This window comes from Cnephaeus nilssonii (genome assembly GCF_951640355.1).
Source record: "Cnephaeus nilssonii genome assembly, chromosome: 10".
Lineage (NCBI taxonomy): Eukaryota > Metazoa > Chordata > Mammalia > Chiroptera > Vespertilionidae > Cnephaeus > Cnephaeus nilssonii.
This window is the reverse complement of record NC_137081.1, coordinates 63,370,393-63,442,481: the sequence shown is the minus strand read 5'-3', so window position 1 is coordinate 63,442,481 and position 72,089 is coordinate 63,370,393. Positions and strand designations below refer to the sequence as shown.

General features: G+C 39.1%; 1 protein-coding gene across 1 annotated transcript; it reads right to left on the bottom strand.

Moving 5' to 3' along the window:
• Positions 1-26,255: 26,255 nt before the first annotated feature.
• MMADHC (metabolism of cobalamin associated D) lies at positions 26,256-47,701 on the bottom strand. The gene is made up of 8 exons (XM_079783059.1): positions 47,614-47,701; positions 47,062-47,121; positions 42,986-43,130; positions 39,885-40,102; positions 35,316-35,421; positions 33,467-33,597; positions 28,447-28,533; positions 26,256-27,279 (listed from the first exon to the last, which is right to left on the bottom strand). Exons 2-8 carry the CDS (start codon positions 47,068-47,070, stop codon positions 27,085-27,087), a joined length of 891 nt encoding a protein of 296 aa, XP_079639185.1. The 5' UTR covers positions 47,071-47,121; positions 47,614-47,701; the 3' UTR covers positions 26,256-27,084.
• Between the last annotated feature and the right edge of the window lie 24,388 nt (positions 47,702-72,089).

The window sequence follows — 72,089 nt, the reverse complement described above, 5'->3', positions numbered from 1 at the left end:
AATTAATATTCAGGAAGATAGAGAGTAAGCACACTAGTTATTTTTTTGTTGCTGTGTCTCTGGAATAAAGGGCTGAGTAAGGAAGGAAGCCGGAGGTGGAGAGAAAAGGGGAGCCAAAGGCACCAGGGTGCCCCCCACCCTCCACTCCAGTACACCAAGCTTTTGTGCTGGAGAGCTAGCCCCTTGGGACCAAGGTTGGCCATTTCCTACAGAAAAATGTACACGGTCCCCTCCCTGCCACACACACCAGTGCTGGAGGACCACCGCCGGGAAGGTCTGTGTGACATCCTGGGAGAATGAACTGGGAGAATATGGGAATCAGCCCAGTTTATCTGCACAGCCCTGGGGACATCCTTTGAAATCTGGTTTCCGTTCTGAGATTTCCTCTTTGATCTCTCAGTGAAAAGTCTGGTCCCCACAATACACACCTTCCCTGTGCTGGGCTATTGTGCCATCTGTGCAGTTCCTCTTCTAGGCACCTTATCTCAGGACAAAGGTGTTGGCAGTGATAATCCGCAGGTTGAACCCTGAGCCTTCCTGGCACCAGTGATGCGGTATCACTTGGGCATAAGCATCACTTGGATGCTGTACCCTATGGACAAAAGTGTTTTTCCTTTCCCTGCTCTGAGGCTTATTTCTGCATGTTCTCTGCTTTTCTGTCTGCACCTGTGCCACCTCCCCCCATATCCCCCTTGTGCCTGCCCTCTCTCTATTGCTCACTCATGCAGGACATTTTTCAGTCTACAAAATGTAGCAACACATTTATTACCCCTGGGTAACTCCACAGACAATCAAGAAAATGCATTTCAGCATGATGAAGTGTCATAAACAATGAATTGCTCTATAAATGAAGAAAAACATTTCACTAATGCGAAGTCCAGGACTATCTGAAGGTAACAATTTACTTCAATTAACAATTTGAAAAAAAAGCTAAGAGGTTTTTTCCCCCTGGTATTTATAAAGGGTTTCAGCCGTATAGAAGGCAATTATTCAGTCAGTGGGTTTGTTAGAAAGGAGGGCTGCCGTCACTGAAGGTTTGCTCACTCTTTATGTCAGGTAACCTTCCACAGAATGAAAGCCCCTACTATGTGCCTGGTACCTAGTAGGCACTCAAAAAATGTGTGCTGAATAAGGAATCCTACCTTGTGACACTGGCCAGGAGATAGACACTGCAGCTTCAGCCAATGTTTTCTTTGTCTGTGTCCTTTGGAAACGAGAGTTCCACTGAGATATGGGGATCCTCCAGACAATCACTTTTCTCCTGTTTCATATATTGGAGTTGTATGACATATTTCTTTTGAGAAAGGAGTCCTGCTGCTTTTAAGAAAATATGTTTGACTCAACTCCTTCCCTCCCCAGGAGGAAGTTAAGAGCTGCTTTGTGTGTGTGTGTGTGTGTGTGTGTGTGTGTGTGTGTGTGTGTGTGATTGCTTTGTGCTGAGCAGGATGAAGATCTACCGAGTCAACAAGCCCCAGGTGCTCTCTCCATTTCCCTCCAATGGATTAGACTAGGTTGGACCCATCGGAGCTCCAATACTGTCAAGACAGAAGCCATTCCTCTGGGGAGCCCCCTCAGAAAAGTTAGGGTGCTGGATGCAGGAACCAACACCTTCTTTCCCCTATGTAAAGCCAGGAGTAATATCTACATACAATGGAACACTATTCAGCCTTAAAAACGAAGGGAACTCTGCAATATGTTCCTTGAGGACATTATGCTCTGTGCAATAAGCCAGTCACAGGAAGACAAACACCGCAGGGTACCACCTACAGGAGGGATCTGAAAGAGTCACATTCATAGAATCAGAGTGGAAAGGTGATTGCCGGGGCTGGGATAATGGGGAAAGGATAGTGTTGCTTAATGGGCATAGAGTTTCAGACTTGGAAGATGAAAATTTTCTAGAAATTAATTGTGCAACTTGTAGCTGAGGCAACCATAATGTATTGTACACGTAAACATTTCTTAAGGAGATAGATCTCGTTACTGTCCCCATCACAGTAAAATAAAATAAAAATCGTAAACAGTGTTTTCAGTTGATCTGAGAGAGAGAAACGTTGATTTGTTGTTTCACTTATTTATGCATTCATTGCTTAATTCTTGTATGTGCCCTGACCAGGGATCAAACCCCCCAGTCTTGGTATATCAGGATGATGCTTTAACCAACTGAGCTACCTGGCCAGAGCTAAAATAAAAGAAACTTTTAAAACACAAAAACATGTTTGTAACCCATGGATTTATAGCAAAATATATTCTGTAACCAAATATAAATACACAGGTGGAGGATCTTTATCACCTATATCCTGAACCGTATGTAAAAGTAGAATAAGTTCTTATTTATTGCTAATCAGGGTCTACTACAGTTTTTTTTACTCAAAAGTTGTGGGTACATAAACCAGCAATAGCAGATTTCATGGGAGTGAACCCAAACCAGACCTCGTGAGTCAAAATCTGCATTTCAGTAAGATCACTAGGTGATTGTAAGCCACCGCAAAGGACTGTGTCTTTGACACTGTGATTTCCTATTCTTCTTAGAGTACTGGGAACCCAGTGGGCAGCTAGACTTCTCTTTCTTCAAGTAGAGTTAGTAATGCATAGGCCTAATGACAAAGTTGGGTAGACACAGCAGGGAAAGAAGGGAGAAGCAGAGCGTGAGATAATTAGATTTGAACAGCTAACTGCATACCCAGGCTGAATATTTGGCTAAAGAACAGAGTCAGAACACAAGTAATTGAAATATACTATATTTCCTGAACTTCATTTCAGCCATTACTCATTTCAACCTCTTCTTGTAATAAATCTTCTACCATTGCTACTAGCAAGAGGTAAAGTGAATGGAATTTAAGTTTCGGCTCCTTTCTCCACTCTTTTGCCAAATGAAATTACTAACAAGGGATGACAGATCTAGAGAATAGGTAACAGAAAAAAAGAAGAGAAAAATGGAAAGAGAAGCTAAGGTACTAACCAAAAACATGATAACCAAGCTATGGCCTCTGAGAAAAGAAGGGCTGATGACACATTAATTTGAGCACCCCCCCCCCCTTATAATCAAACTTTGTTAATTACACTTGGAGTAACGCAGGCTAATTTTTACCCACAGTATACTTTTAAATTGCATGCACTCAAACAGAAAGAGACTTTAATATTTTTTGAGCAATTGCAAGAGAGCCTATAAATATCTTTCAGCTCCATTTTATCTTCCCTGTAACTTAGGGTTGTGGTTCTTGATGAATGATTTGTCATCTTCCTATATGATTTTGATCATATCATTTAGCAGCACTGTAGGAGGGCACTTATGTGGTTTAGCTGTGAAACTACCCATTAAGTGATGAATAAAAAGTCAACAACATTATCCACATCATTAGCTTATGCAATAAAAAGTGATTAAATACAGCTAGCTTTCAAATGCATTTAAAAAGTATCCAGCTAAAAGTATAAACTTGTATAGTGTTTACATTCTGTTTGAAATGAATTGCCTTACATAACAGAAAATCGCCATCCCACCTCACTGATTACCATCAACACTTCAGTCATCATTAGATTATGAAAACTGAAAAGAAAAAAAAAAGTTGGACGAAGCTGTGATTATATTGCCAGTATTGTTGCCCCTCTCATTGGATAAACCCTTCAAAACTGACCATTCTATCTTCAGTGAAAAAAAGGATTAGAACATGAGCTTTGGGTTTGCTGGGGGCAGGAGTGGGGTGTATGAAAGAGGGAAAGATAGATATATTATTTAAGAAATACATATTTCTTTTGTTACCAAAAGATTTGGTGAGTTAGATGTGGTTATTTTGCCTCTCTGATTTTAGGGACTCCCGGAAATCCTGGGGAATCCCCAACCTGTTTTCACAAACCTGGACTTCTTTGGGTGGAGGTGGTGGAGAGGGCGCACCCAGGGACCAGGGGTTTGGAGACTACAGCTCTGGAACACCCTTCAGGCGGCTGAGTCATGCCTTATTACTGAAGCTACTTGGAAGGCCACCAAGTCTCAGTTCCCTACTTATCATCAGGGACTTCTTTTAACATTCACAAACCATGTACAATAACAATCAATATTGGTCACACCTCCTCATTCAAAGGTTGTATCCGGTTATGGGCGTTGAAGTTTCATCTGTTTTCTCCATGGAATTATATCATATTTTCACAACAAACATTTTTGACCTCTCAGCAACATCCCTGCCAATCACTATTTTCTCTTTGAAACACTCTCTTTCCTTAGTTCCCATGACACGGGATTATCCCGGTGCGCCTTCTGTTTCTCTGACCAATCCTTCTCTCTTTCTTGCTCTTGTAGTGGCTCTTGCTCCTCAATCTGAATTTTAGACATTGGTATTCTACATGTTCACTGTGGTCATCAGTCTCAGAGTCTTAGACTGCTTCTAGTGGCTTCTTACTCTATTCTCTCACCCTAATCAATCTCATTCATTCCATGACTTCCATGATTATTATGTAACTAGTAGCCCTGCGCACGAATCCATGCGCCAGTAGTTCTCTGCAGGGCCTGGCCGCTCCGTGCCCGCTGCACAGAGGTTCTCCGCGGCCCAGAGGCCCATCCGCGCTGGGCGTGGAACACTTGCCTTGTTGCTGGGGCGACGAAGCAAGCATTCCGCCAGGCTGCTCACGCTGCCCGCTCTCAGTGGCTGCCCCCTGGGACTGGGGGACTCCAGAGGGGCTGAGATGACTGGGCGCTGCCATCTTGTGGCTGTGGGCACCACCATCTTTGTGATGGAGTGACTGTTAATTTGCATATTACCCTTTTATTAGATAGAATAATGACTCCTAAGTTATTATCTTCAGCTCAGAGCTATTTTACCAGATAGCAGTCTTATATAACAGCTTTCTTCTCGATAGCTCTGCTTGGATTTTGACAAAAATCATTTACCCCCTCACAATGGATTCCTCTTATTTCCCATTCAAAGACACCACAGTTCAATGAACGTAAGCTATAAAATAAGTCATATATATCCCTTGACACCTGTCTCTCCCTCACCATCTATATTCAATCATCACCAAGTCATCATTTTAACTTTGAAATCTCTCTCAAATCTCTCCAACTACCCTCCTAGTACAAGTTTTATGTTCCACCAGGATTATTTTGATTGGACCTCCTCCAAATCATTTTCTATACTATAGCTAGTGATGTTTTAAAAATGCAAATCTAATCATGACTCTCCAAGTTTAATAGCTTCATATTGTTCTTAGGCTAAGGACCAAGCATCCTTAACTGCGCCTGCAAGGTTTATACAAACATACCTCTGATGACTCAGCCAGTCTCATCTTTTTCCCTGGTTTACCTCTGGGCTCTGCCACACTGGCCTTGTATTTCAGTTCCTCACATGTCCCAGGCTCCTTCTTCCACACAGTTTTTCAGGTCTTTTTCCAAATAGTTTTTATTTCTGGAATTCTGTTCTCTCCTTTGCCTCTTTCCTATATCACTTCTCAAGATTTTATCTCAGACTTCATTTCTCTTTTCACTTTCTCACTCAGAGTATCTATCCAGGAGTCATTTCTGTGCAGACAGTATCCAAATATGCCCTTTTAAAACCTGCAAATGAACATTTACAATAATATTAAACCTAAAAGTTTTATAAATGTCTTAACTTCAATATGTCCTAAATTGAACTTCCCTCACGGCTCCTTCTCATATCTTTATTTCCTGGTAATGGTACCACCAGTCTTAAAGCCACTGACTTTCATCTCCCCCCACCCAAAAAAAAAAAAAATCCCAAAGCCATTAGTAGTCACCCCCATCCCTCCTCCTAGCCCCTGCAAATAATTCATGTACTTTTTGTCTTTATGCATTTGCTTATTCTAGACACTTCAAATAAATAGAATCATGCACAGCTTTTTGTGTCTGGCTTATTTCACTTAGCATGTTTTCAAGGTTCATCTATGTTGTAGCATGAATTAGTACTTAATTTCTTTTTATAGCTGATTAAAATTCCATTATTGATATACCACATTTATTTATCCATTCATTAGTTTATGCATATTTAAGTTGTTTACACTTTGGGGCTATTTTAAATGATGCTGCTATAAACATTCTTGTTCATATTTTTGTGCAAATATATTCTATTCCGTTCTTTTGAGTATATTCCTAAAAGTGAAATTGCTGGGGCTTTAAAATAAATTCTCTTCCTTTCCATGTTTGTCTTTTAGCTCTACCTGTCTCAAATTAAAGCTCTAATTCTGTCACTCAAGTGGTCAACAATCCCTCAATGACTTCCCAATGCCAATTGAAGAAGCCACATCCTTACATGGACATTAGGAACCTTCCATAATATGAGCCTTGCCTAATATTTTGGTCTAAACTTCTGTAGTTGAAAAGTTGACTTATTTGTAAAGTTTTTCCTGACCAACCCCAACCATAGCTCAGGTGGACTTGACTAATCCTTTCCTGGTACTTCCATAAGCGTATCCACTTAGAGTCAGGTACAAGGTCTAGAACAATGGGCAAGTTCTAGAACAATGCACACAGTAGGTATTCAAATATGTATTGAATGAATGAAAAATTTGAGTAAAAAAATATTTGTTTTCATATCTCTTTACCGTGTGTTTATTGAATTCCTTTATCACCACTTCTCAGGCAATAAATCACCTGCGGGAAAGGGCTGTATCTCGGACATCTTTCAGGTCTCAGCTGGTAACAATATTTGGCATATACTAAGTTTTCAATAAATACTTGTTGAATGACTGCATCAATCAATCAATCAAAACTAAACTGTACTATTCCCTAGTCTTAAGGCATGCTTTGAACCTCCCCTCTGCATTGACTTAGAGAACACAGTTCTTTCAGGCTGGAATGCCATCCATCTCTCCTAAATGACCCCTGTCAAATAACATGTTCCCTCTTACTCCTTTTTTCTCCCTTAGTTCTTTAAGAAATAGTCTCACGTACACTCTTGAAGCACTTTATTAGTAACTCTCTCATAGACTGTCCTATTCTGCATTCCCTTATAGACATGTTTTAACTCATCTAACACCATCCCTCTCTACCCATCCCTCAATTATAAGCTACATAAGAGGAGGAAATATGTATAATTACTAGCTAAATGCTTTACATATAAGTAGATATTTAAGGACTGAATCAGAAAACAATTTACTTGAGTTTTAGTTGATTGGTTGAACTTAAGAGAATACAGTAGAACTCGTACTTTTCTTCACCTTGCATTTTCCAATTTCACCATATACCATTAAACCCAACTCAGAAATAACCTTTGGTTCCTCTCCTTTCACTATGCACATATCCAATCTATCAGCAAGTTGTATTGATTTTAACTTCAAAGTAGATTGTGAGTTGTTCCACAACTATTGCAACACCCTTGCAACTGGTCTCGTTACTTTCACTCTTGTATTTCTGAGGCTAAATTTGCATATTCTTATTATTAAATTTATGTTAAATGTATACATTAAAAAAACATACACCAGCTTTATGGCTTTTTGATGCACTTTGGTTAAATCCAAAGTTCTACATATGACTGGAACCCATCCTCTTGAAGGTTGTCTTCGCCTCCCATTCTTGATGTTCCCATCTCCTCCCATTCTCCCCCCTGCTCACTGTCTGACAGTGACACTGGCCTGAAGAAGGGTGGAAGTTGGATTTTACTTCCCATTCTGCTAAAAACTGTTTAACTTTGGAGTTTATTTAGCTCTGAGACTCAATCACTTAACTTTAAAATGAAGGGAATAGACTAAATGGTTGTAAATGGTCTCTTTAATTATCTTCAAAGTTCCTAAGTCACTTGTCTTTACAGCTAGGATGGGTTATTAGTAGGAATCATTTTAAAAACTGCTAGACAATAACAAAATACATGTTGGCAATCCTATCTGTAACAATTTATTTTGTTCAAGCAAATACATCTTCTGAGACCAGTGCTTCATAAAGTATACATGTGGCTGAATTATTCTGCTCTCTTTTTAATAAATGAGGATTTCAGCTAGTCCCTAAAGTGACTGCTGCTAGTTCAGACATGTCATGTTGATTTATATTGTTGACATATTACTTTATCAGAAAATGTTTATAGGCTTTTTTCTTTTAGTAAATATCTTTTTTGGTTGGGAAAAAGGTTTATTATTGCTGCTGTAACAAATGACCACAAACCTGGTGGCTTAAGACAACATGTTTATTATCTTACTAGAAGCCTGACGCACAAAATTCGTGCAAGGGGCTCGGTCCTTGCGGCCCCGGCTTTGTCTGAAAGAGCGTTCGGCTGTTCTGTCTAATTAGCATATTAGCTCTTTATTATATAGGATAGTTCTGGAGGTCAGAAGTCCAAAATGGATTTTACTGGACTAAAATCAAGGTGTTGGCAGGGCTGGTTCCTTCTGGAGGCTATGGGAGACAATGTTTCCTTGCCTTTTCCAGTTCCCAGAGGCTGGCTGTATTCGTTGGCTTGTGGTCCCCTTTCATGCTAAAAGCTAGCAATGGGAGGCTAAGTCTGACCCTGTGTCATCCACTTCCTTCTTCCACATTGAGGTCCCTTATAGTTACTTTGGCCCACCTGAATAAACATAAAATAAGGAGTTTTAGTAATCTTAATTCCATCTACAACCATAATTCCCCCTTGCCATGTAACACATTTCACAGATTCTGGGGATTAGGAAGGCAACCATTATTCTACCTACTGTGGGGCAGGGAAACGATTTCCATCAGTGCCTCTGGTAGTTCTTGTGAGGTTTTTTTATTTGTCTTGTTTTTATTGCCATCGCCTCCAAAGACAAATGGCATGATTTTCTTTTTGCTGGAATGGTAAAAAATGATTAAGTTCAACACTCTTCTTTCAGAAATGTGTAAAATAAAGCCCAGAGAGGTTACACTATTTTGCCAAAGACACCTGTGAGGTATCCAGAACTGAAATCTATGTTTTCTTTTAACTCAGTGTTTTTGCCAAGACAGTGGCCATGATGGCAGCTGCTATTCTGTTTGGTATTACTGCAATTCTATTATGTTTGACACACAAATCTTGGTTCTGTGTGTGCTATAGCCCATTATTTACAGTAATATTTACTTCTTCATGGAAATAGATTTAAAACTTTGTTGTTGTTGAATAAATGACTGAATCAACCAATGAACACAAAATTGCTTTATTCCCTGGTTCTTGGACATGCTCTGGAATCTAGCATCTTTCAATTAAATATTTGTAGAGCAACTGTTATGTATAAAACAAGGAGTTAGTTAAGGAAGAGGATGTGAATAAATATAAAATTCAACATCTGTGATAGTTCAGGACTCGTGATTTTTTGTTGGGGAGATAAGACAATAATACTTTAAAAAGTTAGATCACGATGCAAAGTAATGTGGGATTAGTTGTTAAATGAAAGGATTCGGTCAAATGTTGTTACTGAAGTTCAGCAGAAGAGAACAGTATGGATGATTTAGAGGAGATGGTTTATGAGCTGGATTTGTCTTATTAGAAAGAATGCAGATAGGAAATGGGCAAGTGGAGAACAGGATGCTGTAAGAGAGGAAACAGTATGAGCAAAGGCTTGGAAGTTAAAGCTAATATGTTTGGGGATACAGTCAGAAGACTGCCCAGCCTGGAGTTAAAGTTTAATATAGGAAATGGTGGATGACAAAGTTGGATAGAGAGCATTGGACAGTTAGTGAACTCTGAGGGCTGTAGTTTGAAAATATGAATACTGTAGTCAAGGAATGCTTGATTTTTATAATGACTTGCATTTTTTTTTCTCCAGCAATAGCAAAATATCTTACTTTCAGGGATTTCAAAAAGTTTTGACAAACTATCACACACAGACACACAACTACACTATTAAAAGAACACCAAAAATAAAATTGGATACTATATATTTTTAAGTGCCTACAGAACTGAGAAATGAGAAGTGGGAAAAGTGACTATTACATATTTTAGGAAATCTATTTTGAAATAGCTCAATCCATGTCTCCTCAATTCATGGAATCAACAACTCTGGAGCCCTCCTTTGCATTGAGTGTTGTTTCATAGAAAGGAGATTTTTTTTAGTCAGGAAAAATTCCCTGGAGGTAGTAATGATTTGTGAATACAAACATGCCTGATGAGCAAGGTAGAAGAAGCACTTCAAGTAAATGGGAGCAAATATGCCAAAGAAAAGCTTTGAGATATGAATAATTAAATTGGGAATGCTAGTATGCAATGGGCAGGGGTATGTGTATGGGGGGGGGGGCAAGGGCTGAAGAATATTAGAAGATTTAATTGAAAAGGTACAGAGGAGGCAGATGATGAAAGACCTTATACACTATGTTGATTACTTGGAATGTCGCCATTTACGGCAGTTGTTTCTAAACAGATTATATGGAGCTCCAAAGTTCCCCTACTAAGGGGGCACTGTGCAGGGTTCTGAGGGAATAAAGGAGGCTCTAACACTCTTCCATTGTCCACTAAGGCTTAATATACTAATTATATTGTATTTGTTTATGTCCTACTTAAGTATTCAAACAAATGTTTGCAAGGCTAAAATGATTCTGAAGTACTTCAGGCAAAGACAACTACAGTCTAGACCAGTGGTCGGCAAACTCATTAGTCAACAGAGCCAAATATTAACAGTACAATGATTGAAATTTCTTTTGAGAGCCACATTTTTTAAACTTAAACTTCTTCTAACACCACTTCTTCAAAATAGACTCACCCAGGTCGTGGTATTTTGTGGAAGAGCCACACTCAAGGAGCCAAAGAGCCACATGTGGCTTGCGAGCCGCAGTTTGCTGACCACGGGTCTAGACCATACCATCCTGAATGCTCTCACTCTTGTCTGATCTCAAGAGGAAGCTACAGAAGAATTTTGAGTAACACAAAATCAGGTACATTTTAGAAAAATCACTCTGAATCCAGAATAGAGTATTAATCTCCAATCAAAGTGGCTGTGTTCCAAGTCTGCTGTGTTAAATTCGTTGTTGTCAACTGGCATGAGCATATCTAGTCTTTTTTAAGGCTCACTAATAGATTTTTTGTCTTCCCAATGCGTTAGTTTTCTGATGAGAAAACTCATGGAGGTCTAGCAGGCTGAGGTGAAGGAAAACCTATTATATTCAGAAGGCTGTGGGGGGTTACAGGGGTTACAGCAGTTTCCTGAGATCTCTGCAGGTACTCCCATTTCACAGTCCTCTTTTGTGGTCAGACCTGTTGCTTCTAAGACTTCTTCACATTCCAGTTTTTTCAACTTCAAATAGAAACAGTGACTACTTCTCAAATCCTTTGACTACCCCTTTGCAGACAGACTTTCACTTCCTAGCTCCCCCCTTATTCAGATAAGCCATAAATCTTATTAAACCCCTTAGTCCTGTGATACTTGTGATGTCCCTTGTGCTGACAGAACTCACACTGAATCATGTGTGTTTCAAATAATCCACTGGGTGGGGAAGATCATTTAGAACTCCTATTTATATTTGTTTTAATCTCTCTGTATCATTTTATGATATACAAAATGGTGAAAGAGGAAGTATACATAACATAAATAAATCAGTGTGCATGCATTGAGGAGTGTGCTCTATTTTTCACTCATGGGGATGTGAAGTTTTAAAAGTTTGGGAAGACTGGCTTTGGGAGAGGGACAAAACTGAAGGCTGAAGGCTCAATCAGGAGCGATTATAGAAGCAGTCTAGGAGAGAATTTAATAGTATCCAGTGGGAGGCAATGGCAGGAGCAGGCCTGATTTAAGTGATATTTAGGATGTAAAATGGTAGATGGATCACTTTGAGAAGGAAAGAAGACACTTCAATGATGATGCCTAGGTTTGTAGCTTAGGAGTCTCCACTCAGGGAGCAAGAACTGCTGATTTGTTGGATTGCTTGTTTGTTCATTTTTTCCTCTCACCTGGTTAACGATTTAGAAAAACAACTATACACCAAAGCCAAGTAGGATTGGTGTCAGGAATGTGAAAGGTGATACAGTATTAGGAAAATTGTCCTCCAAATCTGTTGTATAAAAGTTCTAAGAGAAAACATGATTGTGGTAGATACAGCTAACTGCCCATTCAAACCTTGTGTTTCCCATGCCACTGTGTAGCGTCGTTACTAGGACGTGGTGCTCAGGTGGGTCCAAGTGACTAGTTCTTGCCAAAGGAATGTGGGTGGTGGTGACGTGTGTCACCTCTGGCCCCACACTTTTAAAGAAACTGCGGTGCTCCTCTCAACTCTCTTCCCCTTCCATCAGAGGAATTTAGACAACAGCTGGGACCTAGATTCTCATGCTGCTGCAAGATGGAACGAATCCAAGTCCCTGAATTACCTTATGAAGGAGAGCCATCTGCCTTAGTGTTAGTGACTGAGAAAGAGGACTTCCACTGTGTTAGACACCAACGCCAACATGTATACCATCTCAATTTGTTACAGCAGTTTAGTCTAGTTTAAATATTACAAGGATTATTACAGCAGAAGTCCCAAAAATAACCAAACAGTAAATAATAATTGCTGATACAAAATTTCAGAAAACAGATTAGTTACAGGTTGGGTTTTTTTTTTTTTTAGTTGATTTTTTATTTTATTTATTTATTTATTTATTTATTTATTTATTTACATACTTACTTACTTATTTTAATAAATCGCTGTTGTTCAGATTATTACAATTGTTCCTCTTTCCCCCCCCCCCATAGCTCCCCTCCACCTGGTTCCCACCCCACCCTCTGCCCTTACCCACCCCCCCCCACTGTCCTCATCCATAGGTGTACGATTTTTGTCCAATCTCTTCCTGCACCCCCCACTCCCCTATCCCCCCGAGAATTGTCAGTCCAATCCCTTTCTATGCCCCTGATTCTATTATATTCGACAGTTTATTCGGTTCATCAGATTTTTTATTCACTTGATTTTTAGATTCACTTGTTGATAGATATGTATTTGTTGTTCCTAATTTTTCTCTTCACCTTTTCTTCTTCTTCCTCTTCTTAAAGAATACCTTTCAGCATTTCATATAATACTGGTTTGGCGGTGATGAACTCCTTTAGCTTTTTCTTATCTGTGAAGCTCTTTATCTGACCTTCAAATCTGAATGATAGCTGTGCTGGGTAGAGTAATCTTGGTTGTAGGTTCTTGCTATTCATCACTTTGAATATTTCTTGCCACTCCCGTCTGGCCTGCATAGTTTCTGTTGAGAAATCAGCTGACAGTCATATGGGTGCTCCCTTGTAGGTAACTAACTGTTTTTCTCTTGCTGCTTTTAATATTCTCTCTTTGTCTTTTGCTCTTGGCATTTTAATTATGATGTGTCTTGGTGTAGTCCTCTTTGGATTCCTTTTGTTTGGGTTTCTCTGCACTTCCTGGACTTGTAAGTCTATTTCTTTCACCACGTGGGGGAAATTTTCTGTCTTTATTTCTTCAAATAGGTTTTTAGTATCTTGCTCTCTCTCTCTTCTTCTGGCACCCCCATAATTCGGATGTTGGTACACTTGAAGTTGTCCCAGAGGCTCCTTACACTATCTTCATATTTTTGGATTCTTTTTTTCTTTTTGCTTTTCCGGTTGGGTGTTTTTTGCTTCTTCGTATGTCAAATCTTTGACTAGATTCTTGCGATCCTCTAGTCTGCTGTTGGACCTCTGTATATTATTCTTTATTTCAGTCAGTGTATGCTTAATTTCTAGTTGGTCTTTTTTCATGTCCTCGAGGGTCTCACTAAATTTATCAGTGGTTTCTAGAAAATTCTTGAAAAACCTTATAACCGTGGTTTTCAACTCTATATCCAGTCATTTGCTTTCCTCCATTTCTTTCATTTGTGACCTGTTTCTTTGTCTCCACATTTTGGCAGCTTCCCTGAGTTGATGGAGTGGCTTTGTGTGCTAGGTGTCCTATAGGGCCCAGTGGCTCAGCCTCCCCAGTTACCTGAGGTGGACACTCTTTGTGCACCCCTTTGTGGGCTGTGTGCACAGTTTGGTTGTAGTTGAGCCTTGATTGTTGTTGGTATCACTGGGAGGAATTGACCTCCAGGCCAATTGGCAGTGAGGATCAGCTGTGTCTATGATGGGAGAACTTCTGTGCTGGAGACACCCTTATGAGGCAAGACTTGCTTCAGTGGGGCTTTGGTGCTCACTGAGTCTGCCCCCTGAATGTGTCCTTTATGGATCTGAGGAGTTGTAATCTGGATGGTCCTACTCTGACCCCTGGGTACACTGGCTCTTGGATCTCCAAGGAGGTGCTAATTTAGCCTCTGCCTGAGGCCACCCAGCTGGAGCTACGGAGAGATCTGCAGATTCCTCTTCTTTGTTTGGGGTTTGGAGTTGCCCAGATGAGGCACAGCTGTGAAGCAATGCAAGCTGCTGTGGGGCCTTGGGCCTTCTTTTGGATGTTCTGGGTCTCTCTGACTCAGCTGCAGTTTGTGAGGTAAGTTTAGATTTCAAAGGACCAGGCCATTCATATGCAAAAGCCTCTGCACACAGCTTGGATGGGGCAGAGTCTCAGGGTGGAGCAAACAGCAATGGCTTCCCGTCAGCCCTGCCCTAAGAGGCCCCCGGGTCTCAGTGTCCCTTGGTAATCGCTGCAAGCACCTCTGAGAGAAAACCGCCCTCAAGTTCCACCCACTGCCAGACAGTCCAGTTTCTCCTGGTATGAGTCTGGGTTCCCAGAGTCTCGCTCGGAACTGGAGTTCAGAGCAGTCAGGAGCTTTTGTCTCCCTGCGGATTGAAAAAGCCAGCCGCGTACTCAGTTGCCAGCCCTCTCCGTGTGCATGCCTCCGTACCTCTGCACTTTATTTCTGCAGCTCCTCTGAGTGTCAGTGTGCTTTTCTCTCCCCCTTCTAGTTGTAGAATTTCCACTTAGCCAGCCTTCCTGCGGTTCTGGATGATGTCCATTTTGTCTTTTAGTTGTAGTTTTGAAGTTGTTGTGTGAGGCAGCAAGTTCAGGTGTTTACCTATGCCACCATCTTGGTTTCTCCTCTTTAGTTCGGTTGTGTTTTTTTTTTTTAACGTGGGGTCTATGTGTTGAATACATTTGGTTGAGGAAAAATTACATTTTTATTTTCACTACCATTTAACTGAAAATTAGGATTTATTTTAATTTCAAATACAAGCAACAAATGTTATTAGCAGTTCCTGTGGCGTATTACTAATAGAAAGTACATCTTTTTCTATCACATTATAGTTGTTGCAGATATCTTCTAATACCATTTATAGTTATCACAAATTCAAATTACAGTAGTTATTAGACCTGTTGCTATAGCTATACTAATAAAAGGGTAATATGCAAATTGGTCAAGACGTCCTCACAGCAACGACCGAACAGCAGGCTGCATGGGGCGACCAGGCCGATGGGGGTCAGTGAGGGATGACCAAATAACTGAACAGCAGACTGCGTGGGGCGACCAGACCAGCAGGGGGGAGGGCAGTGAGGGGCAACCAGGCCGGCAGGGAGGGCAGTTAGGGGCGATCAGGCTGGCAGGCAGAGACAGTTAGGGGTGATTAGGCTGGCAGTGGGGACAGTTAGGGGTGATTAGGCAGACAGGCAGGCAGGTAAGCAGTTAGGAGCCAGCGGTCCCGGATTGTGAGAGGGATGTCCGACTGCCGGTTTAGGCCCGATCCCAGTGGCAGTCGAACATCCGCCAAGGGGTCCTGGATTGGAGAGGGTGCAGGCTGAGCTGAGGGAACCTCGCCCCCATGCATGAATTTTGTGCACCGGGCCTCTAGTCTTGTAATAAAAAGCATAAATGTTCTATCACAAATGCAAAAAATATTTTGATAACTGTATTTCAAAATAATCAACTTTTTAACAATAGATGGATTTTATGCACTCAAAACACAATTCTGAAAAAGGGACCCATGGTATGAAGAAAAAGAAGGTTAAGAGCCCCTGAAATATATTTCCTCAATGTAGCAATGTCTATTTAAACAACACGGCTGCTGCTTCCAAACTTTATTTAAGATATGATAAAGAAACATAGAATTATAACAGTTAAGAAAACTCACAGTAATCTTAAACATCAGAATAGCCTATATAATAAAAGCCCAATATGCAAATCGACCGAACGGCGGAATGACCAGTGGAATGACCAGTCGCTATGAGGTGCATTGACCATCAGGGGGCAGACGCTCAATGCAGTAGCTTCCCCCAGACCACAGGCCCCAGGCCAGCCAAGGTGGGTGCCAGCAGGGCCCCCCTGATTGCCCTGCCAGTCGCCCCGCAGAGGGAGGCAACCGGCGGGGGCAATGGCAGGGTGATCGGGGGCAGTGGCTGGCCAGAAAGTGAGCCAGCACGACCCCCTGATCGCCCCTCCAGTTGCCTCCAAGGCGGGTGCCAGTGGGGGCCCCTGATTGCCCCACCGGTTGCCCTGAAGAGGGAGGTGAACAGCGGCGGCAGCAGGGAGTGGGGCTGGCGAGCGGGCAGCACCAGGCTGGCCAAGGCACGTGCCAGCAGGCGCCCCCCCCACCCCCCGATCGTCCCACCAGTTGCCCCACAGATCAGCCCTGATTGCCAGACAGGCCTAGGGACCCTACCTGTGCACAAATTTTGTGCACCAGGCCTCTAGTTATTAAATAATGTAATAAAATATCAGGGATAAAACAAAACTGTGCCTGTTTGTATATATTTGGACACATGCACATAATGTTTGTAATCTTCTTTATTGAGGGCAACCATAACCATTTAGACCTATTAAGACTGCTTTCTAATTCATTCATATAGTCATTTTATAAATACAGATGCTCCTTGAGGTACCAGGGGGATACCTTCAGATAAACCCATCGTAGTTGAAAATAGCATAAGTCGAAAATGCTTTTAATTCACCTAAACTACTGAACACCACATCTAAACCTTGCCTACCTTAGACATACTCAGAACAAAATATCAAAAATAAAAATGCTGGCAGCACAGTACACTGTAGAGTATTGGTTATTTACCCTTGTCATCATGTGGCTGATTAGGGGCTGCAGCTCTGCCCAGCATCGGAAGAGAGTAGCCTGGGAAAAGATCAAAATTCAAAATGTGAAGTATGGTTTCTATTGAATGCCTATTGTTTTCACACTGTCATAAAGTTGAAAATCGTAAGTCAAACCATTGTAGTAAAATTCTGATTATGGCATTTACAATTTTCTTGATCTTCACTAAACCACATAAGCAGGTGCTTATGTTAAACTAGAGGCCCGGTGCATGAAATTCGTGCATGGGGGGTGTCCCTCAGCCCAGCCTGTACCCTCTCCAATCTAGGACCCCTTGAGGGATGTCTGCCTGTTTAGGCCCGATCCCAGTGGGATCGGACCTAAACGGGCAGTCGGACATGCCTCTCACAATCCAGGACTGCTGGTTCCCAACCACTCACCTGCCTACCTGCCTGATTGCCCCTAACCGCTTCTGTCTGCCAGCCTGATCACCCCCCTAACCACACCCCTGCCAGCCTGATTGACGCCTAACTGCTCCCCTGCCAGCACAATTGCCCCTAACTGCCCTCCCCTGCCAGCCTGGTCACCCTTAACTGCCTACCCCTGCTGACCTGATTGCCCCTAACTGTCCTCCCCTGCAGGCCTGGTCGCCCCCAACTGCCCTCCCCTGCTGACCCAGTCACCCCTAACTGCCCTCCCTTGCCGGCCTGGTCGCCTCTAACTGTCCTCCCCTGCAGGCCTGGTTGCCCCCAACTGCACTCCCCTGCCAGCCATCTTGTGGTGGCCATCTTGTATCCACATGGGGGTGGCCATCTTATGTGTTGGAGTGATGGTCAATTTGCATATTACATTTTTATTAGATTGGATAAGTATATAAATTATAGATGAATAAATTCCACTTTATTCATTTATCATGCTGGAGATTGCAATATTAAGAATTATAATTTCATCTACATTTTATTGGTCAGTCTGAAAATATGCTCTTTTTCTAAAACTAGAACTCACAGGCTTGTGAAAATTTTAGTTTCCAAAGGCAGCAGAACATGCTCTGAGCCACTGCCATGTAATCAACCATCAAGTCAGACTTCTGGGTGCCTAAAGGTAATCATTTCTCAAAAATACTTCAAATCACACTTAAATCGCTTCCCCCTAATCAACGGCCCTTCCTTCAAGGAAAATATCCAAAAGCTATTTCCAAAAGAGAGAAGCTTGGCCAGTGATTTTCACAAGTCCATACAGTATGAAAAATTGGGACTTTCATATGAAAAAGACCTGGGTTTGAGTTCCTGGTCCATTACTTAAAAACGTTGTGGCCTTCAATTATTTATTTTTTATTTTCAATTTTCTCCTCATGAATTTAAGACGCCATCATTTACCCCATACTGCTTGTTTTGTTTTTTAAGTTTCCCATTCTTTTTTTTTTAATATATTTTTTTTATTGACTTCAGAGAGGAACGGAGAGGGAGAGATAGAAACATCAATGATAAGAGAGAATCATTGATGGGCTGGCTGCCTCTTGCACGCCTCCCACTGGGGATCGAGCCTGCAACTGGGCATGTGCCCTTGACTTGAATCGAACCTGAGACCCTTCAGTCCGCAGGCTGATGCTCTATCCATTGAGCCAAACCATCTAGGGTACCCCATACTGTTTATGTGAAAATTAAATGGAATACTTATGTAAATTTCAACAGATAATGTTTTTGCAAAAAATTAATTCTAAGCCCTTACTGATTTATAAACAGAGCCATCACAATAGCTGTGAGCAAATAGCAAAATCTCACGTTGGGAACTACTTTGCACCAGGGTAGGCCTTGTTAAGACTTACTATACAAAAAACATACACGGATCTGTCATATAAATATTGATACTTTTAATGTCCCTATTTTCCTCACAGTGTAGTGTATGTATGTATCTTTCCAAATTTTTGAGGTGGAATTCTGTTGGATCCAGTGTTTGCACGCTGGGTTTTGAGGTGCCGTGCACCTAACTAAAGGAAAATGTTTGATTGCCAAGTTTCTGACAAGTCTCTGGGCGTGGAATGGCTGGTTCCATCTAAACCAGTGAATCCCATGATTACTAAGTTAACACACTATGTATTAACAGCTAGTGGGAGCATTCCTTTTGTTTTGGATGTTATCGTTTGTGATGGCATTGTTTGTTTTGGTGGGTTTACTCCAAAGTTGTGGTTAGATTAAGTACTAAAATATTCTGCCAAACAGATTTCCTCTTGAAGAGGCTTGTACTATATTTTTAGGGAAATTCATTTTGGGGGTAATTTTTCCTGTTTTGATGTCCTCAAAATTTGTGCACAGAGATCAGATAACAGCAGCTTAAATTTACTGGCCTTTTCAATAGGAAATGTTAATAAGTGACTTGCATATGTCATTCCCTCCTAAAACTTACAATCTTCCCATCAAATGGGAGTTATCAGAAAACAGAATGCAACTTGTCCAAGGTTGGAAAACTTGTAGATAGTGAACTAAGACCCAAATCCAAGTGTTTTCCAAAGCCTCTCTCCCTCCTTTTTGGTGATGTTACATAGCTCTTTGATTTCCTAATGAGTGTCTAGATATCTGAACTCAGTGATATTTCATGGCATGCTGTAATGAAAAAATTTCAAAAGCCTAAAACAAGTTGGGACTTTAAAACTAAGCATGAAAATATAAGCTACACGATTTCCTATAACCAAATGGAAATGAATATATTACAAACTCAAATAGCAAATTATTAGACTTATGAGAGAACAAAAGATAAGCAGAATATTACTTCCAAGAACTGTCAGCATGATTTCTAATGGGGCTGAAAATCTTGTCTTAAGTCTACCCTTGCTACGCCCTTCCCCTGCACTGTGGAAAATCAGTGGGCTAAAATCTAATCTCAATTCTGTAATGAAGGGTTTTGAATATTTGAGTTAGTTGAGGTACCCAACATTCAATCTTTTAAAAAAAGTTTTTTGATTTTAGAGAGGGAAAAAGGGAGAGGATAGATAGAAACATTGATGGGAGAGAAACATCAATCGGCTCCCTCCTGCAGGCCCCCTTCTTGGGATGGAGCCCACAACTGTGCAGGGAATCGAACCACTGACATCTTGGTTCATGGGCTGATGCTCTACTACTGAGCCACACCAGCAGGGCCAGAGCATTTAATCTTCAATACTGACTAGTCTCTGAATTCTAGATTCCCATCTCCAATTACCGGCTAGATATTCCCAACTGGATATTCACCACCACTTTAGCTTGAACACATGTAAAGTTATGAGGGCTATAACCCACAAACTAGTACCTGTTAATGAGATCATCAGGAGAGGCGCCAGATCCTGGGTCCCAATTGCTGCTATTCCACCATGACTGTCACTCATTACCTGTGTGACTGAACACATCCTCGAACCTCTGTGTTTCAGGTTTCCCATCCATCCAATGGGAACAATAATTATTTCATGAGTTATGAAAATTAAATGAATTATTACACATAAAGCACTTACACAAGTGCTGGGCATGTAGTAAGCAACATGGGAATGTTGGCTGCTATTATACTATTATTATTATTATTATTTTCAGTCATTCAGGCTGAACACTGCAGTGTTTTGTTTGAATGACTAGATGTGAAGAGGATGTGGGAACAAGGCAATTCTTTTGGAATATTTAACTCATTTTCTACAGCCACCACCCTAATTTAGGTTTCTATTACCTTTGAACTTCTCCATTACAATAGCATTCTTGTTGCCCGTTCCTCCTGCAATTCATGCTCTATACCACCAGAAGTTCTCTTTGTAAGTGTTGTTTTAATAGAATTCTTCTCTAACTCAAAAACTTTCAATGTCTAGTGCTACAGCATATAGTGAAAATTCCTCATTCTGGGACAGAAAATCCCTTCAGTCCAGCTCCAACCTATTTTCCCAGTTTCCTCTTTCTTTCTTGCATGTGAAGGAACCTTTAGGCAAACCAGTGCACATACTGCTGTGCTTTTCTCCACACAACACTCTCAGGGCCTGGAACACTTTTACTATTCAAATCATCACTATTAAATACTACTTGCTGCTCTAGGGGCAGCTCGAATTTTGTCTCCAAAGGCTCCAGACATGCTATCAGCTCTGTATGACTTGGAGCAGAACCAAGGGGGATCAGAATAAAGTCAAACTTTAATAATTCAGTTGGAGTACACATATATTAGGGATGATTAAGTACAAAACAAAAGGAAGATATGTTTGAGAAATATTCAATGAATTACAAGATTTTAAATTATTCAAACATTTTCCTATTGTTATAGTGATAGCAATAACTGAAGTAAACTAGCAAAGGGCTTGCTGTAACCTGTTTTAATAAATAAATGTCACCGTGTATAAAAGAATGCTTGGATTCACTGCTCAAAATAAATCAGTAGCCCTCATTATCTCACTTGTCCATTTGTCAGTACTGCTGTAATGCAGTTGCATACCTAAGAAATCTTGCGTGCTCAAAAAAGAAAGTCATTGTCAAAAATAGGAGTTTTAGATTCATAATATTACTAGTAGCCCGGTGCACAAAATTCGTGCACATTAAAAGGGGATTAATTAGAGGAAATAATTTAATATTGCTATTTGCCGTTTCCCTATAATAGAAGTGTCAGAGATGAAAGAAAATTAGTAAAATGTATATGAAAACCTTCCTCCTGTCAGAGTCTGGGGCACACCACGGGACCCAGAGTCAAGTCCCTGCCCACCCACATGTGCCTTAAAATCGTGTGAGACCCAGACCCGGCCGCCCCCCCCGCCTCCCCGGCCCCAATTGGGCTAGATCCAGACCTGGCCAGTCCCACCCTTGTCAAGCCCCACCGGGCAGGGGACGTAGCCTCAGGTCCCCTGGCCCAGCGCCAGGATGAGGGGCGTGGCCTGAGGTCCCCCAGCCCAGACCGGGGGGCATGGCCTAAGGTCCCCCGTCAAGCCCCGCCAGGCGGGGGGCATGCAGCCTCAGGTCCCCTGTCAAGCCCCACCGGCAGGGGGGGGTGCAACCTCAGGTCCCCCGTCAAGCCCTGCTGGACGGGGGGTGTGGCCTGAGTTCCCCCAACCCAGCACTGGGAGTGCACCTTGAGGTCCCCCGTCAAGCCCCGCTGGGTGGGGAGCACGGCCTGAGGTCCCTGTCAAGTCCCGCCAGGCAGGGGGGCACAGCCTCAGGTGCCCTGGCCCGGTGCTGGGGTGAGGGGTGCAACCTGAGGTCTCCCGGCCTGGTGCCGGGGTGGGGGGCGCAGCCTGAAGTCCCCTGTCAAGCCCCACCTGGTGGGGGGCACTGCCTGAGGTCCCCCGGCCTGGCACTGGGGCGGAGGGAGCAGCCTGAGGCCCCCTAGCCCAGCACCAGGACAGGAAGTGCACCTTGAGGGCCCCGTCAAGCCCTGCCGGGTGGGGGACACGGCCTGAGATCCCCTGTCAAACCCTGACGGGTGGGGGACATGGACTGAGGTCCCGTCAAGCCCCACAGGGGCGGGGGAGGGCGTAGCCTCAGGTCCCTGCTGATTGCTCGTTAAGGCTCCTCCTTATGGGAACTTGGCCTCAGCTGTGGGTGCAGCCATCTTTGTGATGGAGTGATGGTTAATTAGCATATTCCCTCTTTATTAGATAGGATTGTTGAGTAAGGAATTTCAACAATAAAGGTGCTTTCTTATAGCCAGACAAGTATAATTATAAAACACAAATGTTACTGAGAAACCCAGTAATTTATTATATCAAAGGTATTGGCCTTTCTTCATTACTTCTAGCACCACTGTTCGAGGGAACTTCTTACCATTCCTGTCATCACTGATATGATAAAAGCAGCAGAGCTGTCCAAATAAAGGGAGTGCTGTGAACAACTTACAATTTCCTCTCTGAGAATGGGGAAGAATCTTAATAAGGTTGCATTAAAAATAGATGATCATGTAATATAAATGGATATTTCAAAAGCCCATACTGTACTTGAAATTTTTTAAAATAAAGAGTATTAATTTTAAAACAACCTGGCAGAATTATCAGAAATCACCAATTCAACATTATTAAGATTCAGGAAATCTAGATTCTAATGCGACCTTGGGCAAATCACTTATGACTCTAAAGGTTTTGTTTTCTCACCAAATAAAAGATATGTTTTGAATACCCAAAACACATCAGTATTTCTATGTCTTTTTCTTTTTTTACTTACTAAGCTATGAATTCAAGCCATTAGATTCATTGTAACAAACTGATACCTTTTATAGGAGCTCATAATTTTTTATAAATAAAAACAATGACATGTGTGACTATTGAACAATTTGACTTACTGCACTGGAGAATCATTTTCTGTTTTAAAGATATAATTAGTTTCATAGACTGACTAATGGCATCTGGGTAACAGCTTTAAGGAAAAAAGTGAAGAAATTAAGTCATTAGCAATGTACAGGAAACTCTTTCTAAATAGAATAGTTTAAATTTCAAGAACATAATTGAATAAATTTTTACAAAGTTAGAAGCCCCAGATTCTTTGGAAAATAAGACCCAAATTTGAGGTATCTCTAGGTAATTAGATGGTGACACCTATTGTCCAAATGTATCATTGCAGCTCATATTTTTATATACCTAGGAGCAGAGGGTTGAATAATGCTGGCAAAGTCCCAAGTACAAAACTAGGGGTTTTATCCATTTGAGACATTCACATTGTGGATCAATTCTAAATAAAATAAACACACCTCACCTATTTAGCTATCTTGCTCTTAGAAGTTGTTTTGTTCACAAGGTATGTGCTTGTGTATGTATGTATGTATATTATGTGAAAGGTACTTATTAGCATTAGGTTATTCTTCACTTTGAAAAGAAGGAGCAGCACTATGAAGTGGAAAGGCCAACAGCTAAAAGTAATCCTAGACAGTTGGGGCCAAACCATCCAGTACCCACAATAGTAGAGATCTACTATTGGAAATGATTGTAAAGTAATGACATTGATTTTTACACATTACTTATGAAATTAATCTCAGTGCTTTTTAGCTACCCTTCAAAATAATCACATTGTCAGAAAAGTGGCTATTTAAGCTTTTACAGTCTTTTAAGTCACTAGTGAAAAAGAACTTAATTTAAAATAGAAGCAGGATTAATTTGAAAAGCAGGCTAGGAATTCTGATAGACCTAAATGGTATAACACTTTTTTTTTTTTATTGCCACACTTCAAATTTGCTTGGAGAAACTTGTGTTAACTGATATACACAAAAGTCCCATGACAAAACCCATAAAGCATTCAATAGTCTCAGTGTTAATATTAGTTTTATCTCCATTGTAGATTTCTTGACCAACTTTCTGTTTTTTTTTCCAATTTACTAAAATGATTTTTTTGCCACCTGGAGACATTATTGTCTTGAATCAGTGTAGGTCTTTGGGCTTATCTGCATAAAACCACGCTGTGTTGATCTACACTGGTTCTAAGGGAACCATAACTGGAGAGCCATCTATCAGCCAAATGCTCATCCATTTGAGATTAATTGCCTCTTCCAGGTCCTAATTCATACCCCTCTGTCCCAGGAAAGTTAATTTATCTCCCATGAGTGACTACTTGACTCTGCAAAGGTATTTTAACTCACCCAGGCCTAATATAGAACAAATCTTATTACCATAACTTAGTTTGCCTTGCTCTTTCCCAGCCAGTTTACTAAGTGCCAGAAGGAAGTCTTTGACCCTGCTAGTGATTTAACTCAGTTCAAGGTGCTACAAATCTGGTATTTTACAATTAAGATGGAGTCACATTAGAGATAAAATTTGTATTATTTAAAATAATTTTTATCTAAGGGTATGCTTGTAAGCAAATGACAAGTGGATCTCATGTTCCTCTGTAATGAAGTTCTTCTAAAAAATACTGCTTATTCCAATGTTAAGGATCTAACTTACAGTTTTAAAACAAACTGAAGAAATAAAAATATAGCAATCAATGCACAGTAATCATAAAAAATCAAAGGCAAAGCCTGAAATAGAAATGATGAGACATCAAGGCATTTGCTTAATTCTGAAAGTGCTGACTTTTCAGGGTGCTCAAAGATTGTACTCTTTCTTTCATTTTTAAAAAAATATATTTTTAATTGATTTCAGAGAGGAAGGGAGAGGGAGAGGTAGCAACATCAATGATGAGAATCATTGATCAGCTGCCTCCACACCCCCTTCTGTGGATCAAGCCCACAACCCAGGCATGTGTCCTGACCTCCTGGTTCATAGGTCGATGCTAAACTACTGAGCCATGTGATCCGGGCTATTGTACCCTTTTCAATCTCAGTAGGTGTTTATATGCTTAAAAAATTTAAGTTTGGTTTCTATTCAAGTTCCTCTATAATATCACCATTAAAAATAATTATTGTTTGATAACAATGTTGACGTTCAGTCATCAGATTTAAAAAATGAAAATCGAGTACTGTAAGATAAATCTGAATTTCAGATAAAAAGCAAGTAACTTTTTAGAATTAGTATGTACCATGCAACATGTGGGAGATAGGCAGTATATGTCACTAAATACACTGTTTGAATTGTGCTGCAATTGTAAAACAGATTGAACTAATCTGAAACTAACTGGGGATCTTGCTACACAAGGTTTTGGATTAAAGTGGACACAAAGTTCCAATTTGACCCCATCAAATCTGGATTCCTGTTCTGAACCATCATTAAATTAGTCAAAATCTGTTATTGTACATCTATGTGATAGAGAATCTTCTAGTAACAAAACTGGACCTTTGGCAGATACTTCATGAAGTTTGTGACAAGAATGGCTTTTTACTCTTTAAAAACTACTAAAAATTCAATTTACAGCAAAACAACTAGGCTATGAATAAAACCTAGTATTTCAAAAGTTTAATGCCTCTTTAAAAATAGGACAGAACATTAACCATACAAGGGGAAAATTTTAATTGTATTATAGTTTATAAAAAAATGCCTATTTTTGTATCATTAAATTGCCACTCCTTTAAAATATAGGAATATTGGTCTTTATGCCAGAATATGCAAGAAGTCATAAGTTAAATATAATCTTATGCAAAATAAAATTAAAGCAGTTAGAGCATCTATTTATTTTTTTTTAAATAAAGGAGCCTGTATTCATTTGAATGGGCTACGGTTAAGATGCCACTGAAATATTTATTTTATTAATTTTTAAAAATAGATTTTTATTGATTGCAGAGAGGAAGGGGAGAGAGAGAGAGCTAGAAACATCAATGATGAGAGAGAATCACTGATTAGCTGCCTCCTGCATGCCCCCTACTGGGGATCGCACCTGCAACCCAGGCATGTGCCCTTGACAGGAAATCAAACCAGGGACCCTTCAGTCCCAGGCTGACACTATCCACTGAGTTAAACCAGCTAGGAGAGCATCTATTTTTAAATACGACAAGATCAAAGCAGATTATAACATCGCAACTTCATCTTTCCAGCCTGTTTTCATTTTAAGGAAGCATATTTAATGACTATGGCATTTCATGTACACTGAAGTAAAATTGCAAATATGACAAAAATGAAATAATTCATCTGGTAGAAGTTACTTGTTCTGCTGAGATTTGTCTCTATTCCTACTGGCAAAGCCTCACCAATGAAAAGGTGTGATTTTTTAAAAAGTTCACAATGCTGTAAAAACTAGCTCTGTCACAAATGAGATATTGCTGTAATGTCTCACAGTTTGCATCTTTTAAAATTGGAGAGATATGATTTAACAGCTTGAGGCATAGTTTTGTCTCAAAATAATCCACATTTATTTATTACAACCAAGAAGTTAAGAATTATTCCTTTAAGTATGTATAAGGATGAGATTCATATGCCTTTATACATGTAGTATTATTCTTCTTTTCCTATATGTACATTATTTCAAAGCAATACTCAAGACTAGTATAAGAAAAAAGAAAATTAGGAAAAGTTAAATCTAGACTTTTCAATAACATTCATTAAAAAAAACTACTTTATAAAGATTAATACAATTTCTTAGGAGTCTTAAGAACCACATTTAAAAAATATTGCAATGAAAAAAAATACCATAAGCAAATGTATAATTTATTTTTGGAGAAAATAATTAAAACTAAAGTTTTTCCAATAAAGGGGAGCAGTAACAATAGGAGATCATACCATAGTTACATGTTATTTACCACATTCTGTACAATGTGGATGTGCTGAACATGTATTCACAGACAATATGAACTTTTGAGATTTAAAAATCACAAGTCCTTGTCAATGCTGTAAATTTACAAATGTTGAAATAAATACCTAGAAACAAGTAAATTTTAAAATCTGAAGCCTTTGACAGTGTTTATAGATCAACCCAAGTGTTAAGTAGAAATAGTACAGTAAATAAATTGACATTACTACTAGTTTCCACTTAATTTCTTCATAATATGGCTATCTGGTGTTGCATTCGTGAAGATACTTCCTACAACCACATGGGTACCCCAGAGATTATGACGAATCACTTTACAGCAGCCAAGGTCATCAACAGAGAATCCTAAATGACGATAGCGTTCATCTGTTTCAAAAAGAGTGTTGTTTGTATATGGTCCAAAAAACTAGAGGAAATTTAAAAAATGAAGTATTTTCATTAGCAAGAAAGACAATGTAGCAATAATTTTCATGCAAACATAAACATGTATCTATTTTAATACTCCAAATATTTTTTAAAACCAAATAATAAAAAGGTCGCATGAAACAAATAAACTGCCCTAATACCTCCTCTCCCCCCAACACCTGTGCATTCTGGAAATGTGAAATGAATGATTTAGCAAATTTCATGTTATCTAGAACCAAATGCATAACATTGTACCACCTTAAAGATAGAATAAATTTTAGATAATCATCTGTGGTTCATCTTTATCATTTACAAGAAAAGGAAGCTAAAGTCCAGAGTAAGTTCTTCATTTTTTTTTCTTTTTTTTTTAATATATATTTTTATTGATTTTTTACAGAGAGGAAGAGAGAGGGATAGAGAGTCAGAAACATCAATGAGAGAGAAACATCGATCAGCTGCCTCCTGCACACCCCCTACTGGGGATGTGCCCACAACCAAGGTACATGCCCTTGACCGGAATCGAACCCGGGACCCTTGAGTCCGCAGGCCGACGCTCTATCCACTGAGCCAAACCGGTTTCGGCAAGTTCTTCATTTTTAAGTCTATACTCTATCTTACTTGACTTAGAGAAGAAATAGTATATATTCCTATATGAAGATTTTTTTAAAAAATTTCTATTTTAACAAAAAAACCCCTCAGAATTTAAAATGTTAGAATGTAGTTGTTATTTTCAAAATATAACTTTGTTAATTTTTAAAATTGTTACTTTTCCAAATATTTCTTTTATCATCCATATTTCCTTAATTCTAAAAATATTTTTTTCTTCCTTAAAGGAACTACAGATAAGTAATTTTTAACTAACAAACAATAAACACATCAATTCAATATAAATTAAATAATGAGGATGAAAATAACTTTTTATTATTTTTTAATTTAAAAATCCTTAAAATGATGGAGAAACCTAAGTATGAGTGATAGGGGTCCCTACAAGTTGTGAATGCAACTGACTCACTGTGGTACTTTTTTGGTAAAATTGTGAGGTTTTAAAAAAGTCTTAAATGATCTATTTTAACTAAGGTTATAGTTACAAACGATTTCACAATAATAAAAACCACTTCTACTTCAAGTTACATAACCTGGCTTTCAAACTTTTAATTTAATTACTCACCGCCAAACCAGATGATGGGTCAATAAAGTCAGCCCAATAGCCTTCAGCTCGAAGAGCGTAGCATATTTCCTTAGCACCATTGATAAACTGCATAGAAAAAGACAAATAATATGCTCAAGATAGCAGGGCTACAGATTTTTATTTTTAATAAATTTTTAAATAAATGTTTTGCTTCAGAGAATTCAATAAGATTAATAAAAACTTGAAACTGATAAATTAAAGTCATAAGATTATTTTCACCAGTCTAAAAGATTAATGGTTCATATAACATTTTCATTTTTTTCAAGAAATCTAAATTGTGTATTTTTTTCTGTAAACTATTTCTTATTTTAGGAACTAATTCTAATCAGTTCTGTGCTATTGATTCCTGAATTTATCATGAACTACAAGCTATACTTGCTATTTTGTAACACTATGGAAATATTAGAAATAAGGTAAGAAAGGAAAAACAAAATGTTCATAATAAAAAGGTCTGAACCATTCATTAATTTGAATAAACATTAAAATCATATACTTGTTTATGTGCCCTTCAAAAACACATCTATCCACTCTCAGTCGTGAAATACTTCTGAAAAGGTACATAGAAATAATAGGATAAATGGATAGATGGGATAGGATGCTTACTTTTCATTATAAAACTGTTTCTTTTGTATAGTGTATAATTATTATATACCATGTGCATGTATCAACTAGTCAAAATCTTGGCCTCGACATCCTAATGCTTATGATTACTTTATTAGCTTTATCGGAAGTCTAACCAGTGAAGACAGTAACAAATATTAGGACCCAAATTAGAATGTTAAAAAACAACAACAAAAAATGACAGACCATAAATGATTAAAAACAAGGGGATACACCAAGCCAGTGTGGCTCGGTGGTTGAATGTAGACTCATGAACCAGGAGGTCATGGTTCAATTCCCAGTCAGGGCACATGCTCAGGGTTGCGGATTTGATCCCCAGTAGGGGATCATCATTGATGTTTCTATCTCTCTTCCTCTCCCTTCCTGTCTTTGAAATCAATAAAAAAGATTAATTTATACCTATTTTTTTAAAAAAATGGGGTAGAGTTCCACTTCCAGCAATAACAGTAATAGGTACCAAACTTGTCATCTGCTGAAAACTAAGAATATATGAGGCAACTATTTTTAGACCCTGAATAACAGTCAGACAAAACTTTATCTTTGACAGATGGGGAACAGATGAGGTGATCCCACATTTTTCAGTTTTGTCTGTGTATATCTTCTAGTCACAGGGCAAAGAAGTGGATTCCAAGCAAATGATGGTGTCACTGCACTGAGGAGGTAGTAGAAAACAAGAATTATGGACTGCTGAAGCATATGGAATTTGTGGAACAGGTACTGAAGAAGAGGGAGATAAGCAAGCAAGGCTCCAGGTAGTTTGCAGCGCAATTGACACTGGTGATATAGCCAAGAGCTGAGCTGTGCACGCACATGGTGAGATTCTGGGAGGCCAAGCAGAAAGAACCAACTGAGAGCTGAATGGTGATAATCAGGGTGTGTACAGTGCTACGTAATATGGATTTCTGGCCCACTCAGAGTAAAGAGGCTTCGCTGACTTAAGTTGACAACCTCAAAAGTAAAAACCTTAGGAATATGGGCCATATCCTAAATAAGGGGTTAGCAAGCTATAACCTGAGGGCCCAACCCAGATGGCTGCCTGTTTGTATATAGTTTTACTGGAACATGGCCAGGCCCATTTATATAAATGGGCCTGGCCATGTTCCAGTAAAACTATATATATATATATATATATAGTTGCTTTCGCAATACAAGAGTCAAGCTGAGTAGTTGGAGCCTTTGGCTTACAAAGCCTAACATATTTACTATCTGGATCTTTACAGAAAAAGCTTGCTGACCCGCTATAGATGTATACAACTTAAGCTAACTTATTTTCTCCCAATACTTTCTTGTAAACTAATGAGAAACATTAATACTGTGTTTTTTAGATTACCTTCAAACTTAATATTTCTATTTATTGCTGTATTTAGTTAATCCCCATAATTCTTAAAAATAGAAAAACTACTGAATATGATGTAGAAAAGTCACTAGTATATCAGTATCATGCAGAGATGTGCTATACACAAAAACTGTAAGAGAAAAAAACAATACAATGAAATATTTGTCAAGTTTAACTAAAAGAATCCCATTATTATCACAAAAAGATCCAGTTTAAGTATTTCTCTTAAGATTTCTATTCATCAATATTGAATACTGACATCTGCTGGAAAAATACATTTAAACCATAAAACATAAAATACCTATTTTGACAGTAAAATACATGTGGTTCTAAAATAACCACTAATGTATCTAAAATAGAAAAATCTGTGTTTTTTTTTTCATAAACTAAAAATCACAAGATGAAGCATATGCCATTTCAAAGCCCTGAAATCTATATTATATATGTGTGTGTGTATACATATATATATATATGTATATATATATATGTATACACACACACACACACACACACACACACACACACACACACACACACAAAAGGCTAATATGCTAAGTGAGCCTCTGACCATCCAACAGGTTGCTATGACACGCACTGATCACCAAGGGGCAGACACTCAATGCAGGAGCTGCCATGACGTGGGCACCGCGGATCTGGCACCAACAAAGCAATGTTCGGCTTCCCCCAAGTAGGACACAGGCCCTGCCACCACCCTGGAGCGACAGCCTTCCAAATCGCAGCCAATGCTGCCCATGGCGCAAAATGCGGCCCACAGCCCAGCCCAGCCCAGAAACAGTGGCTGTGGGCACTGGATAAAGGCATCACGTAGCAACGCCCAATTCCTCTCCCTAGCGACTAGCCTCCTTGGAGTTTCTTCAGCCCAGGAACATGACTTGCTTTATAGCCAGGTGCAAACATTTCACACTAGTTTAACCAAATATATGTGAAGCGTTTTCCCATGCCTCATCTCATTTGATCCTCACAGAAATTCCGGAGTAGGTAGATAGGAGACTCGGTAGAATCCTATTTTCTTTTCATTAGCTGGAAAACGGAGATTTAGAAAGCTTAGAAACTTGACCCGACTGAAAAGAAGAAATGGTGGACCTTGAAAATGACTTCAGGTTTTCTCAACTGTGCAGAAAATAGTCAAACACTGCTGCAGTTAAATATTTTACCCTTTGTTCTCCCTGCATGATCTACAATAATAATCTGCTTTGTGTTGATATTTACTTCTGTGTTGCTGACAATTACCTGAAAGAGAAGTTGTGGTGCTTCACTGGGCTGGAAAAAGTTTAGCTAAATAAGAAAGCAGGTCTAATTAAGCAAGTTTATTCTCTATATATAACAGATTAAGTTGACTAGCGCATGCGTGATACAGATAAAGCTCTCGTTGGTGCCAATCGCATGCATGTGTTTCGATCTTTCATTGCTGATCATGAATTTGGTTGACACTTCTATTATAAAGGGCGAATAGTGACATTAAAATATTTCTTCTAATTAATTTCCTTTCAATGTGCATGAATCCGTGCACCGAGCCACTAGTTGGTTATAAAAAACTGACTTACAACTATAATGGGATTAGTATCAAAAGAGGTTCAAAATCTTTAACTGGTCAAAAAAATGCTAACACACAAGAGCTCTCTAGTGAGAGTGTTAAGTATAAATTTAGTAAACATTATCTTGAAATGTAAATAAAAATGTTTGAGTTAATGCCTATTTAAATTTCAACTCTCTAAATTGAGATCTCTATCAAGTCAGAAACAATGTCTTATTCCTCTCTGTAATTTCCTTGTTAACTAGCATATAACTTGCTCAGATTGTTGCCTACTGCATGAAATTTATTAGCAAAGCTCAATGAGGGACTTTTAAGTACTATTAAGTAGTCATTATAAAACACTGTTAATTGTGTAAATTATATTTTTACAAATGAAGAGAATCACACGTCCAATACATAAAGAAAATATAAAGTAATTCCTAACATTATCCTGCCTGGAAATTAGTAAAGAAAATTTTTTAAACTATAGTTAGATAAGATTACCCAAATGAGTTATTCCTAACCTGTCACACAGGCACAGGAATATTTCTATCTTTCAGACAAATAAATTGATACAACTAAACAAAAAACCCTCAGAGAATTACATAATTTTAAAATTTAAGACTTGGAAGTCACTTCTTAACATTTCTCAGGTTGTTAAAAATGAAAAGAAATGCTTATATCCAAGGTAAGATAGGGTGAGAGCTTATACACTAAGACAATCTTTTTCGTGGGCAAATTGGCAGCACCTATCAAAATTTAAAATGAACATACCCCTTAATTTAGCAATTCCCTATTTAGAAATCTAGAGATTTAAGTGTGTGCATAAAGAATATATGTACAAATATATTCACCGCCTGTAAAAGAAAAAGTTTGGTTTTCAACTTGTAAGTTACTAAAGGAAAATTTTAAGTAACTTAAAAAATGTATGGTTTGTTCATGGGATGTATATGCAGAATTTACAAAAAATGAAATCTATCTTTGTGTAATGTTATAGAAAAACATATCTTCAGACTAAAAGCAAAGGACAGAAAAAAATGTGCGTATATAGTTTTTTATGACTATTGCACTGTACACAGTTACCGTTAACTCCTTGAAGAAGACTGGGGTAATTTTCACTGTTTATTTGACATGCTTTAAAGAGAGGAGAGAGAGAGAGAGAGAGAGAGAGAGAGAGAGAGAGAGAGAGAGAGAGAGAGAGAAGGAGAAAGGAAGGTCAGACATAGGGAGATGGGTATGAAGAGTGTATTTTATTTTTTTACACTATTTTTCAAATGTCCTAAAACAAAACTAAATTCAAAAGAATTAAGGAAAGTATTAGACAGAATCTTAGTTGTTCAAAATTGTGGCATTGATATTCTTAGAAAAGTTGTAAGCGCTTTAATAATGAAATAAGTTAGCAGATAATTAATAAAGGCTAGAAAAGACACCCAGCATTTTAAAACACTGGTTCATTCCTATTTAAATAAAATCATAAAATTAAATTGTCACCAATTGAAAGAAATTACCTTTTCTAAGAGCATTTCTCTTTCATTTTCTACCTCCTCACTCCACATAGTCATATCATTCTTAGTCTTCTGTGTTACGGTCAGAATCATTAGTTTGTTGGTGGCCATTTCTGGAAACAGTGATTGAAAATCTATAAATAAGAAAAAAATTCCAGGAAGAAAATAATTTGGTTTTAAAAAAGAGAATCAGTGCATAAAAACACTTATTTAGAAAGATGATTAAGTTAAATTATTGTGGTACCAACTCAGGTTTATAAATGCATATTATTTTTTAAAAGGATGGCAAACTTGATTTTGTTTCACTTCTGCTCTGGTTGGATGAACTGTTATGTTAATGACAACAATTCTGTAGGGTTACATATTATGGTCTTATAATTTTTTTAAAAGTTTGTTGTTAAGATTTTTCTTATGATTATGTATCAGTTCATGTAACTATCCTAATATATAAAAACCCTGGTTCCATCACATCCACAACGACTGGAGGCTCAACCAACCGAAAGTCAGTCCTGCCGTCAGCGTTGGGTTGCCGTGGAGACCCAGCACTGACTGCTGAGGGGGCTGCGAATCAGGCCTGGAGAGAGTCCTGAAGAGAGAAGCAGGGTCTGATCCGTAGCCTCTGTGGCAGCTGTTGATCAGCACTTGCCTCCCTCTTTCTCTCTGGGCCTTGCCAACAACCGTGCCTCCATTTCTCTCCAGGCCTCCACTGGGGCTGCTGATCAGCCCTGCCTTTCTGAGCAGGCCCCGCTGACAGGCCCAGAGACGCTGACTGGAATAGAAACCAACCAATTAGAATCAAATTGGCCAGCAGAGGATGGCAGTTGGGGGCGAGATCAGGCCTGCCGGGGAGGGCAGTTGGGGGTGAGATCAGGACAGCAGGGGAGGGCAGTTAGGGGTGATCAGGCAGGCAGAGGCAATTAGGGGTGATCGAGCTGGCAGGGAAGGGCAGTTGGGAGCTAGATCAGGCTGGCAGGGAAGGGCTGTTGGGGGCGAGATCAGGCCGGCAGGGGAGGGCAGTTGGGGGCAACCAGGCCGGCAGGGGAGGGCAGTTGGGGGGGACCAAGCCTGCAGGGGAGGGCAGTTGGGGGCAACCAGGCCGGCAGGGGAGGGTCGCTGGGGGGGGTGGGAACCAGGCTTGCAGGGGAGGGCAGTTGGGGGCGACCAGGCTGGCAGGGGAGGGCAGTTGGGGGCGACCAGGCTGGCAGGGGAGGGCAGTTGGGGGCAAGATCAGGCCGGCAGGGGAGGGCAATTGGGGTAAGATCAGGCCGGCAGGGGAGGGCAGTTGGGGGTGACCAGGCCGGCAGGGGAGGGCAGCTGGGGGTGATCGGGCCGGCAGGGGAGCAGTTAGGTGTTAATCAGGCCTGCAGGGGAGTGGTTAGGGGGTTTTCAGGCTGGCTGGCAGGCAGGCAGGCGAGCAGTTAGGAGCCAGCAGTCCCAGATTGTGAGAGGGATGTCCGACTGCCGGCAGTCGGACATCCCCTGAGGGGTTCCAGATTGGAGAGGGTACAGGCTGAGCGGTGGGACACCACCCCCCCCGAAAGTGCATGAATTTTGTGTACCGGGCCTCTAGTAACTATAATAATCACAGAGAAGTGAAATGACTTGAGGGAAAAGCTACAGGGAAAAAGTTATTAAAAATTCTACTATCCCTATCCAATGGCATGAGGTCAGATGGCAGGGAACATTTGAAAGCCTCTATCTTGGCCATGTAATCATTTTCTTCCAGACATGGTAAAATATTAAGTAAAACACAAATATTACAATTCCTATGGAGCACATTATTCAACACATTAAAAAATTAGTACCATTATCAAATATACATTAGTGCAAAATGCATAGAAGCACAACATACCTCTTCGTAGCAATTCTGGGCATGTTTGGATTGCACACTCCACTTTGGCACTTTCAAAGTATGTTTCTGCATTGTTAATTTCTTGTTCAATAGGTGCATCATTACCCTAGGGGGAAAAGAAATATAGATACACAAAATCTAGAATTCAAATAAAATATCTTGCCTGTTATGAATTTATCTTCCCTAGAAAGTTTTTTTCATAATCCTAATCTAACTATTGGTGGGGTAGTAGTTTTTTTCTGATACACTCAAACTTTTCTCTATGATGAATACAGGGTCTGAAAAATCTAAACAAATAAACAAAAAACCAAAATAAAAAACCAAGAATGTACAAATATACTGATATAATGAGACTTGATATGAATAGAAGTTGGCTAAGAAATTAACTAAAATACCATAATTGTGCCCTACAATGTTACCTCATTATATTTTGGTGATATCTAATAATCTTTCCTTTCATTCTGTAATCTGTAAAATTGGGATAACAACACTAAATTACAAAGTAAGATGACTGAATATGCAGCCTTTCCTATAGAAAGAGCTTAGAGACTTTTATTCAACTGAAATTTACTGGGCATCTACTATACATAAGACACTGACAAGCACAGGCACTACAAAGGTAAAAAAAAAAATCCAGTCTTTACTATTAGGTATATCAGAGCTAGTAGAAGAAAAAGAGCATGAACAAATAAACGCAATCTGCCCTAGCCGGTTTGGCTCAGTGGATAGAGCGTCGGCCTGCGGACTGAGGGGTCCCAGGTTCGATTCCGGCCAAGGGCACATGCCAGGGTTGTGGGCTCGATCCCAATAGGGGGCGTGCAGGAGGCAGCCAATCAATGATTCTCTCTCATCATTGATGTTTCTATCTCTCTATCCCTCTCCCTTCTTCTCTGAAATCAATAAAGAAATATATTTAAAAAAAAAATAAACGCAATCCAATAGGAAAAGTGCTACAGAATTATTAAGAATGTCTTCTAGCATTATAGATAGGGAAGAAACTTGCTTTGCTGAGAGAAATCAGAAAAAGGTTGAAATCATCATATTTGAGCTAAATGTTAATTGATGTGCATGTTTGATAGGTAAAAAGTAGGTGCAATATATGTTAGAAATTCAAGAGGAAAACAGTCCAGCAAGAGATAGTAACAGTGGTAAAGGCATTCAATGGTCAAAAAGAATGGTGTATTTAAAAAAATTAAAAGCATGCTGTAACTGAGGTACAGAGAAAGTAGGAAGTAGAGAGAGGTAAAGTGGGAATGATAAGCGTCAAAATTGTGGAAAGCCATATTTATACCAAATTAAGAACTTCTGACTTTATAAGTAATGCGGAATAGCCAAATAAGATATAAAAAGCTAATGGTAGTATTACTTTGGAAGATGTATGGTAATGAGAAGCAGGTATAGACTAGTAAAAGCCAACGTATTAATCACTTACTGCTTTACATACACTTTCACATATAATCCTCATAACTTCCTGGGCCTGAGATGATGATGGTTATTATTATTATCATCATCACTTCAAAAATATTTATTGTTGAAAATATTACATAAGTCCCTCTTTCCCCCCTTGACCTCTTCTAGCTCACCCCCGCACTGGCCTGAGATTCTTATCCCCATCTATATATATAAAAAGCCAGTGTTTGTAATATCCAAAACGACCAAAAGCTCAACTGAACGCCAGGCTGCGGGAGCAGCATGCCGAGGGGGCTGAACTGCTGACCTCTCAGAGAGAGAGAGGCGGGGACTTGCGTGAGGCTGCCTCAGGGTGATAACAACACTAAATTACAATATAAGATGACTGAATATGCAGCCTCTCCCTGACGGACCACTGCGACTCCAAGCCAGCGAGGGCTGCCTCTAGGCCGCAGCGGTGTGGGGGGCTGTGTTTACACGGCCAAGTTTTCCGTTTCTTCCCCGGCCCACGCATCCCTCTTCCCTCCCCTCGATGGCCCAGCTCCTGCCTATGTGCTGGCAAGCCCGACTGCACTGGGGAGTGAGCCATGGTGATTGGACGGCTACTTCCTGGGATGGGACGGCCGGGCTGCTGCAATTCACAAGGGCGACGAGGCCTGCAGGGACGCGCAGCCTTTGGGCGGTGGGGGTGGCTGGCCAAGCCGAGTCTGGCTTCGGTGGGGCCAGTGGGAGCCCAAGGCCACCCCAGCCCCCACAGGTCCTGGGCTGGACGATGGCTCAGCGGCAAGTGGTGTCTCCACGCACTGTGCCCGAGACCCTGACCCATGCTTCAGGGAGGGGGAGGAGGCTCGCGGCGCCCTAGGCTGCACCGCCTGCTGGGCTGGCAGGGTCCAGAGCGGGCGAGCTGCTCCTGCCCCCAGGTGGTGGAACAGGGAGGAGGGCGCTGAGTGCAGGGAGGGGACCTCAGCCGGGATCCTCCTGGTGTGGGGAAGGGGCCTGGCCTGGGCCTGGTGGGGAGCTTAGGAAGTCTGGCTGAGCAGGCGCTGGTTCATACCAACTCTTACTTTGCTATCTTCCTCCAGCTCTCCAAGCCAGCCCCCTTGCCCCACCTGCCTGGGGGAACGGGCTCTGGGCAACCTCCCTGAACTCAGACTGTGGACCGGGAGACCTCAAGGAAGAGTGCACAGCGGGACCCGGGCAGGGGCCAGTGCAGAACTACCAAGGCAGAGCTGCTTCGGTGTCTCGGTGAAGTGTGCAACAGACCCAAGGAGGAAACTGAGAGGGGAAAGGATGGGAGTCATGAATTCCCAGAGCATTAGGCTCTTGAAAACAGCCCCGCCTGGAATGTGAGGCGATTGTACGTTCAGCTGAGAAGTGAGGGGGCTGAACCCCACCATCGCTGGGCTGTCGGTCCGAGGCCCGAGCGTCCACCACGACAAGGAAAAAACGAAGGGAGGGGCCCGGAGGAAGGGAGGACATTGAAGGAAAACGGTTCTAGACTTTCCCCAGCCCTCTTCCTCTTTCCACTGCCTACAAAACCCCCAGGCCCGGCCACAGTTCTGTCTCCACCTCTTAGTCCCCTATTCTCCAACCACAGAGGAAAGAAATAAGGAAGGAGTCTGTGCTGCCTTCAGAAAGTATCTATATACCTGATCGGCCGGTTGCCTCCAGCAGAGGGAGGCCAGACTGCAGCTTAGGCCCGCTCCCCCCAGGGACATCCCATGAGGGCTCCCGGACTGTGAGAGGGGGCAGGCTGGGCTGAGGGCCCCCCCACTCCCGCAGTGCACAAATTTTCGTGCACCAGGCCACTAGTTCTATATATAGAGACAGAGGCTATGAAAGGTAAGTCATTTTCTCATTAAGTAAATGGCAGAGCTAACCTTTGAACCTAGATTTATCCTTTCTCCATTGTCCATCATATTATAATGCCTCTAAGAATCTAGGTAAGATAAGGTAGCCTGGAACTCTGGCAATATTATTGAAAATTGAAAGGGCACAAATAATATAAAAGCTACTTTAAGAGATAAAAGCAATGAGATTTCATTACTAATTATGGAGGTATGATGGAGAGAGGATTTAAGATTGGCAGTATAATTTTTATCTTGGGGCAGTAGGAGGATAGATACTAAGTCATTTATACTCCAGAAAATATAAAAGGACAGGTTTTGAGAGAAAATAGAACTAATTCAGTACTAGACATGCAAAGTCTGGGACTTGTGAGATATCCAAAGATGTTTGTTGGGCAGACAGAAATTTAGACACAGAAATGGTAGAAATACTAAGTTAGAAATTATAAAAACACCGCCTGAGAAAGGAAGCCAAGGGAATAAGTGACCAGGAATTAATTTAAAAGAAAAGATGAAGAACAGAAATGTATGAGAAATATCATGTGATTAGTAGATAGAGGAGGAGCCAAGAGGACTGAGAAGGAATAATCTGAGATAAAAAAATCGGGATATATAGTATCCCAATATTAGGTTATCTAATATAACCCATAATAACTGTAAGAGGTTGTTGCTTTTAATAACATGGTATTGATAAAAACCTAGCCTGAAACTATGTAGAAATGTGAAAAATGACAAGAATTGGGGGTTTGACAGAAACTGAATAGCACATAGCTTTCCACTTGATTGGGCAATGAAGCAATACTAGTTTTTTAAAAACTAATTTAAAAACATTCATTTATACAAAAGCAGATTAAAACGAACCCTCAGAAGTTGTATTTAAAATAACACAAGCCCACTTATAAGTTTTCCTTTTTAGATTACTCCATCTGAAGAATTTCAGAGATCTCAAAATTTTCTTAAGTTTTTAAATGGCTAAAGGAATATAGCAGGAATTTAGTCCATATACAAATAATTACAATTTATAAAAGTGAAAAACAGGAATCTAAATTTTCAGTAATATAAGAATAATCAAATTATCTCTATTTGATGAAATAAGCAGTTATCAAAAGACAGTTCTGAAGATTTAATTACCTAAAAAGACTGTAATCTAAAGTAAAATACATAGGACAATGCCAACTTTAAAAAATCTACTTATGTTGTTTTTGTATATATTGGAATTAAATATTTTTATTTTACTTTTTTCAATAAAGGTACTGTTTATGGAAATTAATATAGCATTATAAAAACAGAATATATGATATTAACAATTTACCTGAAATTCATTCACATATTGTGCCATCACAAACTCATGTCTTTCACTTGATAAAGGTTCTGCTAAAACATCAGGTAAAGTTTTATGAACCTGGCTTTTCTTCTGTGATATGGTCCCATTGAGATGACAATCAAAACCTATGTTGCCAGGAAGCTGGAATCTCTGGTCCTGAGGCCCAAATGGTCCCATTATTTCATCCGGCCATATTGTTCGAGAGCCTGAAAAGAAACAACAAAATGAGTCATTTTCTCCTTAATGGTAAAGTATACTGGGAGACTGAATGAATTCTTTTTAGAATTGGTATTTTTTACCTAAATGATAGACTTTTGAAATTTGCTTTTCTATGTGAATATAAATTAGTTTCAAGTTATTTCCAAATTGCTAATCAAAGCAACCAGTTGTCAACTCCTAAGCAAGTCCATTATTAGATTTAATGAAAGTACTGTAATCCATATTATTTAATACTTGATAATTACGAAAAAAAAAATGTAGTATATCTTCACTGATATTGAAGTCCAAGATATATTACCTTAAGAGAAAAAGCGAAGTCAAAGAATAGTATTTATTTAAAAATTTTATATTTATGTTAAAAAAAAGGGGGGGGGGGGAATCTAAAATGAAGCATACTGAACGTAACAGGGGTTACCCTAGGGCAGTGGTCGACAAACTCATTAGTCAACAGAGCCAAATATCAACAGTACAACAAATTGAAATTTCTTTTGAGAGTTGAAAACCGACTTCAGCGCATGGGCCACGAAGTTTCAATCGCACTGTACGTGCGCGCCTGCACATGGTATTTTGTGGAAGAGCCACACTCAAGGGGCCAAAGAGCTGCATGTGGCTCGCGAGCCGCAGTTTGCCAACCACTGCCCTAGGGGAGGGGCATGAAGCTGTTGTTAATAATAGGCTAGAAAAATCTTACATGAACCATATAACATAATGCCCTGTTTACCCAACCGAATGAGTTAACATGGATTAAATACTTTCAGAAGAGAAACAGTGCTTCATTCACTTTTTAAAAATATCCTAACTTGTGAAAATTTCAAAAAGATCCAGGAAAGAATAAAGTAGAAAACTAAACAAAGAAATACTCAAGTAGGAGTTTTGTTTACAGAAAGGAATGACTGCCGAAGATATCAGTTGGCAATAAAAATATTTTTTAATACTCTGCCCAAACCGAGTGACTAAAAATGGCCATATAAATATGGCTGCTCCATCATTAGACTGTGTCATATTCATCTTCTAGAACTATGACAAACATCAACCATCAACCATCAAACTCTTCCCTCTTGAATCTAGATAATGTCTCATAATTCTTAACCTAAACACTCTAGCCTATTATTTCTTAAACTTTTAAATAGTATTTAAGAATTATCAGAGTCCTGGCCAGGTGGCTCAGTTGGTTGGAGCATTGTCCCATGCACCAAAGGGTTTCAGGATCCATTCAACAAGGCACATACCTAGGTTGTAGGTTCAGTCCCGGGTTGGGGAGCTTACAAGAGGCAGCTGGTTGATGTTTCTCTCTTTCTTTCTCTCTCTAAAAATCAATAAAAATATATCCTCAGGTGAAGGAAAAAAAGGCAAAAAATGTCAAAAAAAAAAAAATCATTGGAGATCTTATAAAACTGCAGATTCTGATTTATTAGGTCTGGAGTGGGGCTCAAGATTCTTCATTTCTATCAAGTTTCTAGATGATATTGATGCTATTAGTCTGAAGACCATCTTGAGTAATAAGGCTGACACACACGAATGATTAACTGAAGTCAGTTCAAAAGCAAAAACTTACCAGCTATTTTTTAATAAAATTGGTTTTAAAGACTATTCAGATCTAACAGTCTATTGAAAAAAATAAATATCTCATGTTATAAGTGGATTTCATGTTGACTGGTCATTTAGTTTTTTTCTTCCAGGAATAGTCTGTTCATATACATTTAAAAAAATTGTTTGGTTAATCTCTTCTTGTTCCCCCAACCAAAGAACTTATATACTTAAATGAATAGCCCATGGACATGGGCAACAGGGTAGTAAAGACATGGGGGGGAGGGTAGGTAGGGAAAGAGGGGGGAAATGGGAGATATCTGTAATACTAGTAACAATAAAAAGTATATAAAAAAAACAAAGATAAATTTAAAATAAATAAATTACAATGGGATTTTCACTGAATTTGGATTATAATCTATAAAAATAAAACAAAATTTATATCTTAAAATGCAAAAAATATTGTTTGGTTTCCTACTGTCTTTTTCCTAATTAGTTTATGAAATTTTTAAAAAATATATTCAGGATACAAACCCCTGAATGACAAATCTTTCATTTATGATACATACATGTTTAGCCTTCCAAAGATATAAGTTGGAGTAATCAGAGAAGGGATATAAAACTGGGGCAAGAAAACCTGGGGCATGCTCAAGTGAACTTACATTACACTGTAAGTAACGTGTTGCAAGAAAAAAAGGATTCCATGCCCAATTCCTTTAGGATACATTACATTAAGTTCCTAAGAGCCCTCCCTTAAATATTTTAGAGTGCATTATAAGTCTCTAATATAGGACTGTGGCATATAACACTCCTGAAATTTACCTAATCACATAAATTAAAAAAAATTTTTTTTAGAACCGGAAAATTTTTCATAGGTTGGGGACAGTCTGGAACTGCTACAGAAAGTAGTGGGAGATAACCAAGGTTTATTAAGGAAGTGACAGAATTAAAATGTTTTCGAATGATTAATAATGTGCAAGATAGATTAGATGAAGCAGAAAGTTACTGATTCAATAAACACATATATAAAAAGTGCCAGCTATTTAAAACATTCAGCAAATAGTAAAAAGTGGTAAGTATAATAGCATTAAAAGATTTGTTTCAGAGAGGACTGTATGTTTTTGAAGATAGAAACTAATGTGTAAGAAAGTAAGCTTTAGAAACCATTTTTTTTTAAATGTTGTAGCTTTCGGATATAAATATTTAGGCAGAGCTCTGAGTCTATATTCAATGATATAAATTCAACTTTAGAAAATCTGTAAAACCTCAAGAAGAAATATAGGAAACACAACTAAAAATGTTTTGAAACAATTATAAGTAAAGCAATGATAATTTTTACTTACATATATCGGGAGGTGCAGTGGCCACATGAGACTCATCAGAACCTGAAGATCCTGCAGTTGAAAAGGCTTTGGGATTGACAACTCTTTTAATTAAAGAGTGAAATCCTGGGAGATAGGAAACCAGTCTGGCTCTGTTACAGAGCACCTAAAAATGACACAAAATTTTAAATTATTTTTTCTGGATATAAATGTTATACTTTGATAACCTCTGGCAAATCACACTGCAATATATCTTTTAAAACGTATATTTATTCTTTTCATATGAAAAGCATTATGTATATTTATAATTTTAAAAATAAACATGAATATTAAAACAAACAAGTAATAAGTTACTTTTCCAATAAAGACCAGAATTAAGAGTGCTACACTAGAGAGAATGGAACCTCTAAAAATTGCACTAAAAAGGTAGCCCAAGTAGTAAGATTCTTCTATTCTCAAAACACAGAACTTTCAAAACCTTTCCTTGGATCAAAACCTGTTTATTTTCTAACCCTTGTCTTCTTATACTGCTATAAATTGTGCCAATTATCTCCCATGCCAACTTTCCTCTTGGTTTTATGGCAATGTCCACTTTCTCCCATTTTAGCACATACTTTGTGATACATTTTCTGATCCTAAGTTCATTTCCTTGACTCTGAGGTGTTACAATGAATGACTGTAAATGCATAAACTTTTAGTAAAATACTTGAGTCAGAATAATTTAATGCAAGGGTTGGGAAACTATAGCAAAATACAGTCTGCTGTTTGTTTTGATAAAGCAAGTTTTATTGTAACAGTAACACCCACTTATACGGCTACTTTCGCAATAGCAGAATTAAATACAGTTGCACAAACACTTTATGGCCCACAAAGCCTAAAATATTTACTATCTGGACCTTTACAGTAAAAAATTTAAAACTTGCCAACTTTTTAGTTTAGTGGAAAATAATAAAAACAAATATGTCATCTGTAAAATTCTATTTAAATATTTGAATAATTAAGAAATCCTTGAAGGAGTAGAAAAAGAGTTTCAGGGAGGGTATATTAGGTTTTGTAGAAATTTGCTAGGGAAAGTGGAATTTCAATGAACGCCTTTCAGGAACAAAGGTATGAAGCTGTAAAAGATATATTCAAAGAGTGACAAGTTCAGTGAGGGAGGATATAGGGGAGTGCAGTAAAAAACAGTCTTGAAAGTTGACTTGTGGGCAACTATAAAAGGCCTTATATTTGGCACAGACAGTAAAGGGCCGGTTATACCAAGATAATAAATCAGAATTTTATTCTGTAGGCAGGGAGTGGAGTAAACTGATAAAAATATGGGATATCTTAAGGATGTACCATTAAGGGCAGCATAGAGGATGGACTGGAGTGGGGTTAGAGAGGTGGTATGAAACTAGTTACCAGGATGTTGAAATAGTCTAGCCCCGTGGTTGGCAAACTGCGGCTCGCGAGCCACATGCGGCTCTTTGGCCCCTTGAGTGTGGCTCTTTCACAAAATACCACGGCCTGGGCGAGTCTATTTTGAAGAAGTGGCGTTAGAAGAAGTTTAAAAAATTTGGCTCTCAAAAGAAATTTCAATCGTTGTACTGTTGATATTTGGCTCTGTTGACTAATGAGTTTGCCGACCACGGGTCTAGCCATTTAACACTTTACCCTTTCATATAGTATTCTGAAATCCAACCTATGTGTTCTTTCTGACTTTATTTCTTACCATAAATACAAGACAACATCAGAACTGGTCTTATTCTGACAGCATTTTATTACTAATTTTACCCTCCCTTCTCTTACTTCACTCTTTAGTCACAAAAAAATATCTACCTCACATTTTCCATATTTCTCTGCCTTCTTTTAGACCGTCAAAAGAGTTCTTATGCTAAAATGCCCACTAGACTCTATATTTATTTTTCTTCATGGTAAAACTTTTAACAAAAGTTATATAATAACTATTCTAAGAAAATCTAATCACCAAGTTTCATTTTATTTGCAAAATAAACCAGCATTTAATTTGTCCACTGAAAGAGATAGCTGATTATAGTACCAGTTAGTTTTAAATTTTCCCTTTAACCTATATGGCTCTCAAATCTTTTATTGTTGAAGTGAAATATTTTGTGTGAATTTGACAGATTTTATGACATTGGGTCAACTGATGAACATAATGATTACAAGTTGCAGCCAATAAAACAGCCCCCAAATTAGAATAGCCAGCTTATTTTAGTTTGAGGATAAGTATATATTTTATACATGACTAAGTTCAAACAAACCTAGGACTCTAAACTTGGGAAGATGACAAGCTATTAAGATTCAAGTTTAAAATTCTTTTAGCATATAAATAGAAACAGTCTTTTAGGCACTTCTTAGGCCTAAGTTCTGTGAGGAGAAAAATGGTCTATACCAAAGACTGAAAACTGGTCATCTATGAAACATATCCATATGCATCCACAGACATTTTTGCGTGGTTCACAGTGTTACACAAGAAATTTGAATTGGATATCAGCATTGAGAAACTAAGAGATTTCACACAAAGGTGCAGATTTTTAGCTGTTCTTGAAGATCGGGCAGCACTGGATTCAGATTCCCAGAAGACAATAGTTAGCAACAAATGCTGTGGCTGAGGAAGGCTGCTCCCTTTGTATCAGAAGTAGACATTTCAGTTTGTCAAAATCCCCATCAATGCCTCTTAATTTACCTGTCTATCTACTGAAGCATGGGCATTTTGATCCTTGCTATGTATGCTAATACATGGTTGAAGACACACATATCTGCATATTTTATTAGTAACATCCATTCAGTGTTTACAATGCATATAAACACCAAATTCAAAAACTACATTTGAATATTAAAATTAATTTTATATGACTTTTTAACAAGAGGATTTACAAAGTAGCTTTCAAATTGTTTACCCTTTCAAATTATCTTCCTCACACACCGCTCTGACTAAAGTATCATGATTTAAAAAATAATGTCTAAATTACTGTTTGGCATTCAAGGCTATTATTTGATCAGAATTCTACAATCCAAACTTATTTCCCAGTAATTTTATCTACATATCTTATACTCGGAAGGCAAAACTAACTTCTTGATTTTTGAAAGGGGGAGTGTCTTTGAATATACGTACTCCTGTTCTTCCCACTTAAAACCTTAGATTCTCTGAATCCCTTTCTTTCACAAAACTCAAATTAAACGCTTCTCAGATTAAGTTGATCCCAGGTCCCTACTTTCTCTTCTCCACAAAGCTGAATCCACATTGTACCGTGTGTGTGTGTGGCTTTAAAAAAATCACTTCCTACTTTTATTGTCTGTTTTCCTTTATATGTCATGTCCCTACTATATGAACTCCTTATGCTAGGGCGTGTCCGATTAATAACTGGGGAGTGACAGTCAATAAATACCTCTGGTCTATGTGAATAGTATCTCTTGCTTTCATTTTGCTGGATTTGGAAAGTTCCTTGCTGTACTAAAACTGCTACAAAACATCCAGTTTGGCTAAACAAAGAATTTAAAAACAGCGTAAAAATAGATTCGAAGTATTTTACTGAAATAATAGACTGAACATATATATATATATATATAGAAAGGATTCTGGCTCTGAATGTATTTCTAAAATTGAGTTTGCAGAAACAAGTGCACCTTTACTTGAAAAGGATGCGTTCAGGCTGCCGTCAAGGCATAGAACATCCATTTCACAACCCTTGCTTCCCTGGGCATTTTCCAGCGACTTCCTACCCTTTTCAACTGGTGGCACACAAAACTAATTACTAAAATTCTGAAGCACACACACACACAGTATTTCGCCGACCTGACCACAAACATAGATATAAACTTGACTCCTTCACCCCGAACGGCTGCTGTGCTGGCTGCTGTCATTTGTTTGGTCTGACAATCGGAGGGGAAGGAGGCCAGGGCCCCTGTCCGGCCAGGCTCTGCCAGGTTTAAAATTCCGCGGCACCCGGCGGAAAAGCGCTGCGCCAAGTCGTCTACGTAGGAAACACAGTGTGTCACCCACACCCTCCCCAACCCTCCCCTCCCGCTTTTCCTAACAAGCTCCCAAACTAGTGCGCATCGGACCGAGCGGCCTCTTCAGAGACGCATTTACTCACATTGGCCATTTCTGGCGGAGAGAGCGGACGCAAAGTGTCTTCCCTTCCGTGAAGTTACTCCTGGGGAAGGACAAAACGACAGGCTCGTGAAGGATCAGGCTTTAGCAGCAGACCGCTCGGAAACGGCCCCTCTCTCCGACTGTGTGTCCCTGGATCCCCACAGGCCCAACGTCCAGGTTCGGTCCATCCAAGGAGGCCGAGCTTAGCTTGGCTTGGCCCGGCCCGGCCGGCCCAGACCCCCGCCCCCGCCCGGGAGGCCCGCAGTAAACACCTCGGGCTAGACCCGGGCAGCAGTGGGGCGCCTGCGCCCAGGCCTGGTCCTGAGCGTCGGAGCAGGCATTTTAACACAGGTCAGGGCGGCCACCCCACAGCTCCAAACAAAGGTTCGAGCGGAACGGGAAGAGTGAGGACGCGGAAAAGAGTCTGAAGCCAGAGTGACAGGACAAAATGGGGGCGGAGACAGGGCCCTGTGGGGATGGGAGCAATACCGAGAGCTGTGGCCCGAACACGGGCGAATCTGGAGGGGCTACCGCGGGCGGAAACCGTCCTTACCTGTCACCGCCGCCGCCTCCAGCTGTCCCAGACCCCGACTCTTCCCGCCGCGAAGATGGCGGCGGCCGCGGCAGCTGGGTTGCGCCTGCGCGGACAGTGCCTAGGCTGAGGAAGTTGCTTCCGAGCGAATGGATGGAGAGGAGCGTCGACCCGACGCTGCGCACGCGCACAGGAGGCCTAGGCAGAGCCGACCTTCCATTGGCTAGTCCGGGCCCACAATGTGGGAGGGGAAAAGGTGAGGTGAGAGGGACTTGGAGGAATGGCCCGGAGGGCCCCACACCTGGGTTAGGCGTTCATCTCATTTTGTTCATTAACTTACTGATCCAGTTCATAGATTGCCCTCACCCCAGAATTTTCTTACTGCCCCCAGTAAATACCGTCTTCTGTTCTTTGTATCTTACTTTATTATTCATGACTCACTGTTTTTGAGCATAGGGCACCTAGGTTTTTCTTTGCCTATCAGCCTTGAATAGGTCCAAAATATATATTAGTTCGTTACAATAAAATTAATTTTTATTTATCAATTTTTGTTTATCAATGTTATTTTTTAATTAACCGAAATCCATACTTTATTCATACTGATATTTCTATTGGGTCATATTGAACAAGTTACTTAATCTCTTTATGCTTTTAATTTCCTTTCTTTTAAAAAAGTGTATTTTTATTGATTCAGAGAGGAAGGAAGAGGGAGAGAAAGATAGAAACATCAATGATGAGAGAGGATCATTGATTGGCTGCCTCCTGCATCTCCTGCATGCCCCCTCCCCCCTTCCCCCCCCCCCCCCCCCCCACTGGGGATGGAGCTTGCAACTAGGTATATGCCCTTGACCAGAATCGAATCCAGGACCCCTCAGTCTGCAGGCGGATGCTCCATCCACTGAGCCAAACCAGCCAGGGCTTCCTTCCTTTTATAAAAAAATATATATTTTTGCCGAAACCGGTTTGGCTCAGTGGATAGAGCCTCGGCCTGCGGACTCAAGGGTCCCAGGTTCGATTCCGGTCAAGGGCATGTACCTTGGTTGTGGGCACATCCCCAGTAGGGGGCGTGCAGGAGGCAGCTGATCGATGTTTCTCTCTCATCGATGTTTCTAACTCTCTATCTCTCTCCCTTCCTCTCTGTAAAAAATCAATAAAAATATATTAAAAAAATATATATTTTTAATTGATTTCAGAGAGGAAGAGAGAGGGAGATAGAAACATCAATAATAAGAGAGAATCATTGATCAGCTGCTTCCTGCGCACCCCCTTCTGGGGATGGAGCTCTCAACCTGGGCATGTGCTCTGACGGAAAATCAAGCCATGACCTCCTGGTTCATAGGTTGATGCTCAACCTCTGAGCCTCACCAGTTGAGCTCATTACTTCTAAAGCAGGTATAATAATAGTGCCCACCTCATAGACTGTTTGTGAAGATTAAATCAGTTAATATATAGCTAATACTTGTGTATTAATGTGTACCCCCCCCCCCCCACACACACACACAAAAACACACCTAGTGCTTGGGAGTCACACAGAGCCTCTGAGAAGAACCATTGATCTCACTGTTGAAGTTGCTTACAACTCATTTTTTCATGCCTCATGATTTCTCTTTCAATTTGGCTTACTGGTCCAGATTATATAACAAGATTTCTGGTTCAATGATGATTGTAAGCTTTTTGAAATCGAAAACTATGTGCATTCATATTTGCCATGATAGAAAATCATCCATCAAGGAGATAAAAGGAGTCAGCGAGCAGCAGTATGACAGGAGGCTGTGAGGAATAACTTCATAGCAGAGGTGATGCTTGGACTGTTTTGAAAGATGAGTGAGTAGGTATTGGCCTGAATGCCAGAAAAAAGATGTAGAGGGTTAAGGACATTTCAGGCAAAGGAAGCAGTGTGAATAGAGATATGATTCCAAAACACTGTGGGCAGTTGGGAAGACCCACAAGTAATCAAGAGATTAAGTTGGAGTTGACAGGGGCCAATCATAGTCAGCCTTCTGTCCAATACTGAGGTAGATGTAATCCCGGAAGCAACAGGAAGCAACAGGGCAGATTTAAGCAGAGTCATGTTGTTATCAGATGTGTGTCTTGAGGAGATCCTCTGGCTTCAGTGTAGAGCAGGGGTGGAGAACATCTGGCCAGCGGGTTGTATAAGGCCCTCAAAATCATCTAGTCTGGCTCTGCCAAGGCATTAGGGGTGAGTTAATTAAATGTCTGACCAAATAAAGCAGGCTAATTTTTAAGTTGAAAATTCTGTAAGGCCTGAGAATGATGTTATAAATATTCAAATGGCCCTTGGCAGAAAAAAAAAAAGGTTCCCCACCCAGGTGTGGGATAGGAATTAGATCAACAGGACAGGAAACTACTGCTGTGTCCATGAGAAAGAACATGGGAGTCTGAACTAAGGGCACGAGAACATTGAGGAATCAACACAGCATAGCTATCCATTGGCTTCAGATGAGGAAAGGGGGAAAAATTAAAGATGACCTTAAATTTTTGACTTAAGGTAATTGGTGAATGGAGTTGCTTTGGCTGACATTTGGAATCCAGTAATATTGATATTTGTGAAATGTATGCTATGTGGTGACTCATGGCTAGGGATTTTCCCATTATCTATTTTAATTCTCATCATAATTCAGAAAATGGAAGTATTATTATACTCATGTTAAATATAAGAAATTAAATATATCATTGAAGTTTCCAGGGCTGGATTTAAATCTAGGTCTATTAGTTTCAAAAACAGTGTTCTTTTTCCCATAGGTTCTCTGTCTTAGGAGGAGAACATGTTTTAGGATAAAGATAATGAGTTTGGTTTCAAATATCTTGATTTTTAAGGTGCCTGAGGGGCATTGATGAGGAGTTGTCAATAAGTCATTCGAAAGTAGCCCTGTTGCTCAGGAAAGTGCTTTATGTGGGAGACATATTTGAGGGTCATTGGTATATAGCTAATAGTTAAAACCAAGAAACACCTTAACCTGGAGTTCAACAATGGGCTTTGTGGGAAGGGAAGAAGGCCTATGAAATTTCTTAAAATATATGCAAATTTTTGTATATTTGAAAGTAGATCCATTTTCCCCCCTTAGGGAGAGGGTGGATGATTTCTTCATATCTTTTTTTAAAATCCTCACCCAAGAATATGTTTTTATTGATTTTAGAGAGAGAGGGATGGGGGGAGGGAGAGAGAGAGAGAGAGAAAGAGAGAGACATTGATCAGTTGCCTCCCAATTACGCCCTGACCAGGATTGAACCTGCAACCTACTTATGGGCCCTGACCGGAAGTCTCTCCCATAACCTTTTGGTGCATGGGCAATGCCCCAACCAACTGAGCCACCTGGCTAGGGCATCTTTATATTCTTAAAGGAGTTCTTGACTCTAAAATAATCAAGAAACACTACTATAGGGTATAAAAGAAAAAGGGTAAAAGTCAGAACACTAGGGAATATTAGTTAAAGGGATAACAGGAGTATTATAGAATAATAAGAAGCTAGAAAAATTCCAGGATAAGCAGAATGGGGAAACAAAGACAGATAATTAAACAGCAGTTTGCAGTCACTTATTAAATCCTATCTTCCCTAAACCAAGGACACTTAAGAAAAAATGATTTGCACTTTTTTCCCCCAAACAGATGGTAAATAGTTTAAATTACCCTACTTAGGGAGATAGATAACAGAAATCCAATTAAGTGCCATTTGCCAATCCCACTCAAGTTCAGACAAATTAAGAGAATAAATCTCATTTTGGTACATCAGCATAAAGCTGATGAATACTTTATTGATCTGCCCCTAAGACCTCTCCTAAAAGCCCAGCCTTAAAATCCCTGAAAACGAAGTTCCCAGGGGATTCTCCCTCCTGGGAGCATGCCCAAGCCATTCCCTTTTCCCTCTCAACCCCCATACCTGCCCCCCCCGCCCCAATATCCCCCAACCTTTAAGGGAGCCCATGAGACTTGCAACCAGGGGAGCAATGGGCAGTGGCAGCTCTTCCCAAGCTAACCCCCTGGGACCTCTCCAAGGCCTCCTGTTCTGTGACCTCCCAGTGAGCCAAGGCAGCCAGCCTAGGCTCTCCTATTGCTTCTTCTATGCCCTTCCTCGTTTCACTGCCCTAAGTACATTTTTGCTGTGGTCAATACGTTCTTGCTTGCTTTCTACACTTTGTCTCTTGATTGAAATCTTTCCTTCAAGAAGACAAGAACCGAGGTTTTATCATCTCCTCAGTAACAGAACAAGAAAAAACAATGGAAGCTGAGAAATTCCAATCCAAGGATTTAGGGAATCAGGAAAGAGAGAAGTATTCTAGACATCAAGATGATAATTGCTCAATATTATTAGATGCTACAAAGAGGTCTTATTGAGAGCCACCAAACAGTCCAGTGTATTTTATTAATAAGGTAATGGTGTCTTTGCCAGAGGAGTTTCAGTGGAGTGGAATGGGGTAGGGCATTTTTTTGTTTTTGTTTGTTTGTTTTTTACTGTGGGTATTCAAAGGCTAAAGCACAAACCTCTTAAGGACAGAGACTTTATCTGTTTGTTCACTGTATTCCTGGGACTTCACTATAGTCCTTCCAAAAAAGAGGTGACCCATAAATATTTGTTGAAAGTTGAATAGATGGCTCTGGCTGGGTAGCTCAATTGGTTAGAGCATCGTCTTGATACCCAAGGTTGTGGGTTCAATCCCCAGTCAGGGCACATCAAGAATCAACCAATAAATGCATAAATAAGTGGAACAACAAATCAATGTTTGAACAGATGAAGAAGTGGTGATCATTCATAATAAGCTACCATTAATAAAAGCTGCTTTTTGCGGTTGTACTTCCAGGCTCCAAACTTACGTTAACATCTGTTGGTTAACATTTGTCAACCCAACAGCTTGCCTGGGAAAGCAGCAGTGTCTACACTGAGACTCACAGATGCTAAGTAAACTGCCTGATGCCATATAACTACATGTATTATATATAGTCATCTAGTGATGACTGAGATTTAAACTTGGATTTATCTGGCTCCAAAATATCTACTCCTTCCACAACAAAACTAAGAAGAAGAGAGAGAGGAGAATATCTGTCTCTCAACTGTTATTCCAATGTCCCCTTATCTATTTGCTTTCTTTCACTCTCTCTTGGATTGTTCTTATTTTTCAGAGACAAAGCAGGGCCTTTGCTGAACTATAAAGATTGATCAAAGTACAAGATTATGAGATTATTCAGAGGCCAATATGTAATCCTTGGGGTTTTCTTTCTCATCTCACTCTCACAGCTGTCTGCATTAATACTTTTTAATAAACATATGACTTCCTTTTTATTCTAGAAAACACTAATTCTCAATAACAAAGGATGCATATTTAAGCAAAAGATGGAATATATAGTCATCACAAAGTGCTCACAAAGACTATTGTCTTGCTACTAGCTCTTTCAATAAGGACAATAGGATTATAATACCAAAAGAGACAAGAGGGAATATTTTCTGCTCAACCAAGCATATCTGAAGCACATTAAAAGTTCGGATAGAATATTCTGTGTTATTATAAGAAAGATCGAATGGAACTATTACCTGGTTGCAAGAAATAGTATTTAACAAAAAGGTAATAATAGACATTTTAAAAAGGTATGAATAAAAGAAAAAGTATGTGAATACTTGTTTTTTATTCTTTGACTTGGTCACAGAACTCAACTATTGAGAACACATCTTTTTAAGTTGCCTGTATCAGTGCTGCAATAGCTCTTAAAGTTAAGATAGGCATATGTTTTGGCCATTTCTAGAAAATTCAAGACTTTTCTGGAAAGCCCTTCTAAGTTCTAGCCATGCATTGTGAGATGGCAACCTATGAAAGTTATACAGAGTGGATAGTTCTATGCCTCTAACCTCTGTTCCTCTCTCCCACTGTGTGGTTTTGGGACTAGAAGGAGGGAAATGGTGAATCTCTAAAGTGAAACAATTCTGAAGCCTCTCAATTGTTGGTGTTCTAAACAACTTAATTCATTTATTCCCAGCTGTATTTTATACATCAAATAATGCTATAAAAAAGTATAGACTATATAGAGAACATGAAGAGAAACCCTCAATGTAATATTTTCGTTTTCAGTTTATGACTCATATGTCTACCACTGGACTTTAATTGTGATATTAGATATGACACTGCTCTTCTCTCTGTCCCTTTCCTGATCATTACAATGGAGACAATGATATTATCTATACAGTAATCCATGTAAAGAATTTAGCACAATGCACGGCACTTAGCAAGTACACAGTAAATGTTAGCCATCATCTTCATTATCATCATGAACATAATCATTACTGAAAGCTGTACCATTGGGGCTGAACTCCATTCTTACAGGGAGGTGATGATGCTGTAAAGGAGCTTTGGTTCCCATACACATGCACAGTGCTTATGGGCGTGATACTGCCCTGGGCCTTCCTGTCTGGCACCAGGAAATGGTTTGGTTTAGAAAGGAACAGAAATGGGTTAAGGTGGGACTTTCATCAGGATGTCTGCCTGCTTTGTCCCGAACTACTTCACTTGAGATGAAGGACTCTTGTAGACAGAGCAAAGAGCAGGGGTGTGGAGAAGATTGAAACAAAATCAGTATAAGCATTGAGTGAGAAACATCTGTAAGTCACATTTTGCAAACTCGGGATTCAAATTGTGATGATCTGGCTACATAAAGGAGTGGAAATGTTTAGGTTTTAAATGGGGGTTTAAAGCTATCGGGAGCTTGGAAGAAGTGCTGAATTTCTGGCTCTATCCTGAAACTCTGCCCCCAGAATTTGTATTTTAACAAGATCCCTATAGTTCATATGCACAATAAAGTTCTCTTGAATGAGATTGACCAGGAGGTGGAAAAGGAATGGTAGCTTTGGGGCTTGCATAAGTAATCGTCCAGATATATAGCATTAGAATCTATGAGGGGCTTAAGAAACTGCATTTTAAGAAAATTCAGGGAATTTTTATGAATACTCGAATTTGAAGACTACAGGTAAACTATGTATATACTGTATATATATATATATATATATATATATATATATATACTGTGCTGGGGAGAAGTGCAATACACAGTATGAACGCCAGGTGTCACAACTCTACAATTTAAAAAGATCCTGGTAGTTAATAGCCAAAGGAATTATTACAAGAACATTTTCTAAAATTGAAATGTAAAGATCTAGGGGAAATGAACAGTTAAACAGATGTGGATTATCCTGTGATTTTATTAAAGATCTCTAAGACACATAAATGGCTTTCAAAGAGTAGTGGGTGGAGATTTAGAAATGTTTGGTATATATGAATGAACTCACATCAGAAGAATAATGTCTCACTGTGCTTGCTTGTTTTGTTGCTTAAAAAACCAAACTGGACTCTACAGTCTGCAAGTATGTGAGGCAGATCAGCAGCTCTTTCTGAGAATATTTTTTCATTTTTCCCGGCCTTGTGTAACAATATTAGTTTTAACCCGGGTTTGCCAGATATTTACTTTCCATCTGTAGTTTGGGGATTGAAAGTCTTGTGCAATGTCTGCATAGACATTTTCTTTATTTGTAAACACTGCATCATGCTGAAACAAGGATTCATGTTCTGGCTTCCCTATCCCACAACACTTTCTTAACATCTGTAAGCCCTGAAACAGGCATAAAAATACCCAGATAAGGGTTGCAATGAGGAGGATCCAATTAATACAGGGTGGGGGCAAAAGTAGATTTAAAGTTGTGAGTACACAAAACACCGAATTTATTCTTGTATTATTTACTAATTATTGTATTAGTTTCCATACAAACAACTGTAAACCCAGACCTGTATAATATATGTGAAAATATTTATAAAATTTAAAGTATCAAATATATGCAAAGTAGTATTTGAATGCTTATAGTGTTGGGCTTTGCTTTGATACTGGTCTTGCAACCCCACCAAAGCACCATTTCCATAAAAAATGACTCCCTTTCTGTTAGGAGCCTAGTTATTTTCCCCAACTAGGTCTTTTGTTCCATTCCAAGTAGAGTGGCCCTGAAAAATACAGGACACTCAGTTAAATTTGAGTTTTGCATAAACAATGAGTAGTTTTCTAAGATGTCCTAAATATTGCATGGCAATCTGGCCAATCTACCTCCAAGGCAAACTGAGAAAGCTGTCCCATGTTCCTGTCTGTAAACCCCAACCTCATCTGACTGCTCAATTTTCTGTGTTGCCTGGTATGGAAAAAGTTTGGCTCCAAGACAGTAATGTAGGTCTAAAAAATGTTTTGATAGAATTGCTCCTATCTGAAAGCTTGCATCTTCAAAAATTTCACAGTTCCTGGCTAGAAGAGGCTTGCTTGGACTTATATCCTAAAGATTGGTTGGAAGAAAATAGGGACTCTTGGGTAACTAATCCTGGGAGTTATTTTTTATTTCTGTTATATCCTGTAATTAGGCTGATTTTTTATTATTCATTAACATCTCTTTCTCTCACTATGTCATTGCTGGACTAGAAGGAGGAAAAGGGTGAAACTAATAAAGGAAGCAATTCTAAAGCCACTCAAATGTTAGCGTTATGAACAATGTTGATACATTTCTGGTACAGCCCTTTTTTCCCACTTATATTTCATGCAGCAAATAAAAAGTACAGAGATAGTCCACACCCAATAAGAGGGAAGAGAAGTGAGAAGGGAAGATGTGTGCTAAATGTTGAGAAAGAATTATCCTGGGAAACAGTTTGCAGTTTTAAAGTACTTGAGAATAATCCACAAAATGGGAGTTTTACCTACAGTGAAGTAAGTCCATAATTACACTTTCTTGGGCATGCCCTGAAGTAGAAGGAGGAATCACACTAGGAATCCTGATGTAATGAACAGCCAAATCTAACAGGAAGTCCTTGAAGGGTGACTGCAAAAAAAAAAAAAAAAAAAAAAAAAAAAAATGTCACCTTTGGGCTCAGCTAATGTTAACATACACCTGCCTGTGGACACTAGGTGGCGACATAAGGTAGGATGACAATTTCAGAATTTCTGGTGGATACTAAATTTGTGGGGAAGAGTTGTGAGATGAGTTTTTGTTTCCTGCTGTTAACACGGAGTCCTTCAATTTATGGTAGAAGGTTCTTTCAGTTGTGATCTTGTGAAATTTCCATGGGGATGTGAACCGTGTTAAATCCACCTCTGGGGATTCCTTTTTTTTCTTCCATTCTAGGACTGATGACTCCACACTTCTTCAAAGTACTTAATTAGTCTCATCAGGCACCCAAACTTGATACGTAGGTCCAAATTTAGATACAGAGATGGCAAAGCTGTTTAATTGGCATTTGAGGCCATTAGAAGGAGCTAGGAGAGGAGAGCGACATTGTCCTGAGGTGATTTGAGCCGTGAATGAGGGTAAGGCTATATTCCTGGGCTGTGTTCCTGTCACTAGGAACATTTGCTAATCTGCTGACAAAATGCAGTGGGAATATTGCCTGGACACGCTGGAGGCCGGTGTCTGTCATTCGAGCAGAGCAGGCACTCCACCAGCCCCGGAGTATCAGTGATTATACTGCTTACCCTTTGGTTTGGGTTCCTATTTTCTCTATGGTTTGGTGATGTTTGGTGGCATCGGTGATGCATGTTTATTAATTGCTTGAAGAAGCTTTTGTCCTTAGAAAAATCAACCGACTCTTAGCTGAAGTAAATTTTTTCTCTCTTTTAATTTTTATTGATATTTCTGAGTTCTGAGGAAATTACCTGCGTATTAAATGATAATTGAAACCTTTTTCTCTATTGTTTGGGGAGTTTTCTTCCCTCCTTTTTGTAATTATGCCCTTTCTCCTGCCTAAGTAAAACAGAATGATTTAGTTAGAATTTTGGGATGAAACATCAATTCTTTTTTCTCAATAAAAACCTAGGATTCACGTTAATTTTCATGCTCCAATTGGTATTCCTCCTTCCCCTCATCTTTAGCTCTTTTCTAACATTACTTACCTTTAGCTAAGCTGATTATGTTTATTTCCACCTGAGTCTTTCTCATCCTATTCTCACCAACTGGTGTGCCTCTTCTCCCTTCTTTACGTATGTAGACATGCTACTGGATTTTCAAAATTCAGCGGCAAGGCATAGCCTTCATAAAGATATCTCTGGGTAATTCACACTAACCTCCTGTTTCCTGAACTCATTATATACTATTCCCCAGGTTTACACACATGCACATGTGCGCACACACATAAAAACACACATACACACAACTGACTAGATAAGCTTTTTGAGGATAAGTACTGCACCTCAATGTCTTCTAGCTGTATGGTGTGTATTGTTTATACATATTCAATAGACATCCATTTGTTGTCTATCTCTGTGATCCCAGAGTCTAAAACATAGTAGGTGTTCAATAAATGTTTGTTGAAAATGCTGAAGAATTTATTTAAAGTACTCTGATGAAGGTACTTTATTTAAAGGTCTCCTATATTAAATTGTAACATTTGATGTAGAAAAACTTGGTAGTCATCAAGCATAGAACTTGCAAGAGCCAGCTCAAGCCTTATCTCTTCCATGACAAATTCCCTAGGTTAGCCACAATACTGATTTCTCCTCCTCATTTAGTAAGATAGAGTTACTAAACTATCTTATATACCCTTACCATTGAGTAAGTGCCTAAGGTTTATATCTATAGAATGGGGTTGATTAGTGATTAAATGTCTTTAGATATATCTATAAAGTACTTACAATTTTTATTGGCATATAATAAGTGGTTGGTTAGTGTTATTTATTATTATTACTGATGTGAGTATAAGTTGTTCATTGTTTTCCATGTATAGAGCCTGTCCTACCAACTGTTCTTTGTTTATTTTTCCTGTTCCCTTTTCTTTTATTGAGATTGACTATTTTTTACAATTATATTTTATTTATGTTGTTTTGTTTTTCTTAATTTCTCTGGGGTTGATGATATGTACCATTAACTTATCACAGTCTGCCTTCAAGTAATATTATACCTTTTTATATGTAGTATAAAAACCTCATAGCAGTTTACTTCAATCTCTTTATCCTTCTTGTTATTGTTGTCTATATTTTACTTACACCTATGGTGTAAATCCCAAACTACAGTATTATTATTTTTGCTTTAAGGTCAGTTATATTTTAAAAATAGTTTTTAAAAGTGAGAAAATTGTCTTTAGCATTTCCCCATATATTTTCATTTGTGGCTTTCCTCAATCCTCTGTGAAGCTTTAAGTTGCTATTTTACCTACTAAGAAACTTCCTTTAACATTTTTGGAATGCAATGGATTTTTTTAGTTTTGTTCACCTGAAAATGCGTATTTATTTATTATTTTTGAAAGATATTTTCCCTTGTTAAAGAGCTGTAGGTAGACAGTTTTTATTCATATTTCAATATATTTGGCTTGCATAGTTTCTGATGAAGAGTCTGCTGTCACCCTTTTCTTTGTTGCTCTGTATATATGTCACAATGTGTTTTATGTTCCTGGGTGATTTTAAGATTTTCTTTTTATCATTAGTTTTCAGCAATTTGATAATGTTGTGCCTTGACATACAGTAACCTTCTGAGGATTTTATTTTGTTGTCTGAATTTTCCCTCCAGTTTGGCTGGTGGGAAGACAGACCATTCCTAGCCTTTCGTGAGCCAGAGGTATTTTCTGACTACTGGTAGTTCTTTCTGATGGTTCTTTCCACAGCCCGGGGCCACTTTCTTTCATGCTTGAACAGGTAAGTAGCTAGCCAAAGTCTCCAGCAGACCCCGGTGCAGATCTCAGTAGTTCTCTCTTTGTACAGCTCCTTCATTTGTGGTAATAGGCTCCACAAAAATTCTATCTTTCTTTTACCTGAATTGTGATCTCTGCTTTTTCAACTTAGGGAGTCTGCTTGGCTCTGTGTTGTTGCCTCAAAACTGCCTCCAGGAAGTAAGCTGATGAACTTGAGGTCCCATTGTCTGTTTTTCTTCTCTCAGAGGTCTCAACCTTATAATGCCTCTTTTCTAAGCCATTGTTTTCTATATTTTGTCTCATTTTCTAGCTGTTTATAACTGGAGTGGTGATGATGGTGGTGGTGCTAACTCCATCTTCTTTTTTACTCCATTTGGTTTGAAGCAAAACTGTGGATATAATGGTGGAGTTTGAAGGTGATTTTTACTTCCAAACCTACTGCTATTAAAGGCCAAATGAATATCTCAGAGTTTATGATAGAAGAGAATAGCCGTAAATTAATAAGACCAGAGCACATATGAGTATCCAGTGATTCCCAAGCAATGAAAAATAAAAGGATCCCAAAGATCCTCTGAATTACAAAGTTCTTTTAACTGTGCATCAGGTATAGTGGGAAATATCATGACATGTAGTCCTTTCCTTCTACAATCTCTGCAGTCATAGAATTTTTTAAAATGGAGTAACTAAAGTCCAAAGAGGTCATTACCTTTATTTTTGGCAGACAGTTGTCAGGGAGCACCAAAGTGAACTAATATGCCAAACGTTTGAATAGTATATGTACTGGTATAGGTAAAAGAAAAGCAACTTTAACATTCTGACTCTAAATTAGGGGATTATATGTTTAACTTCCTAATGGATACTTTATTGCCTTTCCATTCATTTTGTATAAAAACAGCTCCTCTTAAAATTTTGCTTTGGTATGTTGATTTAGCTTTGGCTTAACTCCCCCAAAATTCAGTGAAAAATTTAGTATCTAAATCTCCATTAAAAATAATAATGCATTTTAATGAGCATAGTTATACCATTCAGAAATGATATAAATGTGTAGAGATGAATATAGCTTCAAACTCTATAAGGGTTATATAATTTTAATATTTTAAAAATTAGTTTCTTTTAAAGTGTTATGGATTTTCAAATAAAATTACTCTCTATTATTATATACTTAGAGATATTTTCCATGAATAATATGTAAATTATTTGCTTCTTCTGAGCCTATTACGGTTTTCCAATGTTACATGGAATAATATATGGGGAGAATTTTTCTAATTTGTGGCAACTTTAACTATCTTTTAAAAATGGTTCAAATCCCCAGTTATCATATCTTACTGTTAAATAATTTAAAAAACATTCTGCAAGAGAATATCAGGATTAATAGAAATTATTTTATATTGGCTAATTGCAAATTTTAACCATAATTCTTAATAAGTTTCTCTTTGACATGAATTTATAAATATCAATTATAATGTATCTGCCTCTCTAAATCAAAGGAGCTATTAAAACCAAATGATCCAATTACAGGTTTGTTTTAAAAATGAATGAATAAGAGTTCCTTATATATTTTGGAAATTAATCCTTTATCAGATGTATCATTGCCAAATATCTTCTCCCATACAATGGGATCCCTTTTCATTTTGTCGATGCTTTCTTCTGCTGTGCAGAACTTCTTATTTTGATGTGCCATTTGTTTATTTTTTCCTTTGTTTCCCTTCCCCCGATTCCAATAATTACAGGCTGTTGTTCCTTGTGATTAAACCCCTATCCCAGTGGTCGGCAAACTCATTAGTCAACAGAGCAGCAAACCTCAGCTCGTGAGCCGCAGTTTGCCAACCACTGCCCTAGAAGATGTATCTGCAAACAATTTGCTATGAGAGATGTCTGAGATTTTGCTGCCTATGGTTTCTTCTAGGATTTTTATGGTTTCATAACTTACATTTAAGTCTTTTATCTATTTTGAGTTTATTTTTGTGCATGGTGTAAGAGTTGATGGTTTAGTTTCATTTTTTTGCATGTACCTGCATGCAATGTTTTCCTAACAGCATTTATTGAAGAGAACATCTTTACTCCACTGTATGCTCTTAAAACCTAACAAAAGGAAGACAAACAATCCAGTTAAAAAAAAATGGTCAAAAGACCTAAATAGACACTTCTCCAAGAGGACATACAGATGGCCAACAGACATATGAAAAAATGCTCAGAGTCACTAATCATCAGACCTGAGCTAGTCTTGATGATTAATTGTTGGATTCTAGGCTTAAATATAGGTAAAGGTGAAGATATTGGTGTGTTTTAACAAAAACAAATATTCGTAAATAGAATGAACAGTGAGATTTTCAATAGACTTCATACTGACTTGTTTCCCTTTATTTTACTTGACTGCACATCAGAAAACATGCTCAGGTGATGTAATCTGTTAATTGTATTTAAAGCTTATATTTTCTTATATATTGTAGTTCTTCTGTGAAGAGACTTCCATGAGCTGAATTTGCAATTATGTCAAGTGAAATAAGCCAGTCAGAAAAAGGTAGTTCAGAATTTTAACATACACGTTCAAAATATTTTCTTCACTATGGAAATACTTCTGAAGAAACTTTTACATAAAATTAAGGTCAAACATTTTCATATTGTCTGACTGTCAATATATAAAATTAGCTACTGATTTACCATAAAGTATTTTCTTCAGCATGTATTGTATGTTCAGCATTATGCTGAAACTATAGGTATACAGAGAAATTGTGAGCATTTACAAAATCAATGAAAAGAGACATTTAAGTGGAAAGTACTTTTCGCATTATGTTTTGACTTACCACAATGGAGGATGAGGATTTAATGTGTTTCCACTACTTTTCTTGACCATACTCAGTCCACTTCTGGTCCCACCTGCTTCCTAAGGTGGCTATTTGATTAGGCCGGTAATTGAGGTTCAGATTTTTATGATCATGTAATCATTACTCACCAACAAGCTAAGTAGTATACGATGATCACTTTTCCTGAACAACATTTTGTTCTCCCCCAAATCAATAAGTGTCTGGTTTTATTGTCTTTCTTCTTTTAGTTTTTCTAGGAACTTACCACTATCTTAGACCAATCTCTCCCCCAATTGTGGAAATATCATCTCAAAACTTTCAGACACATTAGGTTTCTACCAGGTTCATCTTTTGAAGAAGTATCTCTTGATACCTTTCACCTGCTCCAATCTTAGACCAGTTGTTCTCTAGCTCTGTTGCACAGCTGTCATTCTGGGATTTTCCTCACGAGCCTCCCCTTTCCTACATTATATCCCCTGCTTCCTGAATTCCAAAGCTTCCTCCTTCTTAGTTTACTCTCCTGTATTGGAGGAGTATATTCTCCAGTAGCTTCTTGAGCAGGCTTTTGTGCCAAGTAAAATTTCTGATATTTTTGTACCTCTAAAAATATTTTTATTCTACCTTTATATATGACTAGAGGTCCGGTATATGGTTCCTTGGCCTGGCCTGCAGGGATCTGCCAGAAACCAGCTCTCCGACATCCCCCGAAGGGTCCCTGATTGCAAGAGGGTGCAGGCCAGACCAAGGGACCCCATGGGTGCATGATCAGGGCCGGGGAGGAGCCGCAGGAGGGTTCTAGGGTGCGTCTGGCCTGTCTCCCCAAGTCCCGATCGGCCAGACCCCAGCAGCAAGCTAACCTACCAGTCAGAGCGTCTGCCCCCTAGTGGTCAGTGCATGTCATAGCGACTGGTTGAATGGTTGAAAAGTCAAACACTTAGCATATTAGGCTTTTATTATACAGGATTGTTATTTTTACTGCATATAGAATTCTATGTTGCAAATAATTTCCCCTCAAAATTTTGAACACATACTTTCATTGTCCTCTGATTTTGATGTTGGAATTGAAAAGGGCCCTGTAATTGCTATTCTTGAAATTTTGTGTAAAATTATTTTCTCCTTCCTAACTGGGCCCTTATTGGATTGTCTGTTTTTTCCCTGTGTGTTCTAAAATTTCAGAGATGTTTCTTGGTATATGGCCTGATTTTATTCATTATGCTTGGCACTACTCAGGCCCTTTTAATCCAGAAACTCATATTCTTAAATTCTGGAAAATTTTCTTGAATTTTTTTCTTGAAGACTTCCCCCTCTTCATTTTATTTTGTTCTCACTGAATATTCATTATTCTCACTAGTATTCAAATGTTTGACTTTTTGTATTGTTTTCTAATTTTTCTTTCCTATATCTATATATTTGTCATTTTATCCACTTTTAGGAATATATTCTCAAACTTTTATACAACCCATTAAGTTTTTTATAGGTATGAAAATAAATATTTAAACTAAGAAAATTAAAAAAATTTAAAAAAGCTAAATTTTTTTGGCCATACTTTCTAATAATATTTGTTGGTAGTTTGAAATAACATGAAATCAATAAAGATCATAGAAAGATGTCAAGTACATTATTATTTTATTGACATTGCTTGTCAAATCCAATGGTTACTTTATTGTCTTCTTCTTAATTGCTCAGCTGCATTAGGCATAGTTGATTATTCCCTACTTCTTGAAACACTTGCTTTTTTCAACATTAATGAAAGGTTCTGTTTTTATTTCTACTTCACTGGATGATCCTGTTCAGTACCTTTTGCTGATTTTTCCTCCTCTATTGAATTTCTAGAAAATAGAGTATCCCAACAATTTAATCCTGGACCTCCTTCTCTTTTCTTATGAACTCCCTAGGTGATTCTGTTTTTAAAAATAGTAGCTTAACTGAGCTATAATCCATACATCTTAAACTATATAATAATTCAGTGGAGACAAAGTTGTACAACCCTCACTATCTAATTTTAGAGCATTTTTATTACCCCCTAAACAAACCCTGTTCTATTAGAAGTCACACCCCATTATTCCTTCCACTATAACTTATGGCAACTACTAATCTACTTTTTATCTTTATGCATTTGCCTATTCTGGACACTTCAAATAAATTAATCATATAATATGGTCCTTTTGTTATCTGCCTCTTTCACTTAGCATAATATTTTCAAGATTCATTCATGTTGTAGCATATATTAATATTTAGTTTTTTATAGCCAAATAATATTCCATTGTATGGATATACCACATTTTGTATATCGGTTTAACAGTTGATAGACATTTGTGCTGTTTGCACATTTTGGCTATTGTGAATAGTGCTGCTATAAATATTTATGTGAATGTTTTTGTGTAGGCGTATATTTTTGTTTCTCTTGGGTGTATACCTATGAGTGGCACTGCTTGATCATGTGGTTACTCTATGTTTAACTTTTTCAGGAACTGCCAAACTGTTTTCCAAAGTGGCTGCACAACTTTATGTGCCCATCAGTGATGTATGAAGGTTCTAATTTCTGCACATCCTCGACAACATTTGGTATTATCTGTCTTTTTTTTATAGTTATCCTAACGGCTGTGAATGGTATCTCATTGTGGTATTGATATATTTCTCCAATGAATAATAATGCTAAGCATCATTTTATGTGCTTATTGACCATTTATATATCTTCCTTGGAAAAATGTTTATTAAAATTTTATCCATTGGGTTATTTGTCTTTTTATTGTTGTGTTCTAAGGATTCTTCATATGTTCTGGATATAAATCCCTTATGATATATAAATATATATATACTTCTGGGTTATCGTTTTACTTGTTTTTTTAAATCCTCACCTGAAGATATTTTCTCCATTGCTTTCTAACAAGAGTAGACGGGAGGGAGGAAGGGTGGGGAGAAACAGTGAAACATCATTGTGATGTGAAAGAGATACATCTACTGGTTGCCTCCTGCCTGTGTCCCTACCAGGGCTGGGGAACAGAATCCAGGATCCTTCAGTCCACAGGCCGATGCTCTAACCACTGAGAAAAACCAGCCAGTCTTTTCATTTTTTTTATGGTGTCCTTTGATGTACAAAAGCTTTTATTTGATGATGTACAATTAATATATATTTTTTGTCATTTTGCTTTTGATGTCATAGCTAAGAAACCATTTTCTAATCTAAGGTCACGAAAGATTTGCTACTATGTCTTCTAAGAGTTATATAGTTTTAGCTCTTACATTTATGTTTCTGATTCATTTTGAGTACATTTTTGCATATGGTGTGTATAGGGGTCCAACTTCATAATATTTCTCATGTAGATATACAGTTGTCCCAGCATCATTTGTTGAAAAAACTACTTTTTCTTTATTGAATTGTCTTACTCTATCAAGTTTTAAATATACTATCAATTTTAGTTTCCAAGTACTTAGTTTTATTTTCTGAGTGTTCCTATTGTATGTTCTGTAATATCCTGTTCTTATTTTTTCTTGTTGTTTTTTTTTTTTTTTTTTAGGATATTAATGTTAGTTGTTTGTTTTTAACATGTCTCTCTATAGAGAATTTTCCCTCATTTAAAAAATCTCCCTCTCAGAGTGACATCAGTAAGATGGTAGGATGGGTGAACTCCCATCAGCAACAATAATTTGACAACCACCCATGGGAACAAATGCCTTTGTGAGAACTTTGGGATCCAGCCACAGTCCAGGAGCATCTTGCCCTCCCAGGGACCTGCCAGGAGTCACACCTGGTAGAGCTGTGGAGGTCGGCCTCCTGATCTCGATCCATCAGCAGATCCTAAGACAGGATCCGCTCCAGGCCCTCTCAACCTCAGTCTGGGAGCAAAACTGCTTCCAGCATCTGAAGTCTGATTGAGCTCAACAGGCCTGCCTCTGGAGACACAAGGAGTCTCTCTTCCGCCGGGTGCCTGTGTGGGCAGACCTTCTCCCACTCTGCTGAGACGGGCCTGAGCCAAGTCATAGGGCCACTTCAGGCTCTACAATTGCCCCAAAGCAAAACAAACAAAACCCCCTTTAATAACCTGATTAAAAATGAGCCAAAGACTCAAACAGACATTTCTCCAAAGAAGATATACAAATGGCCAGCAGGTATATGAAAGATGCCGCATGTCACTAATCACCAAGGAAATGCAACTCAAAACCACAGTGCAATATCACCTCACACCTGATAGGATGGATATTATATATATATATAAAAAAAGACAGCAAGTGTTGATGAAGATGTGGAAAAATTGAAACCCTTATACACTCTATGTGGGAATGCAAAACAGTGCAGCTGCTATGCAAACAGTATAGAGGTTCCTCAAAAAATTAAAAACAGAATTACCACATAATCCAGCCATCTCACTTCTGTGTATGTATCCAAACAAATTGATACCAGGAAATTGAGATATTAGCACACCTACCCATGTTCATTGCAGCACTATTCACAGTGGTCATGATGTAGAAACAACCTATGTGTACATTGATACAAAAATGGCCAAAGCAAATGTGGTCTACACATACAATGGGATATTAGCTTTTAAAAGGAAGGACATTCTGCGATATGCAACAACATGGATGAGCATTGGACATTACACCAAGTAAAATAAGCCAGTCATAGAGGGACAAGGACTTGTATGATGCATCTAATAGTCAAAATCACAGAATAGAAGAGAGGAATATTGGGCACCAGGGCGGGGTGGAAGGGAAATTGCAAACTGTTGATTGTTGGGCAAGATGAATACATTCTAGGGATCTGCTGTACAACATTGTGCCTGTAATTAATAATTTTGTATTGTCCACTTAAAAATTTAACAAAGTAAATCTAATGTAAGTGTTCTTATGACAATAAAATAGTTAAGAAAAGAAGTCCATTTGCAGACATATGGAGAGTGAAGTTTGGCAAAAAGCATTGTTTGTTGATTTTGGAAAGTATTGCAAACATCTGATGTGGGGGTTCTGTCTCACAACAATCACTGGAGGAAACTTTGAGTGGGGCTGGCCTGTGATAAATCACTTTTATTTATTTATTTTTTCTCCTACTTGGAACATTTGACAGGCAGAGGAGTGGGAAAGGAAGAGAAGAGGCCAGGACCTGGGGTGCTATTTAATAGGCCTCAGGCTGTGCTTGAAATCCCAGGATGAGAAGATACTTTATCCCTATGTATCAGTCAAAGTCTAGCCAGAAAAGTAAAAGTCACTCTGGGTCTCTCAGTAGATAAAGTTTAGCCCCAACACACGGATTACACAGATGATGCAGAGGGAGCTTGAGGGACCCCAGATGGGGCTTTCCGGTGGGAACTAGAACCATGGAAGGAAGAGCCAGCTGGCAAGGGCCGCAGCTTCTGGAGACGTCATTGGAGACAGAAAGAAGGGGAAAAATTACCTAGTTCTTCCCTTCTTCCCACCCTTCATCTTCCAGTGGTTGATGCCAGAGGGCAAAAGGCCAGGAAGGGTGGTTCCCTAAGATGGAGAGCAGAGCAGGCAGGGAAAAGCACAGACAGGCAGGGAACGGGCACATTTAATAAGGGTTATAGAATGGAGACTGTGTGAAATAACTTCTCCCCCGACATGCTCTGTAACACACACACTCGCTCACTAGCATTTTCAGTGCATGTGTGTCCATATGTTTGTGTATGCATATCCTGTATCCAGCCAGGAGAAAAGTACAAGGTGGATCCTTTAAAAAAATGTATGTAAAGTGACAGCTAACACTCCAGTTTTCAATTGGCACTCAACATTTACATAATGCCCAAACATCTGTTCTTTTCCATCATTCGAGGCATGAAGTTAGTCCAGTTGATTGCTTGGCGTTATGTACAGAAAACAGCTGGCTGGTTAACTGGAGTTTTGATTATGGCTGAATTGGCTGGATGTTTGTTGTCATGTACCCTGATGTTATGACTGGCTGAAGATGGAACAGAGCCAGTTACAGAAAAAAACCAGTAACAAATATATGAAATGAACTTCTGCATGGAATTTTATTGGAACAGATAATTTATTTCTAAGACCGGATTTAGTGTATCTCTGGTGGCCCTCTATTCCCATTTAGCTCCTTGCACTCAGATGTCCCCTGCTATGAATCCAGTATCCTCAGGCTGCTGTGTGCATTTGACACTAAGGCATCTGGCTTCTAGGACTTTTCTCCCTGGGCAGGACCTCCGGCTTTTCAAACTTTCAGCTTATGTCCCTCTCTTGCCCTCCTCCCCGTCATCAAATCTCATTTGTCTTATCATTAAGAGATTTGCTCTCTGTTGAGGGACCAACTGGTCCCAGAATTTGGAGGATATAAGCCAGACACAAAAAGGCAAATACTGTATTATCTCACTTATATATGGAATCCATAAAAAAGTCCAACTAGTAGAAGCAGATAATAGAATGGTGGTTGCCAGATGATGGGGAGTGTGGGAAACAGGGAGATGTTGGTCCAATGCTACAAACTTTCAATTTTAAGATGAATAAATTATAGGGATCTAATGTACAGCATGGTGACTAGAGTTAATAATACTGTACTGTGAACTTGAAATTTGCTGAGAGTAGATCTTAAGTATTCTCATCACACACACACACAAATAGTATGTGAGGTTATGGATGTGCTAATTAACTTGATTGTGGTAATGAGTTCACATTGTATATGAACTTTAAATCATCATGTCGTACACCTTGAATACGTACATTTTTTATTGTCAATCATACCTCAATAAAGCTGGAATAAACAAATCTAATTTTCGTGAAGATGTTTGTGGGTGATATTGTGTTAATATTTATCTCTTCATCTTTCCATATGTGGATATGGTCTCAACTGAGATGAAATTCAGGCATAGCTGGCAAACTTTTATCTTTTGTTTGCCAGGAGCATGCTTGTATAAGCTCAGAGAAACGTCTTGGGAAAAGCTGGATGAGCTCTGGACACAGAGCCTCGGCTGTCAAGGGCTGGCTGGGGCAGTGTGCACCTAGAGCTGTCTCCCGGCACTGCTGAACACACATCTGAGCTCTGTGGAAAGCAGAGAGACTAAAATTTAAGGGAAGTTACAGAGAGAGGTCAGATTGAGAGAGGACTCAGTGCTTGGATCAAAAGCGAGTGAGATGTTCTGTGCTGTGACACAGTCCCTTGCATAGATTTGATTTCTGGAGGGCTCTTCTAGGGACTTGGTACTTGTGGAAATGGTGGCTAAGCCCAGCCAAGGTCGCTGCAGGAGCCAGCAGGAACAGGATTATTAGGAGCAGGTCTGAGATACCCTCTGAAGACCTTGAAACATTGGAAAAGAGTTTAGGGGGGATGGGGTGGGGTGGAGCAGTGAGGTGGATGTAACTGAAGGCCTGAGGGCCTGACACAAATGGATATACAAGCTGGAAACATTTAAGTTATTCTGTTTTTTAAAGAACTTTATTTTAATCCACCTGTGTTAAGGTGTAAGAAAACTCAGGTTATGTTACCTGTAACGTATTTACCTTTTACCAGAGACATTGAATTCTTTGAGTCCAATAAGTAGACCAGTAGTGGCAATTTCAGATCATACCAATGGTAAATTGATGGACGAAAAGTACTTTTAGGCAAACTTTTTTAAAAAAATACGTTTTTATTGATTTTAAAAAGAAGGGAAGGGAGAGTGCGAGAGAGAGAGAAACATCGATGAGAGTAAAACAACTATTGGCTGCCTCCCGCACACCTGTTATTGGGGATTGTGCCTGCAACCTGGGCATGTGCCCTGACCGGGAATGGAACCAGTGGTTGCATGGTTCATAGGTCGATGCTCAACCACTGAGCCACCCTGATCGGGCTAGGCAATCTTTTACGTTTTCTTCAAATATTAAAGAATTTACTTCTTACCCCACTGGTTTTATTTGTTAGCTTAAGACATGAGGACTTGAAATATGTTGTGTGTGTGTGTGTGTGTGTGTAGTATTGCTTATATCCATATCCACCAGAGCTTTACATGGGTAAAGAAAGATTTCAGAATTGCAAACACCAAGTATATAGGCTTCATCTGTAGAGAAAAATTCCAGCTTTCATTTAAACTACCTAAATTGCAGTTAGCTGCTCGGAGAAAAATAGCGTCAACGATCCTGTTTACAAGGCGTCTTAGTTCAGCCATCAGATGCTTTTGGTTAAGATGCAGTTTCTCTTCATGCTGATGTTTCTATAAGACATTTTCTGTGAGTTGGAGGCTATCGAACTGCCTAGTGCCTTCCTCTTGCTTGTGTTTTTATAGTACCTTTATAGTGATAGTTTGGACTTTTGACAACCTTTACGGAAAACATTCCTTTGCAGCTTTCTGCCAATGTGTAGAATTGTATTCTTTAACTCACACAATTCCCATTTGTGTGTGGTTTTCCCTTTGCTTCTTTGGGACTCTTTCGGCCCTCTCTTACTTCTGCTGGCCAGGAGTTGGTATTGAATCTTTACTCCACTAAGTTATTAAGTATTTAAACTTAGAATAGACTTGCCCTCTCTACCTTGTCTATGCTTTCCTGGAGTGAGACGACATAGCATATTTACTTCTTGTAGCTACTCTCCATGCCTGCAATTACCAGGTGATAAATCATCTCCCGCTGGGTTAATATTCTGCTCTATGGGAAGGGTACTACCGGTCGAGGTGGGCCCCACCACACCAAGGTTGGGGGGGGTGGGTGTCAAGTTGTCCATTTGCAAAAGGGTCAGAACTGTCCCATATACAGGGGTAGGCAAAAGTAGGTTTACAGTTGTGGGTATGCAAAACATAGTTTATTCTTATATTTTATAACCACAACCTGCATGCCTTTTTCCATAGGAACAACTGTAAGCCTACTTTTGCCCCAACCTGTATGTGAGCCAGGACCTGAAGGCTGGAAAACTGGTTCTGATGAGCTGTGCAATATTCCCAATGCCTCTTGTGCTAAAACAATCAATGACCATCTTTCTGACTGATCGCTCCCACAATGGCAGTTTCTGAATCCTCAGTGGGTTTGAATTTAAAGCCATTGTCCCCAAGGAACCCAGCAGAAACCATCTATGAGGGATTTTACATTCCCTCTATTAAAAATATATATTTTCTACCTAGAGGTAAAGCCACTCAAAAAACTTAGATTCATTTTTTTTGTTTTAGACATAGGAAAAAATTTCTCTATGTGACTACAATTGTATTATTATTATTATTATTTTTTTGTAAATCCTCACCTGAGGATATTTTTTCCACTGACTTTTAGAGAGAGTACAAGGGATGGAGGTAGTGGGTGAGAGAGAGAGAGAGAAACATCAATGTGAGAGAGACACATTGATTGGTTGCCTCCCACATGAGCCCTAACCAGGGTAGGGGATCAAACCTGCAACCCAGATACATGCCTTTGGCTGGGAATTGAACCTGAGACCCTTTGGTGCGGGGGTTGGGGGAGCAGGAGGAAGAAATGCTCTAATCTCTGAGAACACCGGCCAGGGCTTATTTGCTTTCAATTATCCTCTCTGAAGCTGAAAGTGATCATTCTGGATCATAGCTGAAGACTTACTTGCCATTTTTTCGGTTGGAAGAAAGTGTTTAAATTATGAGAGAATGAAAAACAAAACAAAACAGCCAGTCACAATATTTGGCTTTTTTCCTTTGGTGGAGAGGTGAATGAGAGAGGGGGAAAACCCCCCATTAACCTCCCAAAAAAACCCATGGACCCCAGGATGACTTATCACCTGGTTATTGTAGGCATGGAGAGTAGCTACAAGAAGTAAATATGCTATGTCATCTAACTTCTTTCTCTAGACTCAATGAATATTAATTGAACTAAATTTATTTGTTTATTAAAGAAAACTTTATCTATAAAAAGCCTGTTTGTGCCATTTCTCTTATTTTTCTTTAATTCTGAAGGATACCGAATAGAAAAATGTGCATATTTTTTTCTTACGTGTTTGTGAATAATTCTAATTCAATTCTGTGCAAAAAAATTTTATGTTTTAGTTTGCGACTCTGTATTTTCTGTTCTTCAGGATGCATTGTGTAAATATTTATAACCACCATGTAGTTCTCTCTTTGGGCTCTCATCTTTGACACCAGGTAAGTTTTGTTAGAATTGAATTAA

Bases quoted from the DNA above. Each gene is read 5' to 3' on its own strand.
- MMADHC (XM_079783059.1), bottom strand. The intron at 40,103-42,985 runs GTAAGTAAAAAT...GTTTCTTTTCAG, and splicing joins CACTGCACCTCCCGATATAT to GCTCTCGAACAATATGGCCG. The intron at 35,422-39,884 runs GTAAATTGTTAA...TTTTCCCCCTAG, and splicing joins AATATGTGAATGAATTTCAG to GGTAATGATGCACCTATTGA.